At 48.9% G+C, this 57,037-nt stretch overlaps 3 protein-coding genes across 5 annotated transcripts; 2 read left to right on the top strand and 1 right to left on the bottom strand.

The window, feature by feature from the left end:
- The first annotated feature begins 3,585 nt into the window (after positions 1–3,585).
- On the top strand, positions 3,586–29,316 carry AP5B1 (adaptor related protein complex 5 subunit beta 1). 3 transcript variants are annotated; one of them, XM_080985477.1, is made up of 3 exons: positions 3,586–3,790; positions 25,216–25,378; positions 26,623–29,316. In XM_080985477.1, the coding sequence occupies exons 1-3, from the start codon at positions 3,681–3,683 to the stop codon at positions 29,203–29,205; spliced, it is 2,856 nt and encodes a 951-aa protein (XP_080841603.1). In that variant the 5' UTR covers positions 3,586–3,680; the 3' UTR covers positions 29,206–29,316. The 3 variants fall into 3 exon arrangements, with proteins under 3 accessions (XP_080841603.1, XP_080841604.1, XP_080841605.1); XM_080985478.1 differs by lacking the exon at positions 3,586–3,790 and adding an exon at positions 21,356–23,193; XM_080985479.1 differs by lacking the exon at positions 3,586–3,790 and having other exon boundaries at positions 25,337–25,460.
- A 4,369-nt stretch (positions 29,317–33,685) lies between these two features.
- LOC308465527 (uncharacterized protein) lies at positions 33,686–43,804 on the top strand. The gene is made up of 6 exons (XM_080985500.1): positions 33,686–33,821; positions 35,646–35,735; positions 37,318–37,440; positions 38,794–38,925; positions 39,935–40,051; positions 41,568–43,804. The coding sequence occupies exons 1-6, from the start codon at positions 33,744–33,746 to the stop codon at positions 41,679–41,681; spliced, it is 654 nt and encodes a 217-aa protein (XP_080841626.1). The 5' UTR covers positions 33,686–33,743; the 3' UTR covers positions 41,682–43,804.
- On the bottom strand, positions 43,361–46,133 carry LOC308465526 (serum amyloid P-component-like). The gene is made up of 2 exons (XM_080985499.1): positions 45,947–46,133; positions 43,361–44,585 (listed from the first exon to the last, which is right to left on the bottom strand). Exons 1-2 carry the CDS (start codon positions 46,011–46,013, stop codon positions 43,966–43,968), a joined length of 687 nt encoding a protein of 228 aa, XP_080841625.1. The 5' UTR covers positions 46,014–46,133; the 3' UTR covers positions 43,361–43,965.
- Positions 46,134–57,037: the final 10,904 nt, after the last annotated feature.

The raw sequence follows: 57,037 nt of genomic DNA, 5'->3' as shown, positions 1-57,037 counted from the left end.
CGTTAGGAAGTAACGGTGCATGCCTAACACTGTGTCTACTTGGATGTCGGTCCTATTTAGTCACATTGACACCATACATTCAAAGTATTCCTATACCTTGTTAACAGTCACAACCCCCCCCAAGAATCCTGGGAACTGTTAACAATGCTAATAGTTGACCCCCTACAGTTCCTAGAATATATATATTTTGGGGGGAATCTGGCTATTAAAGTGGTATAAGACTGCTCTAAATATGCAGGGTGGAGGTGACCAAAATGCCTAGGAATCTTCCTTCTAAGCATGCATCGAATCAGGATGCAAGGCTTTCCAAAATGGGTGCATTGCCCCAGGGTGTTGGGTTTTTTGTGTTTTTTCACAGCAAACTGATTACATTGTATGCAATTGTAGGAGGTAACTCTGTATTCGTTGAGGCTTTTGTCGTTGCTGTTGTTAATTGTTGGACCCCAAATATGCTGCAGCCTTACTTGGAAGTAATAAAAGTCGTGTGACATTGAAACAAGGCTTCTCTTCACACTTGGAATACTGTGCCATGGACAGTTCTGGGTGCCTCACCTCCAAAAGGCCCTGGAAAAGCTTTGGAAAAGGGCAACATCAAGGAGGTGGTGGAGAGCAACTCCCCCTGCGAGGAAAAGTTACGACGTTTTGGGTGGGCAAAGCAAGTGGGGTGCAGAATGTATCATGGTTTGAGGGAAAGTGGCTAGAGTGCTGTTTTGCTTCCTTACGTAAAATTAGAACTCAGGGCATCCAATGGAGTGGACTGTTGGGAGATTTGGGACAGAGAAAAATGACTTTTTCACATGGGGGACAGGTGAATTGAAGTCAGATCCACCCCATATATTCATTCAAAGCACATGACTTCTCCCAAAGAATCCTGGGAACTTGTTAAGGGTGCTGGGAATTGTAGTATTGTGGGTGGGAACTACAGTTCCCACAATTCTTTTTTTGGGGGGGGGGAGTCATGTGCATTGAATGTGCTTTAAATGTGCGGTGTGGATCTGCTGGTGGCATTTGATCGCACAGTGATGGCCACTGACTTGGGTGGCATTAAAAGAAGATTGGACAAATTGGTGGGCGATAAAACTGTCGGTGGCTACCAGCCACAGTGGCTGTTTGCCTTCCACTGTTGGAGGCTGTTTGCCTCTGTATCCCTAGCGTGAAGATCAGGGGTCAGCAGACTTTTTCAGCAGGGGGCCGGTCCACTGTCCCTCTGACCTTGTGGGTGGCCAGACTATATTGGAGGGGGGGGGATAAATGAATTCCTATGCCCCACAATTAACCCAGAGATGCATTTTAAATAAAAGGGCACATTCTACTCATGTAAAAACACGCTGATTCCCGGACTGTGCGTGGGCCAGATTTAGAAGGTGATTGGCCTGGATCCGGCCCCCGGGCCTTCGTTTGCCTACCCGTGCTGAAGATTGTAACCTTTCCCCATAGGGGAGTTGCTTGATAGCAGTTGAGGCAGCCCTAAGTGGGATCCTGCAGTTGTAACACCTTGACAGATCCCCCACACTGTCTCCCCTTGATCCAGCTGCATGCAGGCACCTACAGATGTGGTTCTGTGTTGATTTCCCAGCCCCTTACTTTCAGCCTCAGGGGTGAGGTTTGCTTGCCAGGTAAGGCTAGGTTGGGGGCTCTTTGGGCAGTACCAGCTGTCTGTCACCCTTGGAGCCAAAATTTAATTTCTCAAGGATTCAACACTTTAGAAAGCTTTTCTGTGTCCCAGAACCCATTCCTCCTCATCTCAAGGTGGTTAGCTCAGCTGGTTAGAGCATGATCCTCATAACACCAAGGTCACAGATTCGATTCCCCACAAGGGGCAGCTGCCTATTCCTGCATTGCAAGGGGTTGGACTAGATGACCCTTGGGGTCCCTTCCAACTCTGATTCTGTGAATCTTTGTGACGGTGACAGAAAAGCACTCTGCCCATGATCTGGGGCATGTTATTCTTTATTAGTATTCTGCATGCTTCAGCACATAAGCCCAGAAGACAGGGTTTGGGAGGTTGTGCCAGTGATGTAAACCCAGCTCTGAGCTGGGAAGTCCTGAGTTCAAATCTTGCCACAGCCGCAACTTTCACGAGACGACCTCATTTATAGATTGCATCTATGTCCTCCACCTTTCCTCCAAGGCAGCTTTATCTATATTTTTCATGAAATTTATACACTGCCAGATTGTAAAGGGGGGAAAAAAACCTCAAAAGCTTTTTGCAAAAAGATAAAACAATAAAATCAAGGAAAACTGACAGCCTTAGCTTTATAAGACATAGGAAAGTTAAAATGCTAAAACAGATTAAAATGCAGGATGCAGCCTGAGGAGAATTGCTTGTCCAGTCTCTTCCACCAGCCATGGTGGGTGGAATTAAAACATCCCTTGAGACAGCTCCCTGGATGTTCCATGCTCTGGTTCCAGTGCCTAATGCAGCTGTTTTTGGACTACAGTTCCCATCATCCCTGACCATTTAGTCCTGCTGGCTAGGGACGATGGGAGTTGTAGTCCAAAAAACAGTTGGAGACCCAAGTTTGGGAAACACTGCTTTAGATGGTCATACTTCAAATGATGTCTCCCCATCCCACTGCAACTTTAGACATTTGTGTGCATTTATTCATAGAATCACAGAATTGCAGAGCTGGTAGGGAGCCCAAGGGTCATCTAGTCCAACCCGCTGCAACACACTTCACTTCAGTGTGTGGGAGGCTGTTCTTCTCCAGGTTGCCCCCCGCCCATGCCCACCCCAAAGTCCTCTCTGCGACAGCAGCTCTGCTTACTAAGTGCATTATTCCCTCCTTAGGACAGCAACATGCAAGGGGTGGGGAGCGCAGTGGCTGCTTCGCCCCTGTCTTTCAGGTAGGGGTGGTTTTTTGGTGCGATTTTGGATGGTGTTCAGCTCACACGTGAGCTTCCCAGAAGCTTCTGGCAGAGCCCCACCAGGGACGATAAACATTGGACTACACGTCCGTTTTAGTCTCGTCCAGCCACTCTTGATGTTCCTTCCAGCTGTTGCGATTTCGCAAGAGAAGGTGACTGGCTGTTCCTGCAGCCTGCTCTGAGCGCTGCTGCTTGTGTTGCTGTTTGCTGAAGTCTTTTGTCATCCATCCCTCGGAAAGAGAGAGAGGAGGCCACTGATTTTTCTGGAAGGGTGGGGGGACCCAGGGTCAAAACTAGGTTTTATTCCACCCGGGTCAAAGGCCCAGTTTGACACACACACACAGACACCCAATGCACACTTTCCTACACACATACACAGGCTGGGAGCCTCAATGGGCAAAAAACCCATGGCAAAAAACTCAGCTAGACCCTTTCCTCCCCCCCCCCCAGCTGATGCACTGGGCAACCTGTGTGTGTGTTTTTTCTTCTCTCTCCCTCTCCCCCCCCCCCTTCACTCCCAGCCTTCCCACCCATGGGCGTAGCCAGGATTTTAGGTGGGGGGGGGAGACTTTTGTTAGGGGGGTTAGAACCGACGTGACTGGTCAGTTACTTAAGTATTTCTATTGTTTTACTTGAGGGGGGGAGGCAGCTGCCCCCCTTGGCTACGCCCATGTCCCCACCTGCTCCCGAGGTGCGTGCCTGGATTCTTTGAGGTGAGCGTTTGGGCAAGGTCAGGTCCAGGTGTGCCTCGCCGGCCTCCGAAGAAATGACAGGGCGCTTTTGCAAACAACTGCCTCGCAGCGCCCCGGGGAATGGGGCGGGGTGCGGCGGCGGCGGCGGCGGAGAAGCTGCGCTGTTGTTCCTCTCCAGGTTGCGGCACGAAGGATGCTGCTGGAGGCGGGCGGCGGAGCATATTCCAGCGGTAAGTCAGCTGGGCGGGTGGCGTGAGGTGGAAAATCAGGCCCTTCCTGCGTGGGTTTGCAAGTCCTGGTGCCTTTTCAAATCGTGTTTGCTGTCTCCTGAAGAGCCCAGGGTGTGGACTGCGGGGCCCCAGAAGAGGAGAATCTCCCCGAGGGTTATGGAGATCGTTGTGGCTTTTAAGGAGAGAGAGCTGGTTTTAATTCCCCACCTCTGCTACAGACCTTGGTGTGCAACCTTCGTCAAATCACTGTCACTTTCCTCTACAGTTGTTGTTGCTGAATTTATATACCGCGCTATACCCAGGGGTCTCAGGGCAGTTCACAGAATAAAATCAAGATATAAAACCACAATATACCTAATAAAAATAAAACAACAGCCCAATAGCCCCCCCCCAAAAAACCCCACATTTTAAAAGGGTAGAAGATGTAAATTGGATTAGCCAAAGGCCTGGTTGAAAAAGGAATGTTTTTGCTGGTGCCTAAAGGTGTATAATGAGTTTCTGTGTGTTTTGTGAATTAGAGTGGGGGGTATGGATGTGTTTTGTTTCCAAGAATTGCATGCCCTCCCAACATTTCTCCGATGAAAATAGGGACGTCCTATTTCATAATGGAAGACAGGAGTGTCTGGTGTGCTCTGGTCCATGTGGTCACAAAGAGTCAGACACGACTTAACGACTAAAAAACAACAATTCCATAACGATGATAATAATAATTTTATTATTTATACACTGTCCATGAAAAAAAACCACATCCCTATATAGGCCTGCCTTCAGGTGTCTTCTAAAGGTGGTAGATTTACTTATCACGTTGGCTGGGGGGAGGGGTCACAAAACTCCATACCCTCCAACATTTCTCCAATGAAAAGAGGAATGTCTAAGGGAAAAGCGGGACATTCTGGGATCAAATCAGAAACAGGGATGGCTTTTCTAAATCAGGAAAATAGGGACACTTGGCGGGTCTGGGATTGTTGAAGTGGCAAACACAATGAAGGCTGTGAACCGTTTTGCAAACGGAAAAAGGAATGGAAGGATTCAGTTAGTATCGTATGGATGAAGGGAGGGGGTGGAACTGGGCATTTCTGGGGCCTGAGTTTCAGATAATTTGGTTTTCATTTGTGAAAAGGGTGAAGGCTTAATAATGAGATGGGTGAAGTCTTGTCTCCATGCTCGGCTGAACAGCAGTGGTGCGAGGGGCAGTTAGTGCAAATCTGGGCATGGATAGTATGAGCAGTGAAGAAGTGGACATTGCAGACCTGGAGTGGATGAAAATACCTAAGTTGTTGGCATCCATCTGTCTTGAGAGACAATGGAGTGTGCCTCTGGGGGTGAAGTCAAACTACTACATTAGCAGCGCCAAAGTGCCCTCCCAGGGAACAAACCAGGAGGTCCTGGGCTACCCAGACAACAAGATCTACCACTTCCACCTGCCTCACTGCTATGGTCCAAAGGAAAGCAGAGCAATATATTTGGCTCTGGCTTGACTGCAGGAGCTGCCGAAAGGAGGCATACAATGCACTCCCCAACGTCTCAGGGACTCCACTCTGGATTTGTGTAGGGTTTACTCCTTAGCCCCCATCGTTCTGCCCGGACACTGAGGTCCAGCGCCAAGGGCCTTCTGGCGGTTCCCTCGCTGCGAGAAGCCAAGCTACAGGGAACCAGGCAGAGGGCCTTCTCGGTAGTGGCACCCACCCTGTGGAATGCCCTCCCACCAGATGTCAAAGAGAACAACAACTACCAAACAGAAGACATCTGAAGGCAGCCCAGTTTAGGGAAGCTTTTAATGTTTGATGTATTATTGTATTTTAATATTTGGTTGGAAGCCGCCCAGAGTGGCTGGGAAAGCCCAGCCAGATGGGCGGGGTATAAATAATAAATTATTATTATTATTATTATTATTATTATTATTGGCCTTCTCTTCTGCTGAATATATCCCTCAAGGCAGCAGAAGTTTAGGAGCAGAGTTTTCCTTCTCCTAGATGGGCTACGTTCCCAGGTGGATGGGCCCCATCTGCCCCTCACTTCCCTCCGCAGCCTGTGCAGAAACCGCCTTCTTGACCATTAGACCCGCTGCCGTCGGTCTCGTCTGCTCAATCCGCCAGAGCCCGTCCTCGCTCACTGGCGGAATTTCTAACTCACCAAGTGTTTTGAGACCAATAGGCTACCTGGTTAGGCAGCCAGTCAAAGCAATTTCCCGGGGTGTGGCTGCCATCGCTTGCTGACAGCTTCTAGGAGCCACAGGGGAGAGCTGAGTGCAGGGTGAGGACCAACGGTGGACAAACGACCCCATACACTCCACAAAAAGAGCGCAACTGCACATATTTCTGGTAGCAGCAGGGTTCAACAGCAGGTGGTTCGAGGGCCACATCTGTCTTCAAATGTACCATCAGCCCCCAGTTGCCAGCTCAGAAGCAAAAGGTAACCTGTTTAAAGAAGCAGTGAGTGGTCAGGGGACAAGCTGTGTCCCTCTTCCAGAGGAGCCCCTTCTCAAAGCAAACCCTTTCATTTCACTCAAAAGGATGGTAGCCAGGCACCAGGACTCCTGGGTCCTGTTTGTAGTTCTGGCAGAGCAGGTGGAGAGCTTGCAGTTGTGGTGCTCAGTGACAGCGGTGGTTGAATGAGGGGAGCGCGTATTCCAGGGTTCAAGTTCCCAGTTCTTTGAGGGGAGGGGGGGACAACAAAGCTGGGGGAGGGTCTCCAATCATTCATTCGTAATGCTATCTGCACGCCACTTTTCCACAAAAAAACCAAAACACCAGTCATGCTCAAAGCATGTTACAACAAAGATCGCAGGAACGCAAAGGAAAATTTAGCCGTGCAAAAAACAGTTTCATAATAATAACAACACAGTAGCAAATACAACAAGGCACCCAAAAAAACATTTCAGCACTGTAACTAGAACATGATTACATTAGCAACATCCAAACCCGAAGAGCAAAAATAACAAGGGAGCTTTCACCTTGGTCCTAGAAGCACCTCTCCCATGAGCTGTGGAGGAGAGCAACCTGGTGCTCTAGTACCACGAGGCCCTGGATGTCAAGAGGGTGTGAGGCCTAATGGCTAGAGCCAAGTGCACCTCTTTGTGGCACAAGGACAGGAGTGGGGGAACATGAGAGGAGCTTTGCTGGATCAGGCCAGTGGCCCATCTAGTCCAGCGTCCTAGTGCCAATCTACAGGTGCCTGCAGATAACACGCTTTCCCCACCTGTCATTATTTTGGGATCAGATTCAATCACACCCCAGAAAATTCAGGTTGCAGATTTATAGTCCATTACGAGGTCTTGGGCAAGAAACCCACTTCTCCAAAAGAGCCAACCTTTCTTCTTGTTGTTTGCAAAAAAGAAAGGAATGGAAAAATGCACAGTAAAGGGATAAGACTTGCTTTGATGCGGTATCTTCTGACTTCCCCACAAATGGATCCAGGTGAATGCTCAGTGAACGGGTCATCTGGAAGTGCTCACTGCCTCCATCAGCAAGGGCAAATGGGAGCCACTGCGTCTCGTGGCTGTTGATGGAGGAGGGAAGAGGACACTGCATCCCCTTTGAGCAGTTTTAGGCTTGAGCTGGGATCTTGGCAAACGATCAGCGTTCAGCCTGGACACTGAGCTCCCAGCTCCAAGGGCCTTCTGTTTGGTTCTCTCACTGCAAGAAGTGAAGCTACAAGCCTCTGCCTTTTCGGTAGTGGCACCCACCCTGTGGAACGCCCTCCCATCAGATGTCAAGAAGATAAATAAATGCACAACTTTTAGAAGACATCTGAAGGCAGCCTTGTATAGGGTGGTTTTTAATGTCTGATGTTTTATTATATTTTTATATCTGTTGGAAGCTGCCCAGAGTCAGATGGGCATGGTAAAAACAACAAAACAACAACAACAGTGGTAGTAGTAGTAATCAGGTACGAAGCTTGGGGTTGTATCCCTGAAAAGCTGGCTTTGTCCTGTCACTTCCGGAAGAATAGCTTAGTCGGCAGAACATGAGACTCTTAATCTCAGGGTTGTGGGTTTGAGCCCCACGTTGGGCAAAAGGATTCCTGCATTTCAGGGGGTTGGGCTCTACGGTTCTGTGAAGGCCCTTCCTCAGCAAATGCGTTATCCTTCCAGGTGCCAGGAGAAAGCTCTTTGTAGTGGCTGCCTGCGACAGGTGTGGATGCGGCAACGCTCCTGGAATCCGCTCTGGAATCCAATCTTGCGTTTTCCCCCTCGGGGAAGGGAGCGGGTGCTCAGAAGCAGCTCGCGACTTCATTGCGGTGCCGGCTGGGAGCCTCCCCAGTGGCGTCGGCGTCGTGCGGTTCCTCAGGTTCCTCTGCTTGGGCGAGGACCGGACCGTACGTGATTCACCTGCCACGCAGGGTGGCTGCTGCTACTGCTGCTGCGTCGTCGAGTCCCTTGGCAGGCTCTCCTGCTTGGGGCCCTGCCGATGCCCCACGGGCAAAGCCACAGGAGCTCCCGAGCCAGGTCCCGGGTGCTTAATTGGGGCTGGCTCAGCAGGCACCTGCTCGCTGCGTTCCGCCCTCTGGCACTCCAAACGGCACTTGGAGTGCCAAGGCTCTCGCAAACAAGAAAGGGTGTTTTGGAGTGACGGGAAGCGGCCAGAGACTGGGGGGGGGGGGCACACCCAGGGAGCAGCCATCTTTGGACAGTGGCTGTTTACATCCCCTATGGTAAAGCACATTTACCTCTCTCCCTGCCCCCCCACAATTCATGGCACCTAGCTTACCGCCCGCCAACAGAGCTATAATTCCCAGCAGCCATATGAACCTGCATAAAGGGCATCTTCACATTGAGGATGGAGCCAGCTTGTTTTTCCCCTGCTCCAGACGCTAGGTTAAAAAAAAGGGGGAAGGACCCCTGGACGGTTAGGTCCAGTCAAAGGTGACTATGGGTTGCGGCGCTCATCCTGCTTTACAGGCCGAGGAAGCCGGCGTTTGTCCACAGACAGCTTTCTGGGTCATGTGGCCAGCATGACTGAACCACTTCTAGTGCAACGGAACACTGTGACGGAAACCAGAGTGCATGGAAACGCTGTTTACCTTCCCGCCGCAGCATACCTATTTATCTATGTGTGCTGGTGTGCTTTTGAACTGCTAGGTTGGCAGGAGCTGGGACAGAGCAACGGGAGCTCACCCTGTCGCAGGGATTCGAACTGCTGACCTTCTGATCGGCAAGCCCAAGAGGCTCAGTGGTTTAGACCACAGCGCCACCCGCGTGTAGGCAGGGGGAGGAGGGGGGCTGCTGTCCCCCCCCATCAAGTAAACAAATAAAAATACTTAACTAAAGGAGACAAGAGGATAATGGCAGGTGGGTGTCTTGCTCCCCCAACATAAATCCTGGCTACACCCATTCTAGGACCCAATGGATTGTTGTTGTTGTTTTATTTTTACTCTGCCCATCTGGCTGGTTGCCAAGAACCACTGTGGTGACTGTTCCATCTCCACAATCAATGTATGCAGTTCTCTAGAGAGGAGATAAGATAGCCATCTTCAAATATCTGAAGGGCTGTCGGAGGATGGAGCAAGCTTATTTTCTCCTGCTCTGGAGGGTAGGACTCAAACCAATGTATTCAAGTTACAAGAAAGGAGATTCTGACTCAAGATCAGGAAGAACTTTCTGACGGTAAAAGCCGTTCAGCATTGGAACGGTCTCCCTCTAAGCTATCGTTCCCAGGTTTTTTTTGGGGGGGTGCTGTGTGGTGTGTACGCAGTCCCTAGCCTGGGGACCCGTGTCCCTCCAGAAGTTGTTGGACTCCAGATTCCAGGAAGTATGGCCAGTAGTCAAAGAAGAAGAAACAAGAGCCACAAGTTCTCCATTCATGTTTTTAACGCAGAGCGGCCCAAGGGCCACATGTGGTCCTCAAGACCTTTTTTGGCAGCCCTCAGTCATATCTGACGCTTGGTGGGGGGAGCGATAATTCCCAGAACAGAGCACAGGGGAGGAGAGGGGGTCATTCCATCTACGAAGCTGCCGTCCTTGTGGAGATGGAACGGTCATCACATTTGTTGTTGACTGGAGTGCCCCACTGGGCTGAAATCAGATTGCTGCATTAGGGACTTCTTCGGGGTGCAAGCCTGGGCAAGGGTGTATGGAGGTCCTGGGCTGCCCAGACGACAAGACCCCCTCTTGGCCTTGCTGATGTGGTTCAAAGGAAAGCAGAGCAAGATGTTTGGCGCCAGCTTGACATCAGGAGTTGCCGGAAGGAGGCATACATGGTGCCATCCAACTGTCTTAGGGACTCTGCTCTGGATTTGTGTAGTGTTTACTCTTTAGCCTTTTCTTCTGAAGATATCCTTCAAGGCAGCAGCAGTTTAGGATTAGAGTTGTCTTTCTCTTAGATGGGCTACCTTCCCATCTGCCCCTCACTTCCTTCTACAGCACATGCACAAACCACCTTCTTCTTCTTTTTTAATAAATTTTTATTGAAAATTTTATTTACAACATAACATAAACCCCACCCCCCCCCCAATACAGAAATCCACCCTCATTAAACGTGAACATAACATACAACAAGCATAACATACAACAATACAAACAACCAAATAAAATACTTCCTTTATCCTGTATCTGGTCTCCTTATTTACTTCTTATAAGGTGTTTCCTTTATGAATAATTATTAAGATTTTTCTAATTAGAACTTAAATATCCACAAAGTCTCCTACAGACATTAATCGAAACAAGTCCAGGTATGTATTTTTAGGCACTGTTTTGTGAAGTATTCTCTGCATTTCCCCCATGCTTTTTGAAACTCTTGTCTAGTGAGATCTCTAATTGCCTCTGTTAATCTAGCCAGTTCAATATACTCGTAACAGTTTGTCTTGCCATTCCTTTTTTGTTGGCACAGTTTCTTTTTTCCACTTTTTAGCAAACCACCTTCTTGACCCTTGGACCCACTTTTGGTTCCATCTGCTCAATCTGCCGGATCCTGTCTTCGCAGGCAGAGGAAGCCCCTAACTTGCTGGGTGCTTGAGAACCACTGGCTATCCTCACCCGGTTTAGCAGGCCAGTTGAAGCCGTTCCCAGGGTGTTGCCACTGTTGCATACTGACAGTTTCTAGGAGCCACGAACGAGAGCTGAGTGCAGGATCAGGTCCAACGGTAGATAAGCTACCTCAGAAGGAGCATGATGTGTGTCCCCCTCCCCAAACACCGCATACACCCCAGTCGTCATATTGCATCATTAGACTTCCACCCAAAATGTGCCGTTTGGGGAAAACGGGGAGAAGACTGGATATGCATAGTGTAGGTGTTTAATCAGTGCTTAAATGACAGGCAATGTCAGGAACGATATGTACAGTACACAAATTAGGTGAACTCAATAGCCATACTTAAGCGTTTACCTAGCCATATTAAGACACCTCCTTCTTTTTGGCCAGAACTTTCTCTGCTTCAGGTTACTCTTTGGGTAGGAAACACTTTGTCACCTCCAGTTCCTCATTGTTTTTACTCCATAGGCTTGTCTCACGCTCTGCATGTCTTCTTCTGAAGCCGATGCAAAACAGTTGCTCTGGGATCCTGCTCAGTCCATGGTGCCATATTTTAATGGATGAAAAAAGGTAAAACGTCTTCTGTTTCCATAGATGGGGGGCCATGTGTTTCTTTTCAAGCACAATGACGGCCCATCAGTGAAACCAAATACCTATGTTTGCTTCCTTCGAGGTGTGCTGCACTCACAATTTCCCTTTTATTCTCCCCCCCCCCCGACAAAAACAAGAGACGGAGGGAGATCTTCGACTGGGTGTGAGAGGCAGAGGAGATCTAGTTAGTGAACCAATCCAGAAAATGACTACTAATTTATTTATCCCTTGGGCTTCGCTCACTAAACTCATCCATCTCCTAGTCAGGCCTTTCAGATGGACCAGACCAGGCATAGGCAATCTCAGCCCTCCAGATGTTTTAGGACTACAAGCTAACAGGACCAGTGGTCAGGGATGATGGGAGTTGTAGTCCCAAAACATCTGGAGGGCCGAGTTTGCCTATGCCTGGACCAGACCAACCATAGGCCTGGACTGAGTCAGGGGGTCTCTGCTTTGCCTAGAAAGCGTGGGTTTGAGCGGTTTCCACCTTGCCCCACTCCTTTCCAAGGGAAACCCTTCCATTTTGTGATAGATTGGAACAAATGGGCCCTGAGATCATCCTCTGAGACCCTTCTTTGTGTGCCTCCTCCACAAGAGGTCCAGAGGGTGGCAACATCCTCAGGGAGGTTCGCCTGGTGCCTTCATTATACAGATTTAGGTGCCAGGTGAAAGTGTTCCTCTTCAACCAGGCCTTGGGCTGACTAACATCCTAAATCCTTTTGATTGTGTTTGTGGGAGGGAGTGGAGAGGTTATTGGTTTGGTTTGTTCTTGTTCTTATTGTGTATTTTGTTTGTATTATGTGTCTTGTATTTTTATGCTGTGAATAGTCCTGAGATTTCCGGATGAAGGGTGGTATACAAATTTAATAATAATAATAATAATAACGGCAATCTGGGGAAAACTTGAATCGCCATTTGCTCTGACTGAGTGCTAAAGAGCGGTTTCCCCCAGGGAAAATCAGTGGAACAAGATGAAGTGTTGATAAGCCTTGACGTGGACCATCTAGAAACCCTTTGGGGGAAAAGTTTCATTAGTTAGCAAACTTGATTCTGCAGATGGCACACAATCCTCTGGCACAGGAAACGGAGCAGACCATTTAGGAGCACTCTGTGAGGAACGTTTTTTGCCACTGACATCCAGTCCTTGCCAGGGTATCTCCCAGGAGGAGCTTTTGAACGGCAAGTGTGATTTGTCTGCCAAAGATGGTTCCAAACAGTTCACTTTGGGAAAGTTTGGGTTGAAATGGCTCCCTGTATACTGCAAAACAGGAGAGCAGTCCCTGCGCATCATTATGCTGTTTTCACCCATATGGCTTTGCAAAGCTGGTGCTTCTGCCCTGATGGCCGCTAAAACAAAGCAGCGCAACAGGCTGTACATTGAAATCGACCTAAGATGTGCTCTGTCTTCCATGGTGCCCAGAATCCAAATGAGGCAACAAGCATGAGGCATCAGTCATTCGGTGTAGTTTCCAATTTCCTGTGGATTTTTTTTGAATTTTTTTTTTAATTTTTTGAAAAAAAACATTTTAAGTATTTTGGTTCATCTTTATTATCAAGCTTGAAAATATAATTTATAATTAGAAGTCATTATATTGCCATCCTTTTGAAAATTCAGATAAAATAAGTAGGAGAGCCAGGTTTGGAGCTGGAGGGGGGTGGGCATGCGATTGCTGCATTAGCTAAAAGGGGGCATGGATTTTAAAAGGTTGAGGTGTGTCTATTCAGATACCAGGTGGGTCCCTGGGTGGCATGCTGAACACAGCAAGACTCTCTCCATCTGCGATTCCCAGAAACTGGTATTAAGGCGGACTCTGGTAATATGGCGCCCTGAGCCAGGACAAAATTTGGTGCGCAACCCCCCCCCCCAAATTCTTATTTTCATGCCCTCTTCCTGCTCACATTCCGTTCTGCGCATGCTCTGAAGCACACCAGGGCCTACCTTTGAGAAGGTACACATATAAAAACAGACCCTCCAGGTGTCCCTATTTTCCACAGACAGTCCCAGATTTACAGAAGCCGTCCCGTTTTCTGATCTGATCCCAGAATGTCCCACATTTCCTTAGGATGCTCCTATTTTCACTGGAGAAATGTTGGAGGGTACATAAATACAGTGGTACCTCTGGTTGCAAATGGGATTCGTTCCAGAGGCCCGTTCGCAACATGAAAAGAGCGCTACCTGAAGCACCGTATCTGCGCAGGTGTGCGGCGCGATTTGGCACTTGTGCGCATGCACGAAGCACGTTTTAGCACTTCTGCGCATGCGCGAGCGGTGAAACCCGGAAGTAACCCTTTCCAGTACTTCTGGGTTGCCGCAGGACGTAACCTGAAAGAACGTAACATGAAGCAAATGTAAGATGAGGTATGACTGGGATGATGATGATGATTATTATTATTATTTTGTGCCCCCTCAGCTCGGCACCCTGTTGCAGGGAATGACCCACACCATCCTAAATTTGGCACTGTTGTTATACGGAGGCACACTGTCTTGGCACAGGTTAGTACGCTCACAGAAGTAGGGAGGTACTGAGGAAGGAGCAGCTATAAAATTCCTGGGGAGCCACATCTCTTAGATCCGGTTGTGGAAACTGGCCTTGCAGCCTAAAGGGACGCTCAGATTTCCAGTTTGCCCATCTGCCCCCGCACCACCGCCACCCCCCAATAACATAGCCTGTCAGCAGGATGCGAGGCTTCCGAAAGACGCTGATCACGCCCAAAGGGACCGGCTGTGGCGCCAGTGTAACAGGTTCCTCTGAATACCGGGAGGAGGGAGGGAAGGAGAAACTAACAGGAATGACGATCAGGCAAAGTGTTACATAGTGAGCATCCTGGAAGGTGGAGAGATTCCTGGGTTGCTAATGTTTTCCTTGCAGGGAGCGGATAAAACAAAAGCTAGTATTCCTTTCCTTGTCCACCTTGCGGGAGAATCCACTTAAATGCTGAGAGAACATGAGGGAAGGAGGGTATTCCTTCTCCTTTTGAAGCAAGGCTCCTGAGTCCAGAGTTTTGTTCCAAGTTTTGTTGTTGTTGTGGAGAGGAAGTAGTGACTAATGGTTAGAGGAGAGAGGGAAAGAATGCCTTTGAGGGGGTGGCATGGGCAGGGTTTCAGATTTGTAATCTCTAAGAATGGGATTTCTTCTTTCATTTCATGGAAGTTTCATTGGTTTTCAACATATTGTAAACATAACCAAGGTAACCCTGCTAGTACAGTGGTACCTCAGGTTAAGAACTTAATTCGTTCTGGAGGTCCGTTATTAACCTGAAACTGTTCTTAAGCTGAAGCACCACTTTAGCTAATGGGGCCTCCTGCTGCTGCCGCACTGCCGCCACATGATTTCTGTTCTCATCCTGAAACAAAGTTCTTAACCTGAGGTACTATTTCTGGGTTGGCGGAGTCTGTAACCTTAAGCGTCTGTAACCTGAAGCGTCTGTAACCCGAGGTACCACTGTATATGTTACGATTTTAAAAGTTACAATATTCAGGGCTTTTTATTTCCGAGGACAGGCAAGCTGTGAAAAAAGGCAAATTCCGTGCTAGGGATCATTAGGAAAAGAACTGCAAATAAAACTGCCAACATCATATTGCTGTTCTACAAATCTATATGGTGTTACTGCTTTTGGTAACACTGTGGGCAGTTCTGGTCGCCTCACCCGGATATTGTAGAGTTGGGAAAAGTTTGTAAAAGGGAAAACCCAAATGATCAAGGGCACAGAGTGACTCCCCTATGAGGAAAGGGTCAGCATTTGGGACTTTTCAGTTTAGAGGAAATGTGAGTAACAAGAGACATGATAGAAAGAGGAGACGTGTAAAAAAAAATTTGCAGGGAGAAAGCAGATAGTGAAAGCTTTTCTCTCTCATAACACTAGAACCTATGGACATCCAATGAAGATTCAGGACAGACAAGAGAAAGGCTTTCAGACAGCACACTGTTAAGCTGTGGAACTCCCTGCCACAGGGGACAGTGATGGCCACCAACTTGGATGGCTTTAAAAGAGGATTGGACAAATTCATGGAGGAGGAGGCTGTCAATGGCTACTAGCAATGATGGCTTTGTTCCGCCTCCACTGTATGCCTCTAAATCAGGGGTCAGTAAACTTACCGTGCCTCAGGCTGGTGTCTCCAGTGCCGATTTTGCGGCAGGCCGGAGGGCGGGGGAGCATGTGCCCATACGCGTGCGCACACGCTATTTCCAGCGCAATTCCGGGTCGGAGCTCCAGAAATAGCTTGTGCGCATGTGCACGGGCCTCCTCCGACCCGGATGTGCACTGGAAAAAAAGCTTGTGCATGCGCAAATAACGCTTGCGCATGCGCGCTATCTATTTCCGGTGCTCCTCCGACCCGGAAGTGGGCAGCCGCACAGTGCAGCGCTTGGTAACAGCGGGCAGTGGCAGCAGGTGGCGGGTTGTCGCCGTGGGCCGGATAAACGAGTCCCTCGGGCCTTATCCACCCCGCGGGCCTTAGTTTGTGGACCCCTGCTCTAAATAGTGAGTTGTGGGCAATCGCAAGTGAAGAGCGTTGCGGCTGTGCTCAGGTCCTGCTTCACGGCTTCCCACCACGGGCACCTGGTTGGCCACTGAGAATAGGATGCCAGACTAGATGTGCCTGATTCAATAGGGCTTTTCATACATGCCATCAGTATTGATGGTGTTTTCCAGAATCCGCTTACCATCTAAAATGGGCACCAATGACAGAGTAACCTCTTTAGTCTGCTAAAGTTGAAGCAGGTTTGTGTGTGTGTGTGTGTGTGTGTGTGTGAGAGAGAGAGAGAGAGAGAGAGAGAGAGAGAGAGAGAGAGAGAATGGGACTTCTAAACATCCCAACTTAAGGGAGCTGCCTTCAAAATCAGCAGCTTATTTTGAAGAGTGGGGTAGGCAGTTAATCCCCCTCCACAAAGGGGTGGGTTTGAGGATCCGGTTTCATATGTGTGCCCCCCAATTCCCACCCTCTCCTGCCCTGCCCTGTATTTTGCCCGACCAAATGTGGCAACGCTACACAACCCCAGATCTCATGGTCATCTGAGGTATTCAGAGAGGGCCCCGTTTTGAAGGCAGTGGGGGCAGGGGGAGAGAGTTGGAGCTAGGATTTCTGGGACGCTGCCTTGCCCACAAGTCTGATCTCCAGAGGGAGGCAAGCTTTGGGTGCCCCAGCCTAGCCAGCGCAACTTCTGAATGGGGTGTGTGTTTGCCAACCTGCCCATTAGCTAACTGGGAGTGCTTCCTTTGAACTGCCTTCCAGCCCAGCGCTCAAAGGGCTGCGGGGCTTAAGCTGCAGAGGCCACAAAGAGCACGTGTCCCACAGTTATCACGTCCCAGTTAATATTAATTTAATAACAGCCCGCCGTGCTTTTTAAAATGTTGGCTCTGCTGCTGCTTTCATCTCCACCGTGCAGGCATTGCCTCACCCGCATTCACTAGTGAAACCACCCGCCCCCTCCTTGGGGACAGGAGGAGTATCATTAACTTCATCCCGCAGAAGGGAAACTGAGGCAGGAGGAGGATTGCCGTTTGCAAAACGGGGTCAGAGGGAAGGAGTCAAGAATGTCACGATTGTCAGGCTTTCTTTCTTTCTTTCTTTCTTTGCATAATTTAGACAATAAAATCAAAATATGGGGAGGGAATAAGAGAGATAACCAAAAAAAAAAAAGATTCTCCGACTTGTTATTAAAATAGATAGTGAGGCAAATCTGCTGGATTTTGCATTGTTTTTGCACGAATAAATGTAATTGGCCCTTGCCAGATGTGCTGAGGAACAGGACGCTATGGAAGGCACCCAAAGTGACAGTCCTAAAATCCTCTCTTAGCCATATGCATCTTAAGGACTAGAAACTCAAGAGAGAAAGTCATGATTGTCATGAAGTGGAATCCAGGGGCCAGGGGTGATTCATGGCCCCTTACGGCACAGGTATGAAATCCCTTAGGTAAAGGTAAAGGGACCCCTGACCATTAGGTCCAGTCGTGGCCAACTCTGGGGTTGCGGCGCTCATCTCGCTTTATTGGCCGAGGGAGCTTCCGGGTCATGTGGCCAGAATGACTAAGCTGCTTCTGGCGAACCAGGGCAGCACATGGAAACACTGTTTACCTTCCCGCCGGAGCGGTATCTATTTATCTACTTGCACTTTGACGTGCTTTCGAACTGCTAGGTTGGCAGGAGCAGGGACCGAGCAACGGGAGCTCACCCTGTCGCGGGGATTCGAACCGCTGACCTTCTGATCGGCAAGTCCTAGGCTCTGTGGTTTAACCCACAGCGCCACCCATGTCCCATGAAATCCTTTAAAATACGACAAAGTGTGGCATGTAAGGCTCTCTGCTGTTTGTTGTGAAGAGAGCATCTCTGAGCATGTGCTGGCTGCTTTTCTGTCACCCCTGGCCAGCATCTACAGTGGGCAGAGCCAAGCGTTTGTCAGGTGTTGTTGAGCACGTCTACGCATGCACTGTGTTGATCCCCGCTGCCGTAATCCCCATCCGAAACTGGGGTATGATCTCCCCTCCAGAACTTGGGTGCAATCGCCAGGCCTAAGTTCTATAAATATATAAAAAGGGAGGTGCTGCCTGGCAATCATGATCTCTCTTGCCTTGGAAACCACAGAGGTGTCTAAAAATAGGCACCCTGTGGAGTAAATGGATAGGAGGAAGGTTTGCTCCTGCCCTCATGTCGCCAGAACTTCGGATAAGCCAATGAAGGACAGACAAAAGGAATCCACCCAGCACATCCCGAAACGGGGGGATTTGTACCCACAAGATACAGACCCTCCAAGTGTCCCTAATTCCCAGGGACAGTCCTTGATTTTCAGAAGCCATCCCAGTTTATGATTTGATCCCGGAATGTCCCGCTTTTCCTTAAACATGTCCCTATTTTCATTGGAGAAACATTGGAGGGCATGGGGTTATGTGACCACCAAGCCCAGGAGACAACTACAGTGGTACCTCAGGTTAAGTACTTAATTCGTTCCAGAGGTCTGTTCTTAACCTGAAACTGTTCTTAAGCTGAAGCACCACTTTAGCTAATGGGGCCTCCTGCTGCTGCTGCGCCGCCGCTGCACAATTTCTGTTCTCATCCTGAAGCAAAGTTCTTAACCCGAGGTAATATTTCTGGGTTAGCGGAGTCTGTAACCTGAAGCATATGTAACCTGAAGCGTATGTAACCCGAGGTACCACTGTAATTTAATCAACCTTTAGAAGACATCTGAAGGCTGCCCCACATAGGAAAGTTTTTTTAAAAAATGTTTCATGTTTTATATGTGTGGGAAGCCACCCAGAGTGGCTTGGGCAACCCAGTCAGATGAACAGGGTATAAATAACAAGAACAAAGCTGATGATGGAACAGGACGACCCTCTTTTCATTGGAGAACTTTTTGGAGGGCTTGATGACCAGCATCCTCCAACAAATTCATGGAGAATGGGTACTAGCCACAACAGCTATGTTCTTCCTACACTGTCAGAGGAAATGTGCCTTCAAATATCAGTTGCTGTTAATTATAAGCTTGCTGTTGCCCTCAGCTCCTGCTTGCGGGATTCCCAGAGGCATTGGTTTGGCCGCTGTCAGAACGGGATGCGGGACTAAGTTTTAAACACCTTCTCTTTACCTCAGGTGTTTTGAGACTGGCCGTGTTTACAGTTATAGTATGGAGCCAAAACCCACGTACATTCTTTTCTTTCTTCTTCACCTGCCTAGGGGGAGAAGGGACTTAGAAGGCCTCTTGCCCAACTACCTGGAGCTGGTAAGTAGGTCAGGCTTTTTGCGAGTGCTGCCTGCCAAGTGTGGCATTCCGACTCCGATAGTTAGCAGCTGGTGCAACCTCCTGCTAAATCACTGGGTAGAGGATACAATTTACGCATGCAAATTGCTTCAGTCCCTGGCTGTCCCTTCCCGGGTGTCTGCCTGGAAGTGTCTAACTGCCTGCCGATTGGGTCCAGCTGCTGTTGGACTGCAAATCCCACCAGCCCTAGTCAGCATAGCCCGATGGTCAGGGATGATGGAAGCTGTAGTTTGCCAACACCCAGAGGACACCACATTGTAGAGTCAGTCACAGCAGACAAGACTGGGATAGTGCTTTCAGTATGGGACGCGGGTGGTGCTGTGGCCTAAACCACTGAGCCTCTTGGGCTTGCCGATCAGAAGGTCGGTGGTTCGAATCCCCGCAACGGGGTGAGCTCCCATTGCTCTGTCTCAGCTCCTGCCAACCTAGCAGTTCGAAAGCACAGCAGTGCAGGTAGATAAATAGGGACCGCTGTGGTGGGAAGGTAAACGGCGTTTCCATGCGCTCTGGTTTCCGTCACGATGTTCCATTGCTCCAGAAGCAGTTTAGTCATGCTGGCCACATGACCCGGAAAGCTGTCTGTGGACAAACGCCGGCTTCCTCGGCCTGAAAGCAAGATGAGCGCCGCAAACGCATAGTCGCCTTTGACTGGACTTAACCATCCAGGGGTCCTTTACCTTTACCTAGTGCTTTCATATGGAAACCTAGTACAGTGGTACCTCGGGTTACATATGCTTCAGGTTACATACGCTTCAGGTTACAGACTCCGCTAACCCAGAGATAGTACCTCGGGTTAAGAACTTTGCTTCAGGATGAGAACAGAAATCATGCAGCGACGGCGCGGCGGCAGCAGGAGGCCCCATTAGCTAAAGTGGTGCTTCAGGTTAAGAACAGTTTCAGGTTAAAAACGGAGCTCCGGAACGAATTAAGTACTTAACCCGAGGTACCACTGTATTGCAAACAGGTTGTTCGGATTCAATTCAGCTTTTCTGTGCGCACCCTTGGCAAATTAATCTCAGCTTAAAATGTCTGCACTGGCAAGGAGGTGCTCTCTGGGGTTTCAAGTAAGGACAGTACAGGGAACTGAACCTGGGACCTTTCGGGAGTGGAGTACATGCTCTGCAAGCTATACCCATGGCCCTTCCTAGCTGATCCCGAGACTGGATTTGTTTTGATGCTTCAGAACTGTCGCCTGCTGTTGGAGGTGTTGATCTTGCCCTTGCCTGGGGCTGAATCCTGGAGGCAGGATGGGCGGGTACCGCTTGGGGAACAGGTCCCGGTGCAAGCTGGAAGGCGTGTTAGCTGAAACAGGAATGTGGAAGCCGAGTGGGGGCAGGTGGAGCGGACACCCAGGGAGTTCTTATCCCCAGCCATCAACCTCAGGCAACCTTTCCCATTTTGCAAAAGCAACAGCTCTCTCATTTTTTTTATTTTTGCACAGCGGATGCTGTCAGAGCAGGATTTGGAGGCAGGGGCCCAGAGCTTCCCCCCACAAACACCTCACCAGACGGAATATGGGGGACTCCTCCAAACACAGCAGGGCTGGCTTAACATCACAGCAACATCATACATTAAAAACCACCTAGCTTCCCTGGGAACTGTAGTTTACCCCTCAAAGCTACAATTCCCGCCACCCTTAACAAACTGCAGTTGCCAGGATTCCTAGGAGGAAGCTTTGTGCTTCAAATACTTGGTGCGAGGTAAAAAACACACCTTTAAACCAACATACTTCAACCTTGGGTCCCCAGCTGTTGGATTACACCTTCCATCGTCCCTGACCATTGGCTAAATTGGCTGGGGACTCGCAGTCGAGCACTGCTTTGTAGAAACCACTGCCCCCTCCAATCTCACACACAGGCTTAATTTTGAGCCACAGATTTGGTTGCTGTGAGCCTCTAAGCAGCTACAGAGTGCCACTTACTATTGGGGTATCTGCAATTCGTTAGCTAATCCACGTCACAGACAAGGGGTGGCTGATTAAGTCAACTAGAATCTGCACAATTCCTTGGTTGGGGGTGCCCTTTCCCAAATGTTCAGCACTCTGCGTCTGGTCAAAAGCAGTCCTTTTTGTGCCCTTACAGTGGTACCTTGGGTTACATACGCTTCAGGTTACATACGCTTTAGGTTACAGACTCCACTAACCTAGAAATAGTACCTCGGGTTAAGAACGTTGCTTCAGAGTGAGAACAGAAATCGTGCAGCGGCGGCGCAGCGGCAGCAGGAGGCCTCATTAGTTAAAGTGGTGCTTCAGGTTAAGAACAGTTTCAGGTTAAGAACGGACCTCCGGAACAAATTAAGTACTTAACCCGAGGTACCACTGTAGTTCAGAAGACCCCTAGTGGCAAGAGGGCCAGGTCACAGGGTGTACTGTGTGGGGAGAGGATGAGCCCCACTCAAGCAATAACTTTGGTGTGGGGGGCGTGGGGGGGGGGGGGAGGAGAGAACAAGCTTAGATGCTTGTTCCCCCCAGCCTTGTCCAATGCCTGCTTAAGTTTAGGAAGTGCAAACACCCTACGAACCCCTTTCTCCTGTGAGAAACTTGCCATGGTTTTTAGAAACAGAAACTTTCTAAACTGGAGGCTAGTTTCAGATACAAGAAGGGCAACCCCTCCCCTCCCCAGTTTTGGACCGGGGAGCTAACCTGGGGAGACAGGCTCCTTCTCCAGATAAGATCTCCAGAGCAACTAACGGAGGCGCTGCCGTGGCAGCTACGCCCGGCCCTGGGTGCGAAGGGAGGCTGAAGGCAAGAGCAGGCTTGCAGGAGTTTCGTTGAGTAAGGCCTGAGTAACAGTTCATGTAACCGCTCACTTTGCCCCCTCCCAAAAGGTGAGCCAACAGTTTCCAGCAAAAACTGTTTTCTTACAACAGGCTGCTTGGGCACCGTGAGCCGTGCGCCCGAGAGATGCTCCCTGGAGCTGTTGGCACCGTTCCCTTCCCTGACAGCTGAGAAGCTGAACAAAGGCCTCCTCCCCTTTCTTTATTTTTTCTCAATTGTGCAGTTCCGGATTGCAGGAGAGACCTGTGCTCTGGCCTAGGAAAAGAAAAGGACCGTGTTTTTCCTGGGCCCAGCTCAAGATAGCTGTGTTTTTAAAGCAAGGATAGAGAACCTGGGGGCCAAATGAAGCCCTGCTAGGTCTCAGCGTGGAAAGCTATAGCATTTGCATGGCTGAGATGTAGTCTGCTGTAGTCTGTTACTCGGCCAACATTTGCCTCTGGCACTGTACCTCCCGAGTATGTGGCCCCTGGGAGCTTTCCTATGGCAGAATGTGGCCCTCGGGTGGCTAAGGGTTCCCTTTCCCCCTTTTAAAGGCTTGCACTAGGGATAAGGGGACCTGTGGCCCTCCAAATGATTTACAATTCCCACCCTCCCTGACCGCTGGCCACAATGAATGTCTGAGGGACAGCTTTCTCCAGTACAGCCTTGGGTTCAAGCTCACCTGTTGAGGTCCTGAGCCAAGTTCTAGCCTCTTGTGGGCTGCATTTGTGACTTACCTTGCAGGTCCTTTCCTTTGGTGGCTCCGGGAGTGATGGAACATGCTCTCCCAGGGACACAGGCAACAGCTGGTCCATCTAGCTCTATGCTGTAGACACTGGCTGGCAGCAGCTCTCTGGAGTTTTCCTAGTCCTACCTGGAGATGCTGAGGATTGAACGAGGGACCTTCTGTGTGCAAGGAAGGGGCTGTGCTTTTGAGCTACCGCCCTTCTGTGCGTGTTCTTTCCTGGTCCTGCTTCAAACATAATTAAATAACTAATAATAATAATAATTTTGGAATTGGTGTCAGAGCATGTGCAGAGTGTCTTTCGCCAGCACTCGTCCTCGGCGGGCTTCATAGGGGCGGGATTAGAGGAGAGACCTCCCAGGACAGGCAGCAATGGCTTTCGGAGGAGCCTTTTAAAATAATGAACCCACCGCCGCTTCTTCCAATTGCTCCTCTCCTGCTCTGCTCCGCCGCTGCTCCGCTTCCCTCTAGCGGCGGCCGGCGGGATCGTCGGGAAGGGAAGTCGGAAGCGCCGCTTTGCCCGGGACCGGAGATCAGCTGAGCGGCTGCAACTGCAAAAGCGGAGGTAGAGGAGCGAGCGAGCCCCGCAGGTACGTGTGGGTCGCGACTGGGAAGCTGTTGCATTTGCGTGCAAACGGTTCGTGGGGGTGGGGTGCGTTGTCCCACACTTTCCCTGGCCCCACAGAAGCCCCACCGCCCTGCACCTCCACGAGTCCATGTTGTTTGTAGGTCTCCCTCCAGGCGCACAAACTTTCTGTGGATCCAGACCTGGCCACCCCCCTTCCGTGGGGTGGGGCGGCGCACCATCCTTCCTACAGCACCCTATGGAAGTCACTTTCTCTCCTCCCCTGTGCAAAGGGGTTTTCTCCCAGCCCCACACAATGCGGGCCCCATTTCCAGAAGCGGGGGAGTATGTGGCCCCCTAGATCCCTGGAGGATCTTGGGCCAGTCCTGCTCCCTCGGCCTGGTCTATCACACATACCGGTAGTTGTTGTGAGGCTAAAATGGGGAAGAAGGAAACCGTGCACAACCAGCTGGAGCTGCTTGGAGGTGGGGTAGAAATGCATGATGGGAGTTGTAGTCCAGCAACATCAAGAGGCCACAGGTTTGCCTGACATATTATTACATTTCATAGAATTGTAGAGTTGGGATCACGTGGGTCATCTAGTCCAGCCCCCTGAAATGCAGGAATCTTTTGTCCAACATGGGACTTGAACCTACAGCCCTGAGATTCACAGTCTCATGCTCTACTGACTGAACTACTCTCACTCCCTGGCTGCCTATGGCCCAGAACTCTATGGGGCAGCCATTGCAATAGCCAAGCATCTTTCTTTCTTTCTTTCTTTCTTTCTTTCTTTCTTTCTTTCTTTCTTTCTTTTATAGGGTTTTTTTTGGGGGGGGGGTTATAAACAAGAATAATGTTATACAAATAAGTATACCAAGTTTTCTCATGTCATTTGTATACTGTATCACAAAAATAACATAACAACTGTTGAAAAATGTCTACAACTTATGTTTCACTATTAGGGTCAATGCATACGTTCTTGGTTCATGAATTGGTTTAAACAATTAGGAAGAAGGAGGGGGGAAAGGGGGAGGGGGGCTTTGTATTATTAATAATGATAATAATTAAATTGGTAAAGGTAAAGGGACCCCTGACCATTAGGTCCAGTCGTGGCCGACTCTGGGGTTGCGGCGCTCATCTCGCTTTATTGGCCGAGGGAGCCGGCATACAGCTTCTGGGTCATGTGGCCAGCATGACTAAGCCGCTTCTGGCGAACCAGAGCAGCGCACGGAAACGCCGTTTACCTTCCCGCCAGAGCGGTACCTATTTATCTACTTGCACTTTTGACGTGCTTTCGAACTGCTATGTTGGCAGGAGCAGGGACCAAGCAACGGGAGCACACCCCGTTGTGGGGATTCGAACCGCCGACCTTCTGATCGGCAAGCCCACAGCGCCACCCGCGTCCCTAATTAAATTTGTATACTGCCCTTAATCTGCAGTTCTCAGGTTGCTTCACAACATAAAAATGCAACCCCGCCTCCCTTTTCCCTTTCATTCTGCATGGGACACGAAAGTCCTCTGCTGTTTCTCCAAGCAGCTGGTATTTTAGAGGTTGACTGCCCCTGAGGCTGGCAGTTCCACTCATAGACTTGTTCTTCCTGGGCAGAGATTTGCTTTAACAGGATTGCTGCCACAGGAAGCTGCCTTATAGCAAGGCAGGCCAACGGTCCATCCACCTCAGCATCGTCTGCACTGACTGGCAGCGGCTCTCCAGGGTTTCTGGCAGGGAGACTCTCGCAGCCTTACCTAGAGACACCAGGAATTGAACCCAGGACATTCTACATTCAAAGCAAGCGCTCTGCCACTGAGCCACATGGGCCTATCCACCCCTAGCAGGACGGTTCCTATTTATGTGGAATCCCGCATTGATGAATTGCTACCAATTTAAGGCCTCTGAAATGCCCTAAATGATGCCCTCTGGGGTGACCAAAGCAGGACGAGGAGGAGGTGGCCCTCCACATCCTTAAGACTAGGGTTGCTACTAAGTGGGATGTGTGAAGGCCCATCATCCATGAGCATGACTAACATTCTCTTTCTTTCCCCCTAGTCTTCTGTCGGCCATGGGGTCCAGGAGCGGGGAAGGCTGGGCCAGCGCAGTTGCTTCTTTCCGCTCGTGCCCCACAGCCTTCCTCTCCCATGGGGCTGGCGACACCTTTGTGGCCGAGCTGTTGCAGGAGCTCCGAGGCGAGAGGCTGGGGGAGCAGATCAAGGTATGTGAGACCCACGGCTTAGAGGGTGTTTGTGGGTGGGGTGAGAACATGCCTCTAACTTTCCCCCAGCACCCACAAAAGGGTAAGTTGTGAGACTGGCCTTGTCGCTCGTTTGGGAAGACCACCCTGTCAATGAGCCCACTAAAACCACTAGTCTGGAGAGGAGGAAAAGTCTGCAAAGAGTCTCGCTCGCAGGTCCACCAACGCTCCAGTATGGCACCCACAAAAGGTCTTCAAGTAAACATCCCCTCAAAAATCCACAATGCACGAGATTGGGGTGGGCAGCAACACACCATTTTGTGTTCCTGTTTCTTTCCCTGCTCTTTTAGACACGGCTGCCATTTGGGATGTGCTGCGTTGCCCGTGGCGGCCATTTTGTCTTAGCCGCACATCACACGGCTGCCATTTTGTGACCAGCTTCCTCAGAATTCAGAATGTGCCCACTGGTGTACAAAACCGTGAATCAAACCAATCTGCACATGTACCCCATGTAAATGCAATGTGAACACCAACAGATACTTATAACACAAGATAAAAAAACAAAACAAAGAGGCAAATAAAAAACTCAAACGACCTCAAGAAGTAGGATGGGGGAGGGGAGAAAAAACATTTCAAAAAGCTATAAATATTTGTTTGTTTGTCTCATTGATGGCCCACCTTTCTTCCATGGAGCTGAAGGTGGCATACATAGTTCTCTTCTTTCCACATTTATCCTCACAACGACCCCCCAAGGTAGAACAGTGACTAGCCTGAGCTCACTGAGTGGGGATTTCAGCACTGCTCAGTGTCGGATGTGCCCTCTCATGTAGGGCCTTCTAAAGACTTTTTTTCTTTTTATATACTTTTTAATTAAATTTTCTGTTTTACAATTTAGAATGCTCATTTAAGCATCCTTAAAATATCAATGACTTCCCTTCTTCTCTTTCTATGGGTCATTTTGCATATCATAAATCCCTGCATATTTTACAAAAACTAAACCATTCAGTATTCCATTATTAAATCCATCAAAACTTATTTACACTGTTGAATTTATCTTAGCGCTGCCGAAGTTTTCAAGTGTACACAATTTTCCCCCATATATTCAATAAACGTTTTCCAATCTTCTCTAAACGTATTTTCTTCTTGTTCTCTTATTCTATATGTTAAGTCTGCAAGCTGCGCATATTCTGTCAGCTTAAGTCTAAAGACTTGTTTTTTCCACCTGGCTTTCCCTGACAGCTTCTTCTTTTCCCCCTTCTGGACAGATCTCCATGTTGACCCTCCTTTTGGAGTACCCCACCCTGTTGTGCCCAGATGCCAAGGCTGGGCAAGAGGTGGCCGCGTCCCTCCTCTCCCTCTTTGGCCAGCTGGGCCCCTCGTCCAAGCAGCAGGCATATCTGCGGTGCCAACTCCTCTATGCCATGGCAACAGTACTTGTGGCCACGGACTCCTTCGCCGAGAGCTGCCAGGCTGCCCATGAATACTTCTCCCTGCTGCTGCAACTGGTGTCTGACCTCAACGACTGCCGTGGGGGAGCCGCGGAGCGCCCCGTGCGAGTCGCGGCTTGCGAGTGCCTGCGGGAGCTTGAGAGCTGCTACCCGGGGCTCCTCTCTCAGCGCCTGGCCGTCCTGCGCTCCCTGCAACACCAGGAGACGTCGCCCGCCCACCAGGGCTACACGCTGCTCTACGGGCTGGCCTTGAGGAACGCCATCTTGCGCTTGGCCAGACGGGGAGGCCTCGGGACTCTGGGGGAACTCCTGGAGAGCAAAGAGGGACTGGTGTGGGAGGCCACGAGGGAACTGGGGGACCTTTCTGTGGCAACCCTCGAGCAGCTGGCCCTGCTCCCCTCGCCGGGCGACGTCAAGGACCTGAAAGCTGTGGTGTCCTCCCTCCTTGACAGCTCCTATCTCCTGTCCTCTGTGGCCCAGAGCCACCTCCTGTGGCAGCTGGCCCAGGCCGTCAGCGTCGTGCGCACCCAGTCTCCCGCCATCTTTAAGGCGCAGCTGGTACGCCTCTTTGGCACGGCGGGGGTGACGCTCCAGCATGCCGTCTTGCAACTCAAGGGCCTCTTCACTGACAGCCTCTTCACGGCTGAGGACGAGGCCTTTCTGCTGCGCCGCCTCGTGGGTCTGGCCCAGCACCCGGCCTTGCCCGCCCCGGTGAAGCTCTTCCACTTGGACTGCCTCCTGCACTTCCCTGAAAACCGGCCGCTGGGCTCGGCCACGGAGGACGAGGGCCTGCCGGTCTTGCTCACCCCTCGCACCACGTCCGGCCTGTTCCCCGGACTCTTCCAGGACCAGGGCACGGTTTTGGCCCGGCTGAACCTGCTGTGCCTGGTGTGTGTGGAGAGCGAAGGCCCAACGGCCGAGCGCGCTGTGGGATACCTCCTGGAGCACGTGTTGACCCTCGGGGGGCTGGTGGCCAGGGGAGGAGGACCGGAGGCCACCCGGCTTTTCTTCCGGGCAGCCTTCTTATTCGCCCGCTACTTTGGCTCCCGAGAGCAGCCAATGGCAGAGCTCACCCAGTGCCTCTTGGGCCTGTACCGCCAGAACTGCGCCCTGGCGCCGAACCTGATAGATCTTTTGGACGAGGCGTGGAAGTTTCCAGAAGAGGGCGGCTGGGCCAGCAGGCTGGCCCAGGCCTTGAAAGGACTCGTTGTGGGCGTTCCCTTGCAAGAGGAGGACCTGCCTTGGCACCTCAAGGTCTTGGCGCGGCTGGCAAAGGAAAAGGACATCCCTCAGGGCAGCACCATGCAGTTCCTGAGGCGCCTGGTAGCCTCGGGCCGCCTTGGGGGCTGGCGCTCAGGCCAGGTCCTCCTGAGCGTCTGCCGCAACTTGATGCAGCTGCGCCCGCTGCCCGCCCCGGCCCACTTAGCCGACCTCCTGCAGGCTGTGTCTCTCAGCCACCTGGACGTGGACGTGCGAGACCGGGCTCGGTTCTACTACACCTTGCTGGCCAACCTCTCTGGTGAGAAACTTGGGGCTGTGCTGGCTCCAGGAGGTGCTGTCAAGGCCCGGACGCTCTCCTCCTCCATCGTGGCTGACAGCCAGAGCTTCGTGGCCTCTCTGACTGTGCACCCGGTGCAGCCAGCCCCACTGAGGCTGCGGCGGGTGGGGGCGAGCGGCAACAGGCCTGAGCAGGCCCCTCACCCTGAGCAAGACGTGGAGGGCTATTGCCAGTGGTTGCTGGAGCCCCGCTCCCCATCGCAGCTCAGCTTGACGTACCAGCTGGTCCACACGGGTCCTTCAAGCCCCCCCTACGACCTCCTGCTCTGCGTGGTCCTTCGCTTCATGTGCTCGGACCGGCATTATGAGCCCGTCCCAGAACTGTGCGTGCCCTGTCTCTCAGCAGCGCGCCCTCCCCGGACACTGACGCTCACACTGCAGCCACGTTGCCCCTACCCGACGCAACTGGATGTTTTTGCTGTCTACACAACACAGGAAGGCCTTACGCGCTCCAGCCAGCTGGAGCCGTTGGAGGTAGCCTTTCCCGATCTCTTCATGCCCCTGGCGGTGCCTTCCTGGAGTTTAGAAAAGCGCCGCCGTCTCTTTGGCGCCCTCTGGCAACGCCTTCACCCTGACAGCAATGAAGCGGGTGCCGAAAGCCTCACCACCTGGCCTGTGGCACCTCAGTCCCTGCCGTCCCTGGTATGCGATCACTTTTCCCGGTACGTTTTGGCCGAGCAGTCGGGCTCCTACGAAATTGGCATGGCCCTCCCTCCCCAATACCACATTCTCCTCCGGGTGCAGAGTGTGGGAGAGGCAGCCTGCGTGGGCATTCGCACAGACAACTGGAGACTGCTGCCCTCGCTGAACAGCTACTTGCAAAGTCTCGTGGAAGCGAATTGAAAGAATGGATTCCGGGGGGTGGGGAGGAAGCCTGCGAGGTAACGCAGTCTGGGCTTGTATATCTGTTAAACATTTTGGCATTCCCAAAATAAATGCATATGTATGGATGTATTTTGCAAGTCCGATAGAAAAGGGTGTTGCGATGACCAAGACCCAGCCAGCCTGGGTTTCTCAAAAACAAGGCATGCCAGACAAATCTCATTTCTTTTCTTTTTCTGATAGAGTTACAAGCTTGGTGGATCAGAGGAATGCTATGGACGTAATGTATCTTGATTTCTGATAGCTCAGCCGGTAGAGCATGAGACGATCTGAGGGTTGTGGGTTCAGACTGCACATTGGGCAGAAAGATTCCTGCATTGCAGATGGCCCTCGTGGTCCCTTTCAACTCTGCAGTTCTATGATTAAAAAAAGGGACGTTGTGTGTGTGTATGTGTGTGTATAGCCATCCCAGCTCCTGCCTGCCTGCACTACCTCCTGCAAAAAGTCTCAGTATATATCTCCTCAAATAATGGACTGTGCTGGTGAGACCGTGTCCTCTTCCTGCTCAGTTCCTCTTTGCACTGGCTCGGCCTCTCTGGACAGGGAATATGTCTGCTTAAGCATGCCCACATTTCACTGGATGCCAGGACAGGACCTTCTCCCTCCCGCCTGTTCTGAACAGAGGAGAGACGCAAATACCTTCTCACTATATGCAAGTGCAGTGGGGGACGCAGTGAAGAATTGTGCTGTTGCTCTCAGGTCTTTCTCTTGGGTATCTGGTTGGCCACTGTGGGAACAGGATGCTGGACTAGTTGGGCCGTTGGCCTCATCCAGCAGGGCTGCTCTCGCATACATCCCCTCACCTCTCCTGTAGTGCCTCTCTCTTCCACGTGGACATGTCTGATCTCCCCCATTCCAGGATAATTTTGCTTAAAAGCCATTATTATTACTACTGTTATTACTATTATTTACATATTTACAGGACAGATCTAAATGCACATAAGGCCCCTACTATCCTGAAGCTAATCTGCTGGATATGTAAGCCACAACCATCACAATGAAAGACCTTGGGGTCCCTTCCAACTCAACAACTCAAATATTGAGTCTGTGACCCACAGAACTCAAAAGAACAGGCACCTCCACAGCCACAGCTGATTCAATAGAAGCTGGTGGCCCCTTCAGGGACCCTCTGCAGGTTGGGTGGAGAGGGGGCAGTCTTTGTGGAGGGTGCTCTCAGGTGGTATAAATAACCTGGTGCCCTCCACACGATATCAGACTACAACTCCCATTAGGCCCAACCGGTGCTGGCTGGGGGTGATGGGAGTTGTAGTCCCACAACATCTGGAGGTCACCAGGTTGCCAGAGACTGGTGTAAACGGTGGCCGGGGAGTCTTGACAGAGAGGCCCCAAGTGGGCCTGCATTCCTGCAAGGAATTTGTATATGGTTCTTTCTTCCCTCACACTCATTTTACGCTCACAGCTAACCTCTGGGGAGGGAAGGCCTATGAAAAAAGAAAACAGATGTGCCCACTGCTTCCAAGTATTTGAACCTGCAGCTCGCCATTCCTAGCTGAACACACACACCACTGACCAAAAAGTTGCTCTCCCGCTTAGATTTAAATCTGAGCTGGAACAGATTTTCCCTTCAACTAAATCTGGGCTCCCAACTAAATTGGACTCCAACTCCCATCAGTCCCAGCCTGCATGGCCAATGGCCGCCAAGTAGGGATGAGGGGGGTGGAATTCAGTTTGCATTTAAAGCTGGGTTTATCAAGTTCTCATGTTCTGGAACTAAAACGCAACCACCCATCATACTTTTGCATTTGCCCCAAATTCGCTATTTTGCCATTCTCCTGCCAAACAAAAATGCGCATGGGAACTGTTCATAAAAACGGGTCTGGGTAAAAGGCGGATCTACACGGATCCTCATGGATCCTCCACTTTTTAAAAAATAACTCCAACAAATGCAGTGTCAAATCACACCTGGAAGGCACGATTACAGACTGGACTATAAAAAGCGTGGATCCAACACTTTACCGCGCTGCAGCACCACAAACACATGGATCCGAGGCACGGATCCTCATGAATTCATATGATTTTTATATTGAAACAAAATAAAAACACCATGATACTGTAGACCACATCTTAGTCTGTAGGCAGAACCAAAAAAATCACGCATCCACTGTTTCGGGGGGCCGCAATGGCGCAAAAACATGGTTTCGAAGCACAGATCCTCATGGATCCTCATGATTTTTGCACTAGATCAGCCCAAAGTCACCATCAGATCAAATTTCATGGCCATGGGCACAGCATCCACCACAAAAATCATGGATCCACGGCTTCCTGGCCGTACCGTAGCCCAAAAACGTGGTTTTGAAGCACGGATCCTCATGGATCCTCACGCTTTTTGCACTGGGCCACCCCTAAATCACTGTCAAATCACATATCATAGCCAGGGGCACAGCCTGCACCACAAAAAACTCAGATCCACGCCTGCCTGGCCATACCGTGGCACAAAAACGTGGTTTCGAAGCACGGATCCTCATGGATCCTCATGATTTTTGCACTAGATCAGCCCAAAGGCACCATCAGATCAAACATCATGACCATGGGCACAGCATGCAACACAAAAATCACGGATCCACAGCTTCCTGGTTGTACCGTGGTACAAAAACATGGTTTTGAAGCACGGATCCTCATGGATCCTCATGCTTTTTGCATTGGGCCAACCAAAACTCACCGTCAAATCACACATCATGTCCAGCGGCACAGCCTGCACCACAAAATCACGAATCTACGGCTTCCTGGCCGTACCGTGGCCCAAAAACGTGGTTTTGAAGCACAGATCTTCATGGATCCTCACGCTTTTCGCATTGGGCCAGCCCAAACTCACCGTCAAATCATGATTTTTGCACTAGATCAGCCCAAAGTCACCATCAGATCAAACATCATGGCCATGGGCACAGCATGCAACACAAAAATCACATTCCAAGGGCCACATCCCTGTGGTGGGCAGGGCCCTTGGGGAGAATCCCAGCAGACAGAGAGGTCTGTAGGGCCGCATCTGGCCCCTGGGCCTGAAGTTCTCCACCTCTTGGAAGCAGCTGGAAACTGCTATGTCAAATCCAGCAACTTTGCACATCCTAGAGCCCCTTTCCCTGCGCTCACCCCTGGGGGAACCCCAGATGCCTTGGAAAATGCGCTGCCAATGCAATGAAGAAGAAGAGTTTGGATTTGATATCCCACTTTATCACTACCCGAAGGAGTCTCAAAGTGGCTAACAATCTCCTTTCCCTTCCTCCCCCACAACAAACACTCTGTGAGGTGAGTGAGGCTGAGAGACTTCAGAGAAGTGTGACTAGCCCAAGGTCACCCAGCAGCTGCATGTGGAGGAGCAGGGAAGCGAACCCGGTTCACCAGATTACGAGTTCACCGCTCTTAACCACTACACCACACTAGCTCTCAAAACAGTCTCAAATGAGGCAAAAACAGGCCCTCTGAGCCCGGCTTCGGCTGGGAAGGGCGGGATATAACTAAATTATGATGATGATGATGATGATGGTTTGCTCATTGTGCAAATGGCTTTAGATACCTATTAGGTCCTATAAATTACCATATAGCATATATTCAACACAAAAAATAGCGACACTTTGTTGTTGACCAAGAACAGCTGGACATATAAAGGGCCCCATTACCTTTAGTAGCTTAAAGGTAAAGGTAAATTGACCCCTGACCATTAGGTCCAGTTGTGACCGACTGGGGTTGCAGCGTTCATCTCGCTTTATTGGCTGAGGAAGCCGGCGTACAGCTTCCGGATCATGTGGCCAGCATGACTAAGCCGCTTCTGGCGAAACCAGAGCAGCGCACGGAAACGCCGTTTATCTTCCCACCGGAGCAGTACCTATTTATCTACTTGCACTTGACGTGCTTTCGAACTGATAGGTTGGCAGGAGCAGGGACCGAGCAATGGGAGCTCACCCCGTCACGGGGATTCGAACCGCAGACCTTCTGATCGGCAAGTCCTAGGCTCTGTGGTTTAACCCACAACGCCACCTGCGTCCCTTTAGTAGCTTAGGGCCTCATCAAACCTAAATCCGGCCCTGGTTGGTTGCCAAGCATCAAGCTCCCAATCCTATTAGCATCTTTTCCCCGCAGGAGACCAGCCAAGGGCCTTCAACCCCACTCTTTATCGAACGCCTGCAAAATACAATCACTTCTTCACTTCAGCCCATCAGACATTCCCTTCAAAATATGCTGAACATTCCCTTCAAAATAAAGTAAGTTTCTAGTCCACATGGTCTTGAATAAAGGACTGGCTTATATAGGAATCTGTCTTATACCGAGTCAGACCATTGGTCAATGCAGCTCAGCACTGTCTACACTGGCTGGCAGTGGCTCTCCAGGGTTTGAGGCAGGGGTCTATCCCACCCCTACTTGGGATTGAATCTGGGAGCTCCTGCTGCACACAAGGCCAGTGCTTTCCCACTCAGCTACTGCCCTTGCCCTCCTGCCAGAGATCTGCCTACCCCTTCCCCATCTCTCTACAGGAGCTGGTATGTATGCTGGATTTGAAACAGGGCCAACGAGTGCTGGATGTTGGCTGCGGACTCGGCGGGAGTGACTTCTACATGGCTAAGGTACAAGCGCAAATAAACCTTTGAATAAGAATGGTGACGGCGGTTGGCCCTGGCAGCGTCGCATGGTGCTTCCACAGAGTACAAGAGGACGGGTCTCTACTCCCAAGGAGCTTACACAACTAAAATCCAACACAGGGGGGAAGGGGCTGGCTGGAGCTGATGGACGTTAGCTTCCCCACAGCTCCTGGAGAGCCACAGATTCCCCACCCCAGGTTTACAGAGCAGCGGACAAGAAGGAATGATGCAAGAGTGCAACTTGTGACGTCACAGTATTGCATCATCAGCCATCATTCCATCTTCTATCAGACTGTATGGCCTTTTTGACATGCATGCCATCCATGTCCCTTATCCCAGAAAACATGGGTTGACTGTGAGCATAAGAAAAGCCTGTCTGCTGGATCAGGCCCAAAGTCCATTTAGTACAGTATCCTGTTCTCACGGTGACCGCCAGATGTCTATAGGAAGCCCCCAAACAGGAGAAGTGCCGCTGGAACTCTCTTCACCTGCAATTTCCAGCAACTGGTATTCAGAGGCTGGAACACAGCCATCCCAGCTAGTAGATACTGATAGTTGTATCTTCCATGAAGTCTATTTAAGGTTTTATAGGTCAAAACCAGCACTTTGACTTGGGCCTGGAAACTGACTGGTAGCTTGGGCCGAGATCGGTGTAATATGCTCAAACCGCCTTGCCCCTGTGAGCAACCTGGCCACTGAATTCTGCACCAGCTGAACCGTCTTCAGAGGCAGCCCCACGTCTAACACCTTGCAGTCATCTAACCTAGACATCAGATTACTGCAATGGGTAGGGCTGACTTAAGACTCTAGTGCTGGCAGTGACGTAGCGTGGGGTGGTTGGCCCGGGCACAAAATTGTTAGGGGTGCAAAATTTCAACACCCAGTGCTGCCTCAATGCAGCTAAGCGCTTCCATCGCTGGGCTCCGTTGAAAACAGCTTCTCCATGCGAACTAATAATAATAATAATAATAATAATAATAATAATAATAATTTTATTATTTATACCCCATCCATCTGGCTGGGTTTCTCCAGCCACTTTGGGTGGCTCCCAACAGAGGACTAAAACAGAATAAAACTTCAAACATTAAAAACTTCTCTAAACAGGGCTGCCTTCAGATGTCTTCTAAAAGTCAGATAGTTGTTTATTTCCTTGACATCTGATGGGAGGGCGTTCCACAGGGCGGGCGCCACTACCAAGAAGGCCTTCTGCCTGGTTCCCTGTAACCTCACTTCTCGCAGTGAGAACTAGGGAGTGACCTCTCCAGACAATGGAACGACTCTTCTTATCTCTGTGGCTGTGATCTCCTGGGTGGCGCGGATACTGTTAGACAGCTGAATGTGCATGCATTCTCCATCTGTTTCCCTCTCTCCCACCACCTCCTCTGGGCAGCCCTGGGCACTGGCAACTCACGCTATGCCACTGAGTGCTGGAAGCTCCTGTTTACTTCCATGATGGCCCCATATTTTTTTTACGGGGAGGGAATTTTTTAATGGTATTTTCAGCAGTGACAACATAAAAATATGACAGCAAGGATATAGCAAAAGAGGAGAGCAGAAAGGAAGGAAGGAAGGAAGGAAGGAAGGAAGGAAGGAAGGAAGGAAGGAAGGAAGGAAACCATACAAAACAGGATTAAACGATCTCCCATTCCCAGAATGTACATTATAAAACTCAAAGCATTAAATCTCCAGACCACCACATTTTAAGTAAACCTAAAAGAAAATGAGTTCACGGACAGCCTATGATTATGGTCCCATCTTTGAGCTATCATCTAGCCTTGAGGTGGCCTGACTCTTTCCTTTCCTCCCAAGGAGTTTGGCGTGGAAGTCCTGGGCATGGATCTTTCCCACAACATGGTGGAGTTGGCTTTGGAACGAGCGCAAAAGGAGACTGGATCCTTGGTAATGATGAGGGGAAAGGGAGGGGGAACCAAAGGAAGATGCCCTATTATACTAGTTATACCTATTTCAGGTCCACCTGACTGATAGGGGGCTCTCTGGGGTTTCAGGTAGGGTAGACATTCCCAGCCCTACCTGGAGATGCTAGGATTGAACCTGGGACCTTCTGCACGCATTGCTGATGTTCCATCACTGAGCTACAGCCCTTCCGAATTAATTAAAGGGGCATCTAGACTGTAGCAAACTGGCTCAATCTCATGTCAGCAAATTCATGTTAAGCAGTTAAAGCTGATTTGGTGCTTTGGGGCAACAAAGAGATGGGGAGAGATTCGTTTTTGTTTGCATTTAAACAAGAAACTACCCAACTTGCACTTCTCGAATCGATACTCAAACCAGAATACAGCTGTCCTTCACAAATGCTCACTTCTCTGAGTTTTGAGTTGCAGTTCTCCAACCAAGAACTGTGTACAAGCATGCACGCATCAGTAGCAAATGTGCATAGAATGCGCATATTCATGCAAGCAACAAATATATTTTATATTAATTACGTGCAAAAATATGTACAAAACTGAATGCAAAAATGTGTGTATTAGGAAGAAATATGCACTAAAATACTGATGAATTTTCATCAAGATTTTTTAATGTTTTTAAAAAATCTCAAATTGCTACGTAATTCATATATATATATATATATATATATCCATAAATTGATATGGAATTCATCAAGACTTTAAATTGTTTTTAAAAAATCACAAATTGCTATGGAAATTCGGAGAACTGAATATAAATTGGAAGAATGAGAAATTGAGACAAACTGAAATTAACAGATTCCTTCATCCCTAACTGCTTCCCCTCCCCCAAACTGGACTTTTTGCATTAAGGAAAGTTACAGGAAAAAGCACTGGAAAGTGTGGGATAATTCTAGTTTCGAAGAAACATCACTTAACCTCCCCGAAAGCAGAACAGAAATGAATGCTCATTCAATAGCCAATATTGTTGAATCTCCCTGCAAAGATATCAGGATAAACAGGTCATCTGGAAGCAGCTAAGCAAGTGAAGGCTGTGTACACACCATACATTTAAAAGTACATCACTCCATCCCCCTCCCCCCAAAAATAATATTCTGTGAACTGTAGTTGGTTAAGGGCGCTGGGAATTGTAGCTCTGTGAGGGCTAAACAGCAATTCCCAGGATTCAGGGGAGGGGGAGAGCTAAAAATGTATGTTGTGTAGCTCTCTAAGTCAGCCATCTAAAAGGGCAGATCTCCTGTTCATTTCATGGGAGCTTGGGTGAAAACACTTCCTAGGTCAGGAGTGTCCAAACTTTTTTCAAAGAGGGCCAGATTTGATGAAGTGAACATGCGTGAGAGCTGACCAGAGTTGCTGAGCTTTTTTTAGGATTGAAGTTGTTGACCTTCTTTTACGATTTTACCCCAGGAAATTAACTGCCACAGGGGCCGGATTAGGCCACTGGGCCAGACTTTGGACATGCCTGTCCTAGGTGGATCAGCTGCAATGCTACTTAGTAGGAGAGGCTGCTGATTGGATTTCACTCTGAAACGTTCTTGTGCCGGCTCTGCTTCTAGGTGCAGTTTGAAATTGGCAATGCCACGCGAAGGACGTTCCCAGAGAGCACCTTTGATGTCATCTACAGCCGGGACACTGTCCTGCATGTGCCAGGCAAGAGTGCTCTCTTTGCAAAGTTCTTGGTGAGTCTCCTGCCTCTTAACGTGCAGAAAAATACAAGCAATTCAGCCTCGCATCATTGGGGGCAGCCCTCTGGCGGAATCCAAAAACTGTGTTTTCCCCCAGTGCCCTAAAATGAAGCAGCGCTCAGAGTACATGGGAAACAGCAGTACTTTATTTTATCAATGCCCTTAACAAGCAGTTCGTGCCCAATGGGTTTGGGAGGGCTAGGCTTGCCATGCGTCAGGAGAAACCCTGACCTGGTTTTCGGGTGTGAGGGGGGAAACCCGCATGTATGGCAACGCGATGGAAAAAGCAGCAGAAACAGTTCCCAAAGCTCAATAATTTTGGGTTCTTCCTTAAAAAAAAAAAAAAAAGCTCACCAACTTTGCAGGTGTTAGGAATTTTGCTTTTTGAAATATGGCAACCCCAGGTAGGGCAGAAGGAAGGGAGGCTGACATTAGGTGGCGATAGAGCCACTTACATTCTGGTTTTGCCCCTATCTTCCTTCCTGCTGAGTTCTGTGAGGAAACACACACAAACAGGAAGCAACCTTTGGTGTAAACATAACAAAGGGCTTATTCACACTTCCGCTTGTCCAGCTGCTTCCCCCAGGAAAAACTGCTCTTTGGTGTTCAGTTGAAGCAAACAGCAATCTATATTTCCCCCGGATCGACGTTTGTTCCAATTTAGCACTAAAGAGCGGGTTTTCCCCAGGCAAGGAACAGGGCAAGGGGGAAACCACTCTGACTTGTGCTTTCCAGGCACACCTCAAATGCATCATCAACACCTTTTGCCGTTCTAATGCCTCTCTCCCAGGTGAGACCTTAGCTTGGAAAGAAAACTTAGTCTATATTTTTCCACTGGCCTCCAGTCTTCCTTTCAGTACTCCAAGCAATCAAAATCCTACCATTTAGCAACTTCTAGGGTTTAAAGAGTCCCCCCTTCCCTGCAAATCTATAACACCATGCTGTGAACCTCCCTGAGATCTATGGATAAAGAGTGAAGAATAAGAAGAATAATAATTAATAATAATATAATTATAATAATCAATTAATAATAGTATGCAGTCATACCTCGGGTTACAGCCGCTTCAGGTTGCGTCTTTACGGGTTGCGGACCACCGAAACTCAGAAGTACCAGAACGGGTTACTTCCGGGTTTCGGCAGTCGCGCCTGCGCAGAAGCGCCAAATCGCAACCCGCAGACGCGCAGGCGCAGGTTGCGAACGCTGTGGGTTGCGAACGTGCATCCCGCATGGATCATGCTTGCAACCCGAGCGTCCACTGTAATTATAATAATGGTATTCTGGATTCTGTCCCACCAGCGCCCTCTGCCCTCAGATCTTACCCAGCCATCTCTCTGTCTCCTCTCTAGTCATGGCTGAAGCCAGGCGGGCAGCTTCTCATCTCTGATTATTGCTGTGGGCCTCGCCCCTGGTCAAAAGCTTTCACGGAGTACGTCAGACGGAGGGGCTACAGCCTTCTCACACCCTGGGAATATGGCCAGGTATGGGTGTGTGTGTGTTTGTGAAAGAAGGCAGGCAAGTAAGAAGGCCATAGCATGTGTTTTATTTAGATTAAGGCTGCGTACCCTATTTATAGCCCCAAAACATAGCTTTTCTCAATCCAGAATCGTTCATGATCATCCTTAACGTGCTGCTTTCAGTCTAGGGCAGGGGTTTTCAACCTTTTTGAGTCCAAGGCTCCCTTGACCCACTGCATTCTTTCTGTGGCACCCCTGTGGGGCTCAGGAGCCCAGTTATGTCACCCCTTGCCTGCAGAGCCCACAGCCTCTCACCCTTTTTCGAACACCCTCCCTTGTGTTTAGGGTTCCCTCAGCCTCTTTTCCTCTCCCCTCTCCTTGGGAGTCCTTTGGCCAGCCGCTGCTGCCACTCCTGGTCTCTGAGCTGCTCCCCACCCCAAAGAGAGGTGTCTCCTCACACTGCCCCACCAGGGCCTGGGGCTTGTCTGTCCATTCCCAACAGCAAGGGCTGGAGGGCTGGCTGGCTGGGCTCCCTCACCTGCTTGCTTGCTTACTCCGAGGCCACCTCAGCTCCTGGCAACCAGCACCCCTTGGCCAGCCCCAGAGGCACCATTCGCCTGGGGGGCTTGTAGCCAGGGCTGCTGCAACAAACAGCTGTGCAAGCCTTTGGGAGGCAGAGACGTGAGAGGGCATCAGAGGGAGGGAGGGAAAGAAGGAGGGACAGAGGCCAGTGTTGCCCAAGGCACCCCTGAGCACCATTCAAGGCGCTCTAGGGCATAGCTGTCAACTTTTCCCTTCTCTTGTGAGGAGTCCTATTCAGAATAAGGGAATTTCCCTTTAAAAAAGGGAAATGTTGACATCTATGCCCTAGGGTGCCAGAGCACACTGGTTGAAAACCACTGCTGTAGGGAATGTGATCGTATAAACAGGCTCCCGAAAGGCTGGGTGTGGTAGGGGTGGGAGCCATTGATTCTGGCAGAGCTGAATTCAGAAAGGTCCCTCACCTCTCATCCTCATTGCCAACACCTTCCAGGTGCTGCAGGAGGCTGGATTCAGGCAGGTCCAGGCGTTGGACTATACAGAGCGGATGCTGTCAGCCTTGACTCAAGAGCTGCAAGAGCTGGAAAGAAGTCGGCAGCAATTTGTCCAGGTGGGTCGGCAGATTGGAGATGAAGCAGCCTAGAGCTGAGCTTGTCTCTCTCCCTGTGTGGCTGCACACACACACACACACACACACACACACACACACACCTACCTGTTGAAAACTGACAGACTTGGACCACAGGCAGGAGCAGCCTGTCCTGTTTCATCACCCCTCTGCCAAAGCCTCGCTTACCAGGGTCACACGGCTTTGGCTTCCAGCTTCCGGGGAGATCTTGCCGAAACCTGGAAGCCAGAGTCACTTCTCCGGTGACAGGGAAAAAGCGAGCAGAAGCAGTGGTAAGATGTCGTCGGAAGCTGCCTCTGCCGCTTCTCACTTCTCTGGTGGCAGGAGCAGAGAACTGCCCTGGGATTCCGCCGCCCGAGCCAGCTGCTTCAGTCTGCCTCATGGGTGGGCTGGCCCTGACCAATGATGACGCCATGAAAACAAATATTGGGAGAGAGCAAGGGCATTTCGGAGGACTGGGCAAGCAGTTGAAAAGGGCCGAAGTAGAACCAGTGACCTAGGCTGGGGTACAATCTGTCCTTTTTATCATGTGGCATTATGGCCACTCAAAGTAAATAATGCTGTGGTGGTCATCTTTGGCGGAGGCGAGGCAGGATTTGTCCTTTTTATCAAAATGCAGGAGAAGCACTTTTAGAATATGATGTTTTAAGCTTTATAACTTGTCTCTCTCTTTTTTTTTTACAGTTGTAAGTTGCTTCGAGACCTTTTATGAGCAACAAATAGGTGTAATTAATTGTAATAATCCTTTCCCCTCCCAGCATGTGGGAGCTCCAGGCAAGCAGATTTCAGACAAACATTAGGCAAAACTTCCAAGGGAGCGGAGAGCAGGCAGTATAAATATTTCTACTGCACCATGAGGACATTTACAATTCCTTCTTGTTCTCTGTTTATTTACAGCATTTATATTGTGCATAATCATAGCATTTCTGAGCAGTGTAAATAAAAACAAACCATACGGTGATGGGGGGGGGGGACAACATGATTCAGTTTGAATTTAAAGACGAACCTACCTAATTTGCACTAACTGGAACAATATGTGAACTGAAACAGAGCTATTCTTGGAAATTTGCACTTTTCTGGATTTTGCAAAGCAGTTTCTAACCAAGCAACATGTACAAAAATGCAAAAATGAAGGTAAGGTGTGCATAAAAAAAGCACACCTTGGTGAAAGTAAGCATAAAAAATGCATTTTGAGGGGAAATATAAATATATGGGGAAAGATGCTTTGCAAAAATGCATGCATTAGGCAGAAATACTGAAGAAAATGTGTATGTTGGGAGAAATTTGTACTGAAATGCTGATGGATTTTCACAAGGACTTTAAAAATAAGTCCCCAAACTGATGTGCAGGTGGAAACAACTGAACTTATGCTTGGAAAAACGAGAAACTGGAAGAAACCTCAATTGACAGATCTGTCCCCTCCCTAGACAGAGAACAAAACAATAAATTTCACCCCACCAGGGATTGTGAGTGACTCTTCTCTTTCTTCTCTGCCTAGGAATTCTCAGAGAGCGAGTTTGAGTCCTTGGCCTCTGGATGGAGGGAGAAGCTGCAGCGCTGTGCGGATGGGGACCAGCGCTGGGGGGTCTTCTATGCTCTGAAGCCGCAGTAGCTGCTGCCCCACCCCCAGCCTGGGGCGGTGAACTGTCCAGCTCCAGGAGCTTTTTGGCCCAGCAAGCTTTTAATAGCATTTACTTGTGTTTTCTTCCTACTGCTGCCTGGTCAGGTTTCAAGTCTGGATCCACTGCAAGAGTTTGTAAGAAACTTTGCCTTCCAGTCTGGATTTTTGCTGGCCTTTCAGTCAGATTACTTGGCTTTGCACTATTCCAGGTCTGGCTGCAAGTGTGGAAGGATTTCTCTCTCTCTCTCTTTCTGTTTCTTTCCTTCTTCCCTCCTTCTTTCCTTTCTTTCCCTCTTCCTGGAACGATCCCCTCCTCTCCCTCCGCATCTCTGTTCCATCTGTTTCGGTTATTAAAAACTTACTACATTTTCTTTATTTCCTTGTTTATACTACATTTGTGGGGAACCTTCCATCCCTGCAAAACCATGCTGTTACGAGAACCAACCCAGGTTGTCACGTTGAAGTCCTATAAACCCACCAGCAGGGGGCAGCAGCTCTCCATCTGATCAATAAATCAGTGCCGTGCTGCCACAGTCATACAGTATTTGGAAGCGGCAGAACATCTCTGAAACTCATGGTTCATGCCACCTGCCTGAACTGTCTGAGAGCTGATGAGTCCCAGTGTTGGGGAGAGGGCTGAACCTGGAGGACTTTGGGCTGGGACAGGGTGAGCTCTCTATCCTAGACCTTACTGTTCAAAGGGTCTGGGGTGTGGGTGGGTCTGTGGATGCCGTAGCCTCCAACATTTCTCCGATGAAGATAGGGACATCCTAAGGAAAAGCAGGACATTCCGGGTTCAAATCAGAAACCGAAACGGCTTCTCTAAATCACGGACGTCCCTGGAAAATAAGGATACTTGGAGGGTCTGGGATGGCTGCTTTAGTTGAGATTCTTGTATTGCAGGGGGTTGAACTAGATCAGGGGTCAGCAAACTTTTTCAGCAGGGGGCCAGTCCACTGTCCCTCAGACCTTGTGGGGGGCCGGACTATATTTTGGAAAAAAATAATGAATGAATTCCTGTGCCCCACAAATAACCCAGAGACGCATTTTAAATAAAAGGACACATTCTACTCATGTAAAAACACACTGATTCCCAGACCATCCATGGGCTGGATCTAGAAGGTGATTGGGCCAGATCCAGCCCCCGGGCCTTAGTTTGCCTACCCATGAACTAGACGACCCAAGGGGGAAACCTACCAACTACAATTCTATAATTCTATGCTGCTTTGCATGTTGTAGAGTATTGATTTTTTTAAAAAACAACAACCAGTAAGTGAAACGGAGCTGGATAGACAAATGATGGTAACTTTCATACACTAATATTTGGAGACAGGCCATAGTTCAGTGGTGGAGTGCCTGCTTTGTATGCAGAGCTGTCTGGTTCATTCCCTGGTACCCTTTCCAAAACCCTGGACAGCTGCTGCCAGTCAGTGTGAGTAACACTGAGCTAGATGAACCAAAGGTCGTAACCAAGTACTTTCTTGTTCCCCTGTCCCTCTCACGAGATTTGTTAGCATATAACCATGAGGAAGAAGTGCTCTCTTGGTAACTCTGTGCTGCCTCGCCATGGACAGAACACATTTTTGTAGAGGCTTGTATAATGCAATATTTTATTTGGAGGAAACGGCAGGAATCAGCCCAGAGGCCATATCTACTGAACAACCAAGACATTTCCCTTTTTATATTCTTTATTGAAAGATTAAAAAGTACATAATTGCAAGTGCACAGTGTTAGATAAGACACAAAAGAAGAAGAAAAGATAGGACCCATGTAGAAAACAAACAAACAAAGTTGTGGTTAACCAGACCTTAACCTAATACAGTATTTATAAAAATGAATTCCAAATATCATTGAATTTGTCCATGGCAAGTCTACGTTTAGGACGAGCTAAGCCGTGTAGCTGCTGGATATGTAACAAGGATAATGCTTCTCTAAAACATATGTTTTCTACAATATTGATAAGTTTTTGGCAGAAGGTAGTAGGGACGATCAAAATGCCTGTACAGAATGATCTCAAATTTGCAGAGGGAAATATGCTTTTGGATTATACATGGAACCTAACAAAGGGACAATATGAGTGGAATCTCCGTGCCCTTACTATGGCAAAAAGACAGGTTATTGACTAACTGGAAGAATAAAAATGCAGCTGCCTTCAATGATTGGATTGAAGATACGTACAAAGTCACTGCACACGAACGAGTTGCGTACAAACATGAACAATCAAGACATTTTAAATAATAATGGCACGCCCACTTTCCAGAACATGCTCTTGTGCTTAAGGTGACCATGCGCGCTCAATAATAACACCACCCTTTGCTTCATAATTGACTGTTTCCCAATCAAACATAGCGTTGCCAGGAATATTGTCGTCAAGCAGGGCGCGCTTCATTTCCTCCTGGGACAGCACCCTCTCCCACATCCTCACGTCCAGCAGCTCTCCAACATAGGAGTCATTGATGTCAAAGCCGCCCCCCATGTTGTCTTGATCTTGACCGAGCACAATCGATGAGTCTGCGCTGATGGAGTATCCTTTCTTCAGGCTCCTGGGCGGTAGACGTTTTCCGTTCACCCACAACCTCGCCAGCCCTGTGGCAGAATCCCAAGACGCACACAAAGTCTCTCTTTCAAGCGACTGTTTTTCTGGGGTCAAGAAGGTCACTGCTTCACCTCCCACGTAGATGCTGTATTGGTTGGGTTTGTGCTTGTAGATGATGATATCGTTGTGGCTGTTCCGGGTGGCATAAGAGAAAAGGCTGTAAGCACGGGTCAGGTCCGTGTAATGTTTCAGGCAGACGGTGAAGGCAGTCAACGGCTGCTTCGGGGAGGCCTTCAAAACCACATGGGCTTTATTCGATGCTTGCGCGAAAACGACTTGCTTCCCAGAGAGGCCTGAACCTGAAGGAAGAGGAAGGAGGAAGAGAGAATGTCACAGCTTTCTTCAAAACTTATTTAAAAAAGTTTTTTATTAACAATTTCAACATAACAAATTATCAAAACAAATCATCTTCATTATTCCCCTCTTTTTCCCCTCCCACCTCCCCAGCAAAACCTCCTTCCCTCAGCTCCTCTCTCTGATTTCTCAACCTATGTTAACCTCTGCATATTGTAAAATTGTATACATCCTTATATTATATATCTAATATATTATCCCTCAGTAAATTTGTGTATGTTTATTCAAAACCTGCCAAGGAGTCCAGTTCATTTTGTTGTCTTTTTAGATAATTTATAAAAGGCTCCCATTCTTCCTTAAAGTCACAGTTGTCTTTGTCTCGCAGTTTGCATGTCAATTTCGCCACTTCTGCATAGTTCATCAATTTTTCTTGCCACTGTTCTTTTGTCGGGGTTTCCTCATTCTTCCATCCTTGTGCAATCAAGACTCTTGCCACTGTTGTCGCATACATAAATAAATTCTTTATAGCTTTCTTCAAAACTTTTCACCTGAGCAGGTGCGACAAAGGGGAGATGCTCAAGAGAGCCTCTCACTTCTCCTTCGTTGCTCAGCTGCAACACAACAGCCCTGCAGTGCTGCCAGTGGGTTTTCTTCTCCGGTAGTTGCTGCTGTGACCCTCCTCCTTACTCTTGCAGACCCAGATGGGAGGGGACTTGGCATGCACCGGGGCGATGACATGTAAAAAGGTTCTGAGCCAGTGCCCCAGCACTCCTCAGGTCAAACCCCCCTCCACCCAATGCTTATGTGGCTTATGTGTGTTTTCCAAGTGAAATGGTGCATGCCCTGCTCCTTCCCACCTCACTGTCAGAGACTGTGCTGAGGAGGGCTGCACTGAGGAAGGAAAGTGGGAGCCACTCCCTCCCCCTGATCCTGAATCTTCCCAGGAGCAGGAGGACAGTATAGGTTTGGAACAGCGGTGTGCAGAGGGGCACAGTTCAGAAGGCAGAAGCTGGGAAATACTGGATAGGGAACAGCTAGCAGAAGAAACACTGGAAGAGAGAGAGTTAACAGATTCAGTCTCTGAACAGCATTCATCCCCCACCCCCCAGAAAGTGTCCGAACAGAAAGGGCAGAGGGTACAAACTCAGATTACAAGACGTAGGAATGACATAGATTAATAGGGACCGGGGGGGGTGACCCTTAATTGGGAGCACCGCCATTTCTAGGAGACGTGTTCTTTGTTCTCTCGCTGTGATTATTAAAGATTCTAACTGGTAAGACGTTCCTTTCGTTTGATCTTCTTATCTGCTGCCATGGGGGGAGGTCAATTCCCCAAAGCTTGACACCCACCTCCCTGGTCACCTACCTTGCTGGCCAAAAGACTGACAGGCATTGAGGAGGAGGAGGAAGAAGAAGAAGAGAAGCATCTTCATGTTGGCTGTCTGCAGAATGAACCAAGGCAAGGCAGAAGAGGTGTCAAGAAATGGACTTGGGATGGTCTCTCGCTCTGGAAGAGGAAGAATCTTGTTTGAGAGCTTCAGGCTCCACACAAAATATACCCTCGAGCTGCGAGGGGTGTGGAAGCATGTTTAGGAAACTCCTTTCCCAGGAAAGATTGCCTAATAGTTGCATCTGATGCTTCCTCCTTTAAAATTCTTCAGAAAAAGAGGTTATAAAGCAAACTGCACATAAGATAAAAAGTAACTGAGCCTGTAGCAGGTGGGGCCCTTTCTGGAGATAGTAGAAATGGCCACACTTGCACACTTAGCGTATTTTTCGCTCTATAAGAGGCACCAGACCATAAGACGCACCTAGTTTTTGGAGGAGGAAAACAAGAAAAAAAAATATTCTGAATACCAGAAGCCAGAACAGCAAGAGGGATCTCTGCTTTTGCTGCGCAGCGATCCCTCTTGCTGTTCTGGCTTCTGGGACAGCTGCGCAGCCTGCATTCGTTCCATAAGACGCACACACATTTCCCCTTACTTTTTAGAAAGGGGAAAAGTGTGTCTTATAGAGCAAAGAATACGGTACATTGCTGAAACACAGTGTATGTGAAGGTTGTTGAATCTTCTGCAATCCCTGGGGTTCTCCTCCTGTTTCTCAGATTTTTTTTGATATTTTTTTTTTAAATTACTATACTGCTTTATATTTTTAATAAAAAATCTCAAAGCGGTTTACAGCATATTAAAACAATGAAGGAGCCTCTTTTGTAGGGCTGGTGAGTTTGGGTCCTGCCCCCTAGGCCAGGTGGAAAGGGCCTTGCAGAAAGCGACCTTCCCGCCTCACAGCTGGGCGATTTTGCGCCCATTTTCTGTCAAACCTCACTGCATGAGTTTGATATTAGATGGAAACGACACAGTGACATATGAAGTCAAAAGCTGAAAAGGCGGGAAAAAGGGTTGTGAATAAGGAGAAGCATGGGCAGCATTTTTTTAAAAAAAGCATATATATTTTATTGATTTTTACTATGCTCGGTCCTTGCTCCTGCCAACCTAGCAGTTCGAAAGCTCGCTAAAAAGTGCAAGTAGATAAATAGGTACCGCTCCAGCGGGAAGGTAAACGGCGTTTCCGTGCGCTGTTCTTGTTCGCCAGAAGCGGCTTTGTCATGCTGGCCACATGACCCAGAAGCTATATGCCAGCTCCCTCGGCCAGTAAAGTGAGATGAGCGTCACAACCCCAGAGTTGTCCGCGACTGGACCTAATGGTCAGGGGTCCCTTTACCTTTATACATACTCACATATCACAATGTTGAAAACCAGATATTGCTCAGCACTGCTCTATATCATAAGGATGAAGTGCTTACCCTGAGATAGATGAACTCACTGTGAACTTGATTCTTCTCCAAAGAAGCAATTGGGCAATTGTCGATAAAATATATCACGGTCACATTTGATTTCAAAAGAGGAACGCCCCCCCTGAACAAAATGATTGGTGAACAGGCACTAGAAAGGCAAAGGGTCGTATCACTCCAAAATGCTTGGGTGTTGCTTCAAAACACAACATGGTGTCAGAAGTTCAATTGTATACTGCAGATTAGGAAAGGTACCATGAGGGCCAAAAGGACACTGGCATGGGGAAGAAGCAGAGTCAAAGAAGCTATTAGAGGCAAGAAGACTTGTCCAAATGAAGAGAACATAAAGGAATGCAACTTTGGCAGAAAGAACTGGGAAAGATATCTATAACTTGTCCCTCAGCACTGTGTGGATGGGGACCAGCGCTGGGGGGGGTCTTCTATGCTCTGAAGCTGCAGTAGCTACCCCCAGCTCCTCACAACAACCTGGAACAATGAACTGCTGCCCAGGAGCTTTCTGGCCCAGCAAGCTTTTAATAGCATTTGCTTGTGTTTTCTTCCTACTGCTGCCTGGTCAGCTTTCAAGTCTGGATCCACTGCAAGAGTTTGCAAGAAACTTCGCCTTCCAGTCTGGGTTTTGCTGGCCTTTCAGTCAGATTACTTGGCTTTGCACTATTCCAGGTCTGGCTAGAAGTGTGGAAGGATTTCTCTCTTTCTGTTTCTTTCCTTCTTCCTCCCCTCCTTCTTTGCTTTCTTTCCCTCTTACTGGAATGATCCCCTCTTCTCCCTCTGCATCTCTGTTCCATCTGTTTTGGTTATTAAAATCTTCTTTCCTTTCCTTTCCTTTCTTTGTTTATATCACATTTGTTTAGTTCAGAGGTGGGGAAGCTTTGTGACCCTGTGTGGAAACTGCAGTACAAAATGTAAAATGCCCATCTATCACTCTGCCCACTTTTAAAACCTCTGGTTCCGCCCACCAGCTAGGAAGTTTGCCCAAAAGGGAATGTGGAGCTCAGGCTAAAAAAGGTTCCTGACTCAGTTTAGTTATTCATTCTGGGGGAATAGAAGGGTGGCTGTGATCACCTCTCCTGTAACAGAGGAAGGAATGTACTCTGGAATGAGTAACAAATGTGTACAGAGTGGAATGCCAAGAAATAATACCCACTCCTTACTTGGGATGTGGGTGGCGCTGTGGGTTAAACCACAGAGCCTAGGGCTTGCCGATCAGAAGGTCGGCGGTTCGAATCCCCGCGACAGGGTGAGCTCCCGTTGCTCAGTCCCTGCTCCTGCCAACCTAGCAGGTTGAAAGCACATCAAAGTGCAAGTAGATAAATAGGTACCCCTCTGGCAGGAAGGTAAATGGCGTTTCCATGCGCTGCTCTGGTTCACCAGAAGCGGCTTAGTCATGCTGGCCACATGACCTGGAAGCTGTACGCCTGCTCCCTCAGCCAGTAAAGTGAGATGAGCGCCGCAACCCCAGAGTCGGTCATGACTGGACCTAATTGTCAGGGGTCCCTTTACCTTCACCTTACTTGTAATAAAAAATAAAACTGAATGGGTGCCATCTTACATTGGGGCCTTCCAGATATTGCTGAGTTACATCTCCCCCCAGCTAGCATGGTTGGTAGTCCAAGCTGATGGGATCTGCAGTCAAATCCCAAAGGTTCCCCAGTCTTTGTATACACTTAGTCCCTTCTATCACCAAAATGGTACCATTTACACCCAAGAGGGAAATATCAGCAGCATGGCCGGATTTAGGTTTGATGAGGCCCTAAGCTACTGAAGGTAATGGGGCCCTTTATATGTCCAGCTGTCCTTTGTCAACAACAAATTGCCACTGTCTTTTGTGTTGAATATATGCTATATGGTAATTTATGGACCTAATAGGTATCTAAAGCCATTTGCACATGTTGCCATGCAACCAGTCCATGCAGAATGTAGGCACCCTATGTATAGAGATGAGCAAACCAGTGATATTTTAGAGAGCAGGCTAGCAGGTGGGGCTCCTTACTTACATCATAGGAGCTTACACAACACAAAACACTGTTGCTGTATGTAGGTTTTATTTTATTTGTTTTTTATCTTATATTTTGGAAATGTACATAGTTGTTTTTTCCTTTAAATTTTTTTGGGGGCCCCAAAAGAGTGGGACCCTAAGCTATAGCTTGTTTAGCTTATACATAAATCCAGTACTGATCAGCAGGCTTACAGAGCCCCAAAGTTTGGATAAGTCCCCCCAAAAAGCCCTCTTAGGAAACCTCTCATTTGTGCAGACACTCGCAAGCCTCTCTCCTCCATGCAGGTCAGGCAAGAGTCATTATCAAGAGTTCAAGGATACAGCAGCAAAAATGCTCCAGGAGGACCAGTGAGGGGGGGCCTGGAGAGCATTCCAAGGGCCAGAGAGAGAGAGAGAGAGACCTGGTCGCATTTGGCCCACAGCCCTGGTTTCCGACCCCTGCTGTACGTCATGTGATGCAGCAAAGGCTCAGCCAAGATTGTTGGCAGCAATGGAGTGGGGGGAGATAATAAAGAGTGTGTCTAACCAAGCATATATTTAGAGATGTTCAAATCCCTATCCCTGCCTCTTAAATCCCTGCTGTTAGATAGCAACCCAGGTTGTCATGTTGAAGTCCTCTATATATCCACCAGCAGGGGGCAGCACTTCTCCATCTGATCTCTAGATTGGTGCCATGCTGCCACAGTCATACATGGAACCCCAAAAGCTTTGCTGAAACTCAAGGGGGGGTCTTTCTCCATGAAGGGGGGGGGTCTTGCATCACTTGGCAATGTTGAAATCACATGGCATGTCATCTGCACATAACAGGCTAATGGGAGTAAGCTCAATTAAACACAAAAAGACCTCTGAACAGACATGTGGACTATTGTCACGTATGTTAATTGCACATTAAATTCTTATTTACCGTATTTTTCACTCTATAAGACACACCCAGCCATAAGACGCACCTAGTTTTTAGAGGAGGAAAATCACTCCAGCGATAGCTGCGCAGCCTGCATTCACTCCATAAGATGCACACACATTTCCCCTTAATTTTAGGAGGGGAAAAGTGCATCTTATAGAGTGAAAAATACGGTAAGTGTCTGGACTCTTGGTCCTGTAAAGCAGGAGACATTCTGAAGTCTGTCTACAACATGCTGAGTTTCCATTTGCCTTTTTGTTTAGTGAGGGTGGGATTTCAGCAACACACACACATTTACCGTGAATCTGCAGAAAATAATGTTACTTGCCACCCCAATCTCTGATAGGTGAGGACTTCGGGGACTCCTGTATTTACCCAGGTTTGGCTTCCTTGGAATGAAGGTCAACAGAGACTGTGGTGTCTTTAGGATATGTTGTGACGTGGGGTTTGTGATTTCAGCTCTCCTGACATAACATGCTGGAGACAGTTCTCTAGTAACACTTCTTTATTTAAGCAACAAGACTGACTACTGGGGAGAGGAAAGCTACATTTATAGGGACAGGGAACTAGCAAGAAAGGATACATTTTGGAGGGAACAATATCAGGCAATCACAGTCCTGCCTTTTGGAGGGAACCAATAAGACAGAGGATCCAAATACAGCAGCTTAAATGAACCAATAGTAGCTGTACCCTCTGGAACCAAAAGGCAGTTACTTTACCCTAATGCAAATACAGACAATAATAATACAGATATAAAATCCTTTGACTCAATACACAACACCCCTTCCCCGCTAGTGAGCACAGCAGACGTAATCTCTCAGGTACTGTGGGGGCCTACAACTTCTACTTGATCTCCTGACAACAGGTGTTGCAGGTTCTGAATTGGGTGTTACCTGTGGTAGAGGGGCTGCTCTAGGGGTTTCGTCAGGAACAGATGGAGTCCCCGACATCTCAGGGTCCCCTATCTGTACCTCGTCATCGTGAGGACTAGTAGACCCTGGTTCATTTGTTAAAGCCCCTGGTGATTGCACCTCTGTGCCATTTTCACTCTGGTCTTGCAGCTCTGCGTCGTTAGCCAGGGATGAATTATCTGGCTCCTCCCTGCTGAGCGCCCGGCGCCTCAGCTGATCTATATGTCTCTTCCACACTTGCCCATTTTCCAAGGTCACATAATAGGACACAGGTCCACTAGCCCGGGTGACCACACCAGCCAGCCACCGCAAACCTCGTGAATAGTTCCTCACCCAGACCAGATCTTCAGGGGCGAGATACCTTGTTGTGTCAGTCTCAGCCTGGGGGGTTGCTCTTGAATTATGGTTTGGCATTTTATCCGGGTGGACATAATCCAGCACCGTTACCAGTCTCCTACCCAAGAGCAGCTCAGCTGGCGACTTGCCCGTTGCGGTACACGGCGTCGCATGCTGCAAAAATAACATTCACGCGATGCGAGCTGACCAGTTACCCTCCATTAAGCGCGCAATGGATTCTTTGGCTGTTCTTACCATGCGCTCAGCCTGCCCATTGGAGGATGGGTGAAAGGGCGCGGATGTGACCCCTCTTATGAAGTTATCAGCCAAGAATGCCCTGAATTCTTGGGATACAAAAGCTGCCCCATTATCTGATACAATGGTCTCAGGTAACCCGTGGGTTGCAAACAGCTGCCTCAACACCTTGATGACGGCAGCTGATGCCATGCTAGGGACCATCGCCACTTCTAACCATTTGGAATATGCATCAACGATAACCAAAAAGACCTTTCCTTGGAATGGCCCAGCAAAATCTAAGTGCAGCCGGCTCCAGGGAGATCTGGACTGCTCCCACCAGTGGACTGGTGCTCTGGCCACTTCCGGCCGCACCTCTTGGCATGCCTTGCATGTTCGTACCCATTGTTCTATGTTCTGGTCCATTCCAGGCCACCACACATAACATCGGGCTAGCGACTTCATCCTGACCATTCCCGGGTGTCCCATGTGAAGCGTCTCAAGAACCCTGTTTCTCAGTGGTGCTGGAATGATGACCCTATCTCCCCACAGGAGACACCCCTTATGCATGGACAACTCGTGCTGCCTAGTCGCATAAGGCCTGAATTTGTCTTCATGCGGACCACCTGGCCACCCCCTCCCCACCCAAGTGAGCACACGGGAGAGAACAGCATCTTTCCTCGTTTTCTCAGCTATATCAGTAGCCGTTACAGGAGCCCCCGGAAGTGTTTCCAGCATCATTATGTGCTCCGCTGGAGCAGGATCCTCAGTGCTCCCGCCAGGAAGGGGCAATCGACTCAGCGCATCTGCGTGGCACAACCGTTTCCCCGGCACATGGGTCAAGGTGTACTGGAACCCGTTCAGGAATATAGACCAACGTAACATTCTGGGGGAGAGAATTTGTGGCGTTTGTTTGTTCGGGTTGAACAACCCTAACAGTGGCTTGTGGTCCGTTTCAATGTAGAAATGGCGACCGTACACATAATCATGGAACTTTTTGATTCCTGCCACAATTGCAAGCGCCTCTTTGTCAATTTGAGCATAGTTGCGCTCCGTGGGCGACAACGTACGGGAATAGAAAGAGATGGGCTTTTCCGACCCATCCGGTTCCCTATGACTTAGCACCGCCCCCAGGCCGTATTGAGAGGCATCACATGCCAGGACCAGAGGCTTTGACTCGTCATAATGAGCAAGGACACTCCTGCTACTCAGCATTCCTCGCAAGGAGTCAAAAGCCTTCTGCTGCCCCTGCCCCCATCGCCACACATTCTTTTTCTGCAACAGTCTATGTAATGGTTCAGCTACCGAAGCTTTCTGGGGTAAGAACGAATGATAAAAGTTAATAAGTCCCAGGAATGACTGCAACTCCGTCTTGTTCTGTGGTCGTGGCGCCTCGATGATGGCCTTAATCTTAGCATCTGTGGGGTGGATGCCTGATGCATCAATTTTAAACCCCAAGAAATCCACAGTTGGCACCCCAAAACTGCCTTTTTTCCTTTTTCAGTTGCAACCCCACCTCCTTGAACTTATTTACACATATATACATCCTAAGAATCAGACAGACCTTGCTTTGTCTTTAGGTTTTCCAGGGGTGACATGTCTCTGTGTGCCCCACCTTCTAACTCTCTCATGCAATTCAGTCTACTGTATTGTTATTCTCCCTATAAGCCAAGTGAGAGGCTGGGGAGAAAGGCCCACCCATTTTTGTTTTATGGCACAGGGCAACTTCTTTGGGTATGCTGAATTGTGGTACTTAAGCCAGCCAGCCAAAGCCGTTCCTTACCTTGCACATTCCACTCTCGCAAATACAGGATGGCAGGTTTGGAAGGGGACCCAGAGTTTCATCTAGACTGAAACCCCCTCAACTCAAAAAAAACTTGTACGTGATCGCAAAATGCGATTCCATGAGCCAGAAAGGAAGGTATGAGGGAGGGGGAAAGAGCCTCGGCCAACCTGCCTGGGGTCTGGTGGTCCAAAGGCACGAGCAAATCTTCAGAATGAATAATCATCAACACACCTACTGTACATTATCCATCAACTGCTCCCCATTCTTTGGCTGGCTGTATGTGTGACACAAACACGTTCCAGGTTTCCTTACAATGAGAGGATTTTACTTCCAAAAAGATTTGGGCACTGTTTGTTTGGGATTCCTCAACAGAGCTGAGTGCAGTACTGGGTCTGAGGATTTACAAAAAGCCTTTATAGCCATTGGCAAAGAAAAGTCAGGGTTGTGCTTGAGAGAAGCAGCTATGTCTGCACTTTCCTTCCTTTGTGAGACTCGGAGGGATTTGGGGGATCAACTGAAAGAAAAGTACTTGGGTTACGCTGTGCCTAATGTATATTCTGCAATCCAGACCCTTCCTCTAAGAATATTCCCTTGGTAACATAGTTTTCTTCCCCTATCCTGTCACTGAGTATGCTCTCTGGCTCAGAGCCAGGCGTTTTGAATGATATTTCTGCCAATTGTTTATATGGGCAACGCTGCATGTAAGGATTACAACGTAAGCTCCCAAAGGGCTACAGTAATCTCCATAAAACATACAAGGACATCAGTGAACTTTGGTACGAGTGCCAGAGAGGGGAGGGGGCCAATCTCTGCAAAAGACTTGCTGCCACCAGCAAATGCTTTTCCCTTGAAGCAGAGGTGCTGCCAAATTAAGGTGCTAGAGGAGACTCTTGAGAGTCCCATGGCCTGCAATAAGATCAAACCTCTCCATTCTGAAGGAAATCAGCCCTGAGTACTCACTGGAAGGACAGATCCTGAAGCTGAGGCTCCAGTACTTTGGCCACCTCATGAGAAGAGAAGACTCCCTGGAAAAGACCCTGATGTTGGGAAAGATGGAGGGCACAAGGAGAAGGGGATGACAGAAGACGAGATGGTTGGACAGTGTTCTCGAAGTTACCAGCATGAGTTTGACCAAACTGCGGGAGGCAGTGGAAGACAGGAGTGCCTGGCATGCTCTGGCCCATGGGGTCACGAAGAGTCGGACATGACTAAAAACAACAACAAATATATGAGAGAGAGAGAATGAAATGTCCTGGACAAATCAATTGCCACCATGCACAAAGCAACCATTAAAGGTAGCCAGGTTTTAAATATGAGCATACCTGTTAAACTTCGATTCTCATTCACCCACAGACAATGACTGTGAAGATGATGCTTCTCCTTCAGTGGTCTAGAGTGTTGGCTACCTCCCTTCATCCCACCTTGACCTGCAAAAAAGAATTAGAGAAGCACATGTGGTCAGCCCTGAGCTTTTCAGCGCTACATGTCAGCTTCATCAGCTGCGCATGCCAATGTCAAGCAATCCAATTAAGAATCGGGGAATTCCAGATGTGAAGTGTGAAGTGCATTTATGTTTTGCAAAGCATCAATGAAATTGGTATTTAAATACAGTGACCATCTCCTGAGGCCTTTCTTCATGTGCCACCTCTGCAAGAGGTCCAGAGGCTGGCAACACGAGAAAGGGATTTTTATCTGGTGGCTCCCCATTTGTAGAATGTTCTCCCCCGGGAGGCTCGCCTGGTGCCCTCGTTAAATATCTTTAGACACCGGGCAAAAACATTCCTTTTCTCCCAGCCCTTTGCCTGATTCAGTCATCTGTGGCCTTTTAAACTGGGGCGGCAGAGGGTGGGGGTATTCTTTCTGTTTGTTACTATGGCATGTATTTTTGCGTTTTTATATTGTAAACCATCCTGTGATCCTTGGATGAAGGGCGGCATAGAAATTTAATTAATAATTTAATTATAATACTACTAATATAATAATAAAAATTTAAATTTAATTCAAATTTAACAATGTTAATAAGTTTAATAATAAATTTAATAATAATAATAATAATAATAATAATAATAATAATAATAATATGTAAAAACTTACTTTTTCCAAATGAACCATGTGTTCTCTGCTCATGTGTTCCAATATAATTGGTGGCAGGTGCTGTGATTATTCCTTTTCCTTCTTTCTTGCGGGTGGTCTAGTCTTTATCATCCTGCTTTCCTTCACAGATCTTACTGCATTAATAACGTCGCAGAAATTGTCACTTGATGGTTTCTATAAATCCAGGACTGTCCCTGGGAAATAGGAGCACTTGGAGGGTCTGTCACTGCTTCCAGTGGGAGTGAGTTCCGCAGCTTAATTATGCGTTGAGTGAATAAGGACTACCCCCCCCCCGTCTGTCCCAAATCTTCCAACATTCAGCTTCAATGGGCGTCCTGCAGTTCTAGAGTTACTAAAAGGTAAAGGGACCCCTGACCGTTAAGTCCAATCGCGGATGACTCTGGGGTTGCGGCACTCATCTCGCTTTACAGGCCAAGTGAGCCGGTGTTTGTCCACAGACAGCTTCCAGGTCATGTGGCCAGCATGACTAAGCCGCTTCTGGCAAACCAGAGCAGCGCACGGAAACACTGTTTACCTTCCCGCCAGAGTGGTACCTATTTATCTACTTGTACATTGACGTGCTTTCAAACTGCTAGGTTGGCAGGAGCAGGGACTGAGCAATGGGAGCTCACCCTGTCACAGGGATTCGAACCACCAACCTTCTGATCAGCAAGTCCTAGGCTCAGGGGTAGGCAACCTAAGGCCCAGGGGCCGGATGCGTCCCAATGGCCTTCTAAATCCAGCCCGCAGACAGTCCGGGAATCATCATGTTTTCACATGAGTAGAATGTGTCCTTCTATTTAAAATACATCTCTGGGTTATTTGTGGGGCACAGGAATTTGTTCATTTCCCCCCCCCCAAAAAAAATAAAGTCCGGCTCCCCACAAGGTCTGAGGGACAGTGGACCAGCCCACAGCTTAAAAAGGCTGCTGACCCCTACCCTAGGCTCTGCGGTTTAGACCTCAGCGCCACCCATGTCCCAGTTTCTAGAGTTACGGTACTAGAGAGGGACTAAATCTTTTCTCTATCTGCTTTCTCCCTGCCATGCACAATTTTATATACTCCATGCATCAATAGGAGTATAGCATCTAGATCAAGGGAAGTAATAGTGCCACTGTATTCTGCTCTGGTCAGACCTCACCTGGAGTACTGTGTCCAGTTCTGGGCACCACAGTTCAAGAAGGACACTGACAAACTGGAACGTGTCCAGAGGAGGGCAACCAAAATGGTCAAAGGCCTGGAAACGATGCCTTATGAGGAACGGCTAAGGGAGCTGGGCATATTTAGCCTGGAGAAGAGGAGGTTAAGGGGTGATATGATAGCCATGTTCAAATATATTAAAGGATGTCACATAGAGGAAGGAGAAAGGTTGTTTTCTGCTGCTCCA

This window comes from Podarcis pityusensis (assembly GCF_964106645.2).
Source record: "Podarcis pityusensis genome assembly, chromosome: 16".
Lineage (NCBI taxonomy): Eukaryota > Metazoa > Chordata > Lepidosauria > Squamata > Lacertidae > Podarcis > Podarcis pityusensis.
The sequence above is the reverse complement of the archived record's forward strand: the minus strand, read 5'-3'. Positions and strand labels throughout refer to the sequence as shown.

Bases quoted from the DNA above. Each gene is read 5' to 3' on its own strand.
- AP5B1 (XM_080985477.1), top strand. From the start codon at position 3,681: ATGGGGCGGGGTGCGGCGGCGGCGGCGGCGGAGAAGCTGCGCTGTTGT. The intron at 3,791-25,215 runs GTAAGTCAGCTG...CTTTCCCCCTAG, and splicing joins CGGCGGAGCATATTCCAGCG to TCTTCTGTCGGCCATGGGGT. The intron at 25,379-26,622 runs GTATGTGAGACC...CCTTCTGGACAG, and splicing joins GGCTGGGGGAGCAGATCAAG to ATCTCCATGTTGACCCTCCT.
- LOC308465527 (XM_080985500.1), top strand. From the start codon at position 33,744: ATGCTGGATTTGAAACAGGGCCAACGAGTGCTGGATGTTGGCTGCGGA. The intron at 37,441-38,793 runs GTGAGTCTCCTG...TCTCCTCTCTAG, and splicing joins CTCTCTTTGCAAAGTTCTTG to TCATGGCTGAAGCCAGGCGG. The intron at 40,052-41,567 runs GTGGGTCGGCAG...TTCTCTGCCTAG, and splicing joins GTCGGCAGCAATTTGTCCAG to GAATTCTCAGAGAGCGAGTT.
- LOC308465526 (XM_080985499.1), bottom strand. From the start codon at position 46,013: ATGAAGATGCTTCTCTTCTTCTTCTTCCTCCTCCTCCTCAATGCCTGT. The intron at 44,586-45,946 runs GTAGGTGACCAG...CTCTTCCTTCAG, and splicing joins TCAGTCTTTTGGCCAGCAAG to GTTCAGGCCTCTCTGGGAAG.